This window comes from Taudactylus pleione, unplaced genomic scaffold (genome assembly GCF_031769625.1).
Source record: "Taudactylus pleione unplaced genomic scaffold, aTauple2 ptg001807l, whole genome shotgun sequence".
Classification (NCBI taxonomy): domain Eukaryota; kingdom Metazoa; phylum Chordata; class Amphibia; order Anura; family Myobatrachidae; genus Taudactylus; species Taudactylus pleione.
In genome coordinates this window covers 3,623-75,711 of record NW_028286204.1, presented here as the reverse complement: position 1 = coordinate 75,711, position 72,089 = coordinate 3,623, and the positions used below count along the sequence as shown (strand labels likewise).

The following is a 72,089-nucleotide window of genomic DNA, read 5'->3' as shown; positions in this document are numbered from 1 at the left end:
GACTGCTATGTAGCCTATCCTATTCATGTGACCACAGGCCCAAAGCACCTCACCCCTTACCAGCCACACACATGGTGCCACACCTATCTCAGCAATGTCACTGTGTGCCCTGTGCACAGACTGCTATGTACCCTATCCTATTCATGTGACTGCGGGCCCAAAGCACCTCTCCCCTCACCTCTTACCGGCCACACACATGGTGCCACACCTATCTCACCAATGTCACTGTGTGCCCTGTGCACAGACTGCTATGTAGCCTATCCTATTCATGTGACTGCGGGCCCAAAGCACCTCTCCCCCCACCCCATACCAGCCGCACACATGGTGCCACACCTATCTCACCAATGTCAGTGTGTGCCTGTGCACAGACTGCTATGTAGCCCATCCTATTCATGTGACCGCAGGCCCAAAGCCCCTCTCCCCCCACCCCTTACCAGCCACACACATGGTGCCACACCTATCTCACCAATGTCACTGTGTGCCCTGTGCACAGACTGCTATGTAGCCCATCCTATTTATGTGACCGCAGGCCCAAAGCCCCTCTCCCCCCACCCCTTACCAGCCACACACATGGTGCCACACCTATCTCACCAATGTCACTGTGTGCCCTGTGTACAGACTGCTATGTAGCCTATCCTATTCATGTGATCGCAGGCCCAAAGCACCTCTCCCCCCACCCCTTACCAGCCACACACATGGTGCCACCTATCTCACCAATGTCACTGTGTGCCCTGTGCACAGACTGCTATGTAGCCTATCCTATTCATGTGACCATAGGCCCAAAGCACCTCTCCCCCCACCCCTTACCAGCCACACACATGGTGCCACACCTATCTCACCAATGTCACTGTGTGCCCTGTGCACAGACTGCTATGTAGCCTATCCTATTCATGTGACCGCGTGCCCAAAGCACCTCTCCCCCCACCCCTTACCAGCCACACACATGGTGCCACACCTATCTCACCAATGTCACTGTGTGCCCTGTGTACAGACTGCTATGTAGCCTATCCTATTCATGTGACCGCAGGCCCAAAGCACCTCTCCCCCCACCCCTTACCAGCCACACACATGGTGCCACCTATCTCACCAATGTCACTGTGTGCCCTGTGCACAGACTGCTATGTAGCCTATCCTATTCATGTGACCATAGGCCCAAAGCACCTCTCCCCCCACCCCTTACCAGCCACACACATGGTGCCACACCTATCTCACCAATGTCACTGTGTGCCCTGTGCACAGACTGCTATGTAGCCCATCCTATTCATGTGACCGCAGGCCCAAAGCCCCTCTCCCCCCACCCCTTACCAGCCACACACATGGTGCCACCTATCTCACCAATGTCACTGTGTGCCCTGTATACAGACTGCTATGTAGCCTATCCTATTCATGTGACCGCAGGCCCAAAGCACCTCTCCCCCCACCCCTTACCAGCCACACACATGGTGCCACCTATCTCACCAATGTCACTGTGTGCCCTGTGCACAGACTGCTATGTAGCCTATCCTATTCATGTGACCATAGGCCCAAAGCACCTCTCCCCCCACCCCTTACCAGCCACACACATGGTGCCACACCTATCTCACCAATGTCACTGTGTGCCCTGTGCACAGACTGCTATGTAGCCCATCCTATTCATGTGACCGCAGGCCCAAAGCCCCTCTCCCCCCACCCCTTACCAGCCACACACATGGTGCCACCTATCTCACCAATGTCACTGTGTGCCCTGTGCACAGACTGCTATGTAGCCTATCCTATTCATGTGACCATAGGCCCAAAGCACCTCTCCCCCCCCACCCCTTACCAGCCACACACATGGTGCCACACCTATCTCACCAATGTCACTGTGTGCCCTGTGCACAGACTGCTATGTAGCCTATCCTATTCATGTGACCGCGGGCCCAAAGCCCCTCTCCCCCCACCCCTTACCAGCCACACACATGGTGCCACACCTATCTCACCAATGTCACTGTGTGCCCTGTGCACAGACTGCTATGTAGCCTATCCTATTCATGTGACCGCGGGCCCAAAGCCCCTCTCCCCCCACCCCTTACCAGCCACACACATGGTGCCACACCTATCTCACCAATGTCACTGTGTGCCCTGTGTACAGACTGCTATGTAGCCTATCCTATTCATGTGACCGCGGGCCCAAAGCCCCTCTCCCCCCACCCCTTACCAGCCACACACATGGTGCCACACCTATCTCACCAATGTCACTGTGTGCCCTGTGCACAGACTGCTATGTAGCCTATCCTATTCATGTGACCGCAGGCCCAAAGCCCCTCTCCCCCCACCCCTTACCAGCCACACACATGGTGCCACACCTATCTCACCAATGTCAGTGTGTGCCCTGTGCACAGACTGCTATGTAGCCTATCCTATTCATGTGACCATAGGCCCAAAGCACCTCTCCCCCCCCACCCCTTACCAGCCACACACATGGTGCCACACCTATCTCACCAATGTCACTGTGTGCCCTGTGCACAGACTGCTATGTAGCCTATCCTATTCATGTGACCGCGGGCCGAAAGCCCCTCTCCCCCCACCCCTTACCAGCCACACACATGGTGCCACACCTATCTCACCAATGTCACTGTGTGCCCTGTGCACAGACTGCTATGTAGCCTATCCTATTCATGTGACCGCGGGCCCAAAGCCCCTCTCCCCCCACCCCTTACCAGCCACACACATGGTGCCACACCTATCTCACCAATGTCACTGTGTGCCCTGTGTACAGACTGCTATGTAGCCTATCCTATTCATGTGACCGCGGGCCCAAAGCCCCTCTCCCCCCACCCCTTACCAGCCACACACATGGTGCCACACCTATCTCACCAATGTCACTGTGTGCCCTGTGCACAGACTGCTATGTAGCCTATCCTATTCATGTGACCGCAGGCCCAAAGCCCCTCTCCCCCCACCCCTTACCAGCCACACACATGGTGCCACACCTATCTCACCAATGTCAGTGTGTGCCCTGTGCACAGACTGCTATGTAGCCTATCCTATTCATGTGACCATAGGCCCAAAGCACCTCTCCCCCCCCACCCCTTACCAGCCACACACATGGTGCCACACCTATCTCACCAATGTCACTGTGTGCCCTGTGCACAGACTGCTATGTAGCCTATCCTATTCATGTGACCGCGGGCCCAAAGCCCCTCTCCCCCCACCCCTTACCAGCCACACACATGGTGCCACACCTATCTCACCAATGTCACTGTGTGCCCTGTGCACAGACTGCTATGTAGCCTATCCTATTCATGTGACCGCGGGCCCAAAGCCCCTCTCCCCCCACCCCTTACCAGCCACACACATGGTGCCACACCTATCTCACCAATGTCACTGTGTGCCCTGTGTACAGACTGCTATGTAGCCTATCCTATTCATGTGACCGCGGGCCCAAAGCCCCTCTCCCCCCACCCTTTACCAGCCACACACATGGTGCCACACCTATCTCACCAATGTCACTGTGTGCCCTGTGCACAGACTGCTATGTAGCCTATCCTATTCATGTGACCGCAGGCCCAAAGCCCCTCTCCCCCCACCCCTTACCAGCCACACACATGGTGCCACACCTATCTCACCAATGTCACTGTGTGCCCTGTGTACAGACTGCTATGTAGCCTATCCTATTCATGTGACCGCGGGCCCAAAGCCCCTCTCCCCCCACCCCTTACCAGCCACACACATGGTGCCACACCTATCTCACCAATGTCACTGTGTGCCCTGTGCACAGACTGCTATGTAGCCTATCCTATTCATGTGACCGCAGGCCCAAAGCCCCTCTCCCCCCACCCCTTACCAGCCACACACATGGTGCCACACCTATCTCACCAATGTCAGTGTGTGCCCTGTGCACAGACTGCTATGTAGCCTATCCTATTCATGTGACCATAGGCCCAAAGCACCTCTCCCCCCCACCCCTTACCAGCCACACACATGGTGCCACACCTATCTCACCAATGTCACTGTGTGCCCTGTGCACAGACTGCTATTTAGCCTATCCTATTCATGTGACCGCGGGCCCAAAGCCCCTCTCCCCCCACCCCTTACCAGCCACACACATGGTGCCACACCTATCTCACCAATGTCACTGTGTGCCCTGTGCACAGACTGCTATGTAGCCTATCCTATTCATGTGACCGCAGGCCCAAAGCCCCTCTCCCCCCACCCCTTACCAGCCACACACATGGTGCCACACCTATCTCACCAATGTCACTGTGTGCCCTGTGTACAGACTGCTATGTAGCCTATCCTATTCATGTGACCGCGGGCCCAAAGCCCCTCTCCCCCCACCCCTTACCAGCCACACACATGGTGCCACACCTATCTCACCAATGTCACTGTGTGCCCTGTGCACAGACTGCTATGTAGCCTATCCTATTCATGTGACCGCAGGCCCAAAGCCCCTCTCCCCCCACCCCTTACCAGCCACACACATGGTGCCACACCTATCTCACCAATGTCAGTGTGTGCCCTGTGCACAGACTGCTATGTAGCCTATCCTATTCATGTGACCATAGGCCCAAAGCACCTCTCCCCCCCCACCCCTTACCAGCCACACACATGGTGCCACACCTATCTCACCAATGTCACTGTGTGCCCTGTGCACAGACTGCTATGTAGCCTATCCTATTCATGTGACCGCGGGCCCAAAGCCCCTCTCCCCCCACCCCTTACCAGCCACACACATGGTGCCACACCTATCTCACCAATGTCACTGTGTGCCCTGTGCACAGACTGCTATGTAGCCTATCCTATTCATGTGACCGCGGGCCCAAAGCCCCTCTCCCCCCACCCCTTACCAGCCACACACATGGTGCCACACCTATCTCACCAATGTCACTGTGTGCCCTGTGTACAGACTGCTATGTAGCCTATCCTATTCATGTGACCGCGGGCCCAAAGCCCCTCTCCCCCCACCCCTTACCAGCCACACACATGGTGCCACACCTATCTCACCAATGTCACTGTGTGCCCTGTGCACAGACTGCTATGTAGCCTATCCTATTCATGTGACCGCAGGCCCAAAGCCCCTCTCCCCCCACCCCTTACCAGCCACACACATGGTGCCACACCTATCTCACCAATGTCAGTGTGTGCCCTGTGCACAGACTGCTATGTAGCCTATCCTATTCATGTGACCGCAGGCCCAAAGCCCCTCTCCCCCCACCCCTTACCAGCCACACACATGGTGCCACACCTATCTCACCAATGTCACTGTGTGCCCTGTGTACAGACTGCTATGTAGCCTATCCTATTCATGTGACCGCGGGCCCAAAGCCCCTCTCCCCCCACCCCTTACCAGCCACACACATGGTGCCACACCTATCTCACCAATGTCACTGTGTGCCCTGTGCACAGACTGCTATGTAGCCTATCCTATTCATGTGACCGCAGGCCCAAAGCCCCTCTCCCCCCACCCCTTACCAGCCACACACATGGTGCCATACCTATCTCACCAATGTCAGTGTGTGCCCTGTGCACAGACTGCTATGTAGCCTATCCTATTCATGTGACCGCAGGCCCAAAGCCCCTCTCCCCCCACCCCTTACCAGCCACACACATGGTGCCACACCTATCTCACCAATGTCACTGTGTGCCCTGTGCACAGACTGCTATGTAGCCTATCCTATTCATGTGACCGCGGGCCCAAAGCCCCTCTCCCCCCACCCCTTACCAGCCACACACATGGTGCCACACCTATCTCACCAATGTCACTGTGTGCCCTGTGCACAGACTGCTATGTAGCCTATCCTATTCATGTGACCGCGGGCCCAAAGCCCCTCTCCCCCCACCCCTTACCAGCCACACACATGGTGCCACACCTATCTCACCAATGTCACTGTGTGCCCTGTGTACAGACTGCTATGTAGCCTATCCTATTCATGTGACCGCGGGCCCAAAGCCCCTCTCCCCCCACCCCTTACCAGCCACACACATGGTGCCACACCTATCTCACCAATGTCACTGTGTGCCCTGTGCACAGACTGCTATGTAGCCTATCCTATTCATGTGACCGCAGGCCCAAAGCCCCTCTCCCCCCACCCCTTACCAGCCACACACATGGTGCCACACCTATCTCACCAATGTCAGTGTGTGCCCTGTGCACAGACTGCTATGTAGCCTATCCTATTCATGTGACCATAGGCCCAAAGCACCTCTCCCCCCCCACCCCTTACCAGCCACACACATGGTGCCACACCTATCTCACCAATGTCACTGTGTGCCCTGTGCACAGACTGCTATGTAGCCTATCCTATTCATGTGACCGCGGGCCCAAAGCCCCTCTCCCCCCACCCCTTACCAGCCACACACATGGTGCCACACCTATCTCACCAATGTCACTGTGTGCCCTGTGCACAGACTGCTATGTAGCCTATCCTATTCATGTGACCGCGGGCCCAAAGCCCCTCTCCCCCCACCCCTTACCAGCCACACACATGGTGCCACACCTATCTCACCAATGTCACTGTGTGCCCTGTGTACAGACTGCTATGTAGCCTATCCTATTCATGTGACTGCGGGCCCAAAGCCCCTCTCCCCCCACCCCTTACCAGCCACACACATGGTGCCACACCTATCTCACCAATGTCACTGTGTGCCCTGTGCACAGACTGCTATGTAGCCTATCCTATTCATGTGACCGCAGGCCCAAAGCCCCTCTCCCCCCACCCCTTACCAGCCACACACATGGTGCCACACCTATCTCACCAATGTCACTGTGTGCCCTGTGTACAGACTGCTATGTAGCCTATCCTATTCATGTGACCGCGGGCCCAAAGCCCCTCTCCCCCCACCCCTTACCAGCCACACACATGGTGCCACACCTATCTCACCAATGTCACTGTGTGCCCTGTGCACAGACTGCTATGTAGCCTATCCTATTCATGTGACCGCAGGCCCAAAGCCCCTCTCCCCCCACCCCTTACCAGCCACACACATGGTGCCACACCTATCTCACCAATGTCAGTGTGTGCCCTGTGCACAGACTGCTATGTAGCCTATCCTATTCATGTGACCATAGGCCCAAAGCACCTCTCCCCCCCCACCCCTTACCAGCCACACACATGGTGCCACACCTATCTCACCAATGTCACTGTGTGCCCTGTGCACAGACTGCTATGTAGCCTATCCTATTCATGTGACCGCGGGCCCAAAGCCCCTCTCCCCCCACCCCTTACCAGCCACACACATGGTGCCACACCTATCTCACCAATGTCACTGTGTGCCCTGTGCACAGACTGCTATGTAGCCTATCCTATTCATGTGACCGCAGGCCCAAAGCCCCTCTCCCCCCACCCCTTACCAGCCACACACATGGTGCCACACCTATCTCACCAATGTCACTGTGTGCCCTGTGTACAGACTGCTATGTAGCCTATCCTATTCATGTGACCGCGGGCCCAAAGCCCCTCTCCCCCCACCCCTTACCAGCCACACACATGGTGCCACACCTATCTCACCAATGTCACTGTGTGCCCTGTGCACAGACTGCTATGTAGCCTATCCTATTCATGTGACCGCAGGCCCAAAGCCCCTCTCCCCCCACCCCTTACCAGCCACACACATGGTGCCACACCTATCTCACCAATGTCAGTGTGTGCCCTGTGCACAGACTGCTATGTAGCCTATCCTATTCATGTGACCATAGGCCCAAAGCACCTCTCCCCCCCCACCCCTTACCAGCCACACACATGGTGCCACACCTATCTCACCAATGTCACTGTGTGCCCTGTGCACAGACTGCTATGTAGCCTATCCTATTCATGTGACCGCGGGCCCAAAGCCCCTCTCCCCCCACCCCTTACCAGCCACACACATGGTGCCACACCTATCTCACCAATGTCACTGTGTGCCCTGTGCACAGACTGCTATGTAGCCTATCCTATTCATGTGACCGCGGGCCCAAAGCCCCTCTCCCCCCACCCCTTACCAGCCACACACATGGTGCCACACCTATCTCACCAATGTCACTGTGTGCCCTGTGTACAGACTGCTATGTAGCCTATCCTATTCATGTGACCGCGGGCCCAAAGCCCCTCTCCCCCCACCCCTTACCAGCCACACACATGGTGCCACACCTATCTCACCAATGTCACTGTGTGCCCTGTGCACAGACTGCTATGTAGCCTATCCTATTCATGTGACCGCAGGCCCAAAGCCCCTCTCCCCCCACCCCTTACCAGCCACACACATGGTGCCACACCTATCTCACCAATGTCAGTGTGTGCCCTGTGCACAGACTGCTATGTAGCCTATCCTATTCATGTAACCACAGGCCCAAAGCACCTCTCCCCCCACCCCTTACCAGCCACACACATGGTGCCACACCTATCTCACCAATGTCACTGTGTGCCCTGTGTACAGACTGCTATGTAGCCTATCCTATTCATGTGACCGCGGGCCCAAAGCCCCTCTCCCCCCACCCCTTACCAGCCACACACATGGTGCCACACCTATCTCACCAATGTCACTGTGTGCCCTGTGCACAGACTGCTATGTAGCCTATCCTATTCATGTGACCACAGACCCAAAGCCCCTCTCCCCCCACCCCTTACCAGCCACACACATGGTGCCACACCTATCTCACCAATGTCACTGTGTGCCCTGTGTACAGACTGCTATGTAGCCTATCCTATTCATGTGACCACAGGCCCAAAGCACCTCTCCCCCCACCCCTTACCAGCCACACACATGGTGCCACACCTATCTCACCAATGTCACTGTGTGCCCTGTGTACAGACTGCTATGTAGCCTATCCTATTCATGTGACCACAGGCCCAAAGCACCTCTCCCCCCACCCCTTACCAGCCACACACATGGTGCCACACCTATCTCACCAATGTCACTGTGTGCCCTGTGCACAGACTGCTATGTAGCCTATCCTATTCATGTGACCACAGGCCCAAAGCCCCTCTCCCCCCACCCCTTACCAGCCACACACATGGTGCCACACCTATCTCACCAATGTCACTGTGTGCCCTGTGTACAGACTGCTATGTAGCCTATCCTATTCATGTGACCACAGGCCCAAAGCCCCTCTCCCCCCACCCCTTACCAGCCACACACATGGTGCCACACCTATCTCACCAATGTCACTGTGTGCCCTGTGTACAGACTGCTATGTAGCCTATCCTATTCATGTGACCACAGGCCCAAAGCCCCTCTCCCCCCACCCCTTACCAGCCACACACATGGTGCCACACCTATCTCACCAATGTCACTGTGTGCCCTGTGTACAGACTGCTATGTAACCTATCCTATTCATGTGACCACAGGCCCAAAGCACCTCTCCCCCCACCCCTTACCAGCCACACACATGGTGCCACCTATCTCACCAATGTCACTGTGTGCCCTGTGTACAGACTGCTATGTAGCCTATCCTATTCATGTGACCGCAGGCCCTAAGCCCCTCTCCCCCCACCCCTTACCAGCCACACACATGGTGCCACACCTATCTCACCAATGTCACTGTGTGCCCTGTGTACAGACTGCTATGTAACCTATCCTATTCATGTGACCACAGGCCCAAAGCCCCTCTCCCCCCACCCCTTACCAGCCACACACATGGTGCCACCTATCTCACCAATGTCACTGTGTGCCCTGTGTACAGACTGCTATGTAGCCTATCCTATTCATGTGACCGCAGGCCCTAAGCCCCTCTCCCCCCACCCCTTACCAGCCACACACATGGTGCCACACCTATCTCACCAATGTCACTGTGTGCCCTGTGTACAGACTGCTATGTAACCTATCCTATTCATGTGACCACAGGCCCAAAGCCCCTCTCCCCCCACCCCTTACCAGCCACACACATGGTGCCACCTATCTCACCAATGTCACTGTGTGCCCTGTGTACAGACTGCTATGTAGCCTATCCTATTCATGTGACCGCAGGCCCTAAGCCCCTCTCCCCCCACCCCTTACCAGCCACACACATGGTGCCACACCTATCTCACCAATGTCACTGTGTGCCCTGTGTACAGACTGCTATGTAACCTATCCTATTCATGTGACCACAGGCCCAAAGCCCCTCTCCCCCCCACCCCTTACCAGCCACACACATGGTGCCACACCTATCTCACCAATGTCACTGTGTGCCCTGTGTACAGACTGCTATGTAACCTATCCTATTCATGTGACCACAGGCCCAAAGCACCTCTCCCCCCACCCCTTACCAGCCACACACATGGTGCCACCTATCTCACCAATGTCACTGTGTGCCCTGTGTACAGACTGCTATGTAGCCTATCCTATTCATGTGACCGCAGGCCCTAAGCCCCTCTCCCCCCACCCCTTACCAGCCACACACATGGTGCCACACCTATCTCACCAATGTCACTGTGTGCCCTGTGTACAGACTGCTATGTAACCTATCCTATTCATGTGACCACAGGCCCAAAGCCCCTCTCCCCCCACCCCTTACCAGCCACACACATGGTGCCACCTATCTCACCAATGTCACTGTGTGCCCTGTGTACAGACTGCTATGTAGCCTATCCTATTCATGTGACCGCAGGCCCTAAGCCCCTCTCCCCCCACCCCTTACCAGGCACACACATGGTGCCACACCTATCTCACCAATGTCACTGTGTGCCCTGTGTACAGACTGCTATGTAACCTATCCTATTCATGTGACCACAGGCCCAAAGCCCCTCTCCCCCCACCCCTTACCAGCCACACACATGGTGCCACCTATCTCACCAATGTCACTGTGTGCCCTGTGTACAGACTGCTATGTAGCCTATCCTATTCATGTGACCGCAGGCCCTAAGCCCCTCTCCCCCCACCCCTTACCAGCCACACACATGGTGCCACACCTATCTCACCAATGTCACTGTGTGCCCTGTGTACAGACTGCTATGTAACCTATCCTATTCATGTGACCACAGGCCCAAAGCCCCTCTCCCCCCACCCCTTACCAGCCACACACATGGTGCCACACCTATCTCACCAATGTCACTGTGTGCCCTGTGTACAGACTGCTATGTAGCCTATCCTATTCATGTGACCGCAGGCCCTAAGCCCCTCTCCCCCCACCCCTTACCAGCCACACACATGGTGCCACACCTATCTCACCAATGTCACTGTGTGCCCTGTGTACAGACTGCTATGTAGCCTATCCTATTCATGTGACCACGGGCCCTAAGCCCCTCTCCCCCACCCCTTACCAGCCACACACATGGTGCCACACCTATCTCACCAATGTCACTGTGTGCCCTGTGTACAGACTGCTATGTAACCTATCCTATTCATGTGACCACAGGCCCAAAGCCCCTCTCCCCCACCCCTTACCAGCCACACACATGGTGCCACCTATCTCACCAATGTCACTGTGTGCCCTGTGTACAGACTGCTATGTAGCCTATCCTATTCATGTGACCGCAGGCCCTAAGCCCCTCTCCCCCCACCCCTTACCAGCCACACACATGGTGCCACACCTATCTCACCAATGTCACTGTGTGCCCTGTGTACAGACTGCTATGTAACCTATCCTATTCATGTGACCACAGGCCCAAAGCCCCTCTCCTCCCACCCCTTACCAGCCACACACATGGTGCCACACCTATCTCACCAATGTCACTGTGTGCCCTGTGTACAGACTGCTATGTAGCCTATCCTATTCATGTGACCACGGGCCCTAAGCCCCTCTCCCCCCACCCCTTACCAGCCACACACATGGTGCCACACCTATCTCACCAATGTCACTGTGTGCCCTGTGTACAGACTGCTATGTAACCTATCCTATTCATGTGACCGCAGGCCCTAAGCCCCTCTCCCCCCACCCCTTACCAGCCACACACATGGTGCCACCTATCTCACCAATGTCACTGTGTGCCCTGTGTACAGACTGCTATGTAGCCTATCCTATTCATGTGACCGCAGGCCCTAAGCCCCTCTCCCCCCACCCCTTACCAGCCACACACATGGTGCCACACCTATCTCACCAATGTCACTGTGTGCCCTGTGTACAGACTGCTATGTAACCTATCCTATTCATGTGACCACAGGCCCAAAGCCCCTCTCCCCCCACCCCTTACCAGCCACACACATGGTGCCACACCTATCTCACCAATGTCACTGTGTGCCCTGTGTACAGACTGCTATGTAGCCTATCCTATTCATGTGACCGCAGGCCCTAAGCCCCTCTCCCCCCACCCCTTACCAGCCACACACATGGTGCCACACCTATCTCACCAATGTCACTGTGTGCCCTGTGTACAGACTGCTATGTAGCCTATCCTATTCATGTGACCACGGGCCCTAAGCCCCTCTCCCCCCACCCCTTACCAGCCACACACATGGTGCCACACCTATCTCACCAATGTCACTGTGTGCCCTGTGTACAGACTGCTATGTAACCTATCCTATTCATGTGACCACAGGCCCAAAGCACCTCTCCCCCCACCCCTTACCAGCCACACACATGGTGCCACCTATCTCACCAATGTCACTGTGTGCCCTGTGTACAGACTGCTATGTAGCCTATCCTATTCATGTGACCGCAGGCCCTAAGCCCCTCTCCCCCCACCCCTTACCAGCCACACACATGGTGCCACACCTATCTCACCAATGTCACTGTGTGCCCTGTGTACAGACTGCTATGTAACCTATCCTATTCATGTGACCACAGGCCCAAAGCCCCTCTCCCCCCACCCCTTACCAGCCACACACATGGTGCCACACCTATCTCACCAATGTCACTGTGTGCCCTGTGTACAGACTGCTATGTAGCCTATCCTATTCATGTGACCGCAGGCCCTAAGCCCCTCTCCCCCCACCCCTTACCAGCCACACACATGGTGCCACACCTATCTCACCAATGTCACTGTGTGCCCTGTGTACAGACTGCTATGTAGCCTATCCTATTCATGTGACCACGGGCCCTAAGCCCCTCTCCCCCCACCCCTTACCAGCCACACACATGGTGCCACACCTATCTCACCAATGTCACTGTGTGCCCTGTGTACAGACTGCTATGTAACCTATCCTATTCATGTGACCACAGGCCCAAAGCACCTCTCCCCCCACCCCTTACCAGCCACACACATGGTGCCACCTATCTCACCAATGTCACTGTGTGCCCTGTGTACAGACTGCTATGTAGCCTATCCTATTCATGTGACCGCTGGCCCTAAGCCCCTCTCCCCCCACCCCTTACCAGCCACACACATGGTGCCACACCTATCTCACCAATGTCACTGTGTGCCCTGTGTACAGACTGCTATGTAACCTATCCTATTCATGTGACCACAGGCCCAAAGCCCCTCTCCCCCCACCCCTTACCAGCCACACACATGGTGCCACACCTATCTCACCAATGTCACTGTGTGCCCTGTGTACAGACTGCTATGTAGCCTATCCTATTCATGTGACCGCAGGCCCAAAGCACCTCTCCCCCCACCCCTTACCAGCCACACACATGGTGCCACCTATCTCACCAATGTCACTGTGTGCCCTGTGTACAGACTGCTATGTAGCCTATCCTATTCATGTGACCGCAGGCCCAAAGCACCTCTCCCCCCACCCCTTACCAGCCACACACATGGTGCCACCTATCTCACCAATGTCACTGTGTGCCCTGTGTACAGACTGCTATGTAGCCTATCCTATTCATGTGACCGCTGGCCCTAAGCCCCTCTCCCCCCACCCCTTACCAGCCACACACATGGTGCCACACCTATCTCACCAATGTCACTGTGTGCCCTGTGTACAGATTGCTATGTAGCCTATCCTATTCATGTGACCACGGGCCCTAAGCCCCTCTCCCCCCACCCCTTACCAGCCACACACATGGTGTCACACTTCTCTTTCATTGATGATATCAATAAATTCTGTTTTTGTTATTGTTCAGCTTTAACTTGATGGATGGAGGTGAAACAAAGTGCAGGTTATTTCTAGCAGTTTTCACTACACAATGATGCTGTTGTCTTAAAAAATCGGTTCAGTTGTTTTTGTGCCAACTTGTAACAAACAGACAGACACAACATTCTTATAATATTAGTGTAGATAAAATGAAAAAGAGCTTAATTCCATAAGACACATTGATACACATTGCACACAATGGAGCTGATTCAGAGCTGAGTGCAAGTCGTCCGTCAATGCCCCTGAACTGCTTGCATGGAAATAAATGCGGATATTCACCCCTAAGGAAAGTCGTATGCATCGTTGTGACCGCGCCGCCCCGTATCCGTACGCTTTGTCTCATAGATGTCATCAATGCGCACCTGCACCAGCCCTGTCCGTGGTGCGAAAGTTCCAACTGAAAACCAGCGCAATTATTTGTACACACAGCTAGCAGTTCCATACACACACCATCACTAAACTTATCTACAAGTGGAGATGAGACTGCGTTCCGTATGACTTGCATAGTTGTGTACACTGGGCACCAGAGCATGCACAGTGCAAAACACGCTTAAGACGTCCACAAAATTTACTCGAGTTCCATTCTGCTTCAGCCCCTACAGATCTGCTGTTCCACATATTTGTATCATACAAAGATGGGGAAATGTGCCACCTGGTGGTCACATTTATATACTGTATATAAATATATATATATATATATATATATATATAAATACCAGTATAATATATTTAAAAACTAGTAACATAGTAGCAAATGTTAGTGACGAAGGCGCAATGAATCCAATTAATGGGTTTTCTTCTGCTTTTTTTTTTTTTAGCTGAGTATATTTCAATTTCAGTTTATTGAGGCTACACAGGACTTAAACAGCCCCACAAACTCGCTGCTGAAACTAGCTCAAGTAGCCTCCTCCATTCCAACTATGCCGCTAAAATAATTGCTAAATATAACCCCAACCGTCCCTACATTTTCTGTTTGGTCCCTTATTTGTAATACCATCCACCTAGTATATTGTTTATTACATATTTTAGTGTATTGGGGTGTTTGTCACTTTGTATGATGAAAACTTCTGTAGCAAGTTTGACATGGAGCATCATTATATCTATAAAAGTGTTACAAATGCATCTTTATAGACTATTATATATATATATATATATATATATATTATGCAAATGGCCCAGCACTTCACCTTCCCAAAAACAGGATGCCGCAGTGCCAGCTCTATGTGTCTATACAAGAAATCCCAGGTGCGGCACACTGCGGGCTATGAATCGTGATAACACATGCACAAAGTGCAGCAACGTTTCGGGCTTTATATGTAGCCTGAAGACGGGCAAATAAAGCCCGAAATGTTGCTGCACTTAGTGCATTTGTTATTATGATAAACTAAGCTGCACCCTTAAAAAGGTTTCCTGTTAGTGAGGCTGATAGTTTAATATATACCACTGTAAACCATATTACTGAAAGATGGTAATATATTTTAACCAATTACTTGGTCTACTTGTTCATTTGTCTGTACGAAAAGTCCATACAAATAATAAAAATATATTATTATAGACACCCTTAAACAATGAAAAAACTTTTTATGACCACAATTTATTAAAATAGTACTTTTACAGACTATAAAATCATATACAGTTTGGCAATTCGTCATCAATTTTTCACTTTTGCATTAACGAAAATTCATCCTTTTAGGGACATGACATTTCCAGTTGCTAGCTCCAAAATTAATCTTAAAAAACTTATGTATTTATAAAATTATTACAAAAATCTTGATGTTTTTGAATTAATATCAAATTGATAAAAAAACAATAAAAGCATAAGTTGTGTGTTTTTTTATAGTAAACAATAAATGCAATGTAACATTTCTGCCCACATTTTGTATAAAAACAAACATGTCACCTTTACATTATGATACATTTAATACCTTATTTATAAATTAATAATTTTTTGTACGTATAAAAACTTATTTTTCATTTAAAATGTTGGATTTTTTAAAAATTGCACCAAGTACATCTATTGCATTCATATGAGAGCTGGCTTTAAACTGTTGTGATTTAGTCAAACGGATACAAAACATGTTTTCTCCTAGATGAGCAATAGACTTTTATAATTCATGACATCATACCTAAAAGCGTGCTAAGATTATTGTATTTTTTTGAATGAGATTTAATTAATAATTTTTTTCATTCTCATCCATTTTTTATATTTTTCCAAGAAACTTAGAAAAACTAAATTAATACAAAATATATTTTGTGAAATATCTTGTACCAGAATAATTATAAAAGAAATAATTTTTGACCGATTGCTGAATATCTGTATTTATTGTGGGAAGCTTCCCCTTGTTTATTTGTAGTGATAAATTGTTCCATACAACTTTGCACAAAGTTTTGTGCAACTTTGATGTCAAATATCTATAAATCAATCAGCATTCATTTATAGCACAAACATTCTTGTTAGTGATTTCCAACTGGGAGCAAAGAGAGTAATAGAATCAGACTGGGTATTAGACACACAATTCTGCAATATAACAATTATTCCTCCTTTTATACTCACTCTTTTTTATGCAGAATATTTATTATTTTATGGAAAAAAAATTATTTTCAGATGTCTTAGAAGTCCCAACAAACATTCAGAATAAACCAATTTTTTTGCTATCACAGGAACTTTTGATTTTTTTTTGTGTATCCCATTTGTACATATCTAATTGAATAATGAAAAAAAAATTATTCTAGGCTGCACATACAACTTAAAACAATACATGTTATCTTTAAGGTGACATTTAAAAACATTTATTTATTTGAATGCTAAAAAACAATATGTGTAATTGCTGCAACAAGTTTAACTTAATATAAATGTGCAGTTTTAAAAAAAAAACATTTTTAAAATAGTTATTAAATATAAGATAACATAATATACCTATAATTGAATTATATAAACATACTAAAGTTTGTTCACCCTCTGCATAATTATTTTTTTCTGACATTGACAAATTAAATATAGTGATAAAATAATGAGTATTACTTGTGCAAAGTGGCAAAAATATACTAAAATACATGTGTTTGATTAGATAAACTGTAAAAATTTAGTAAAATAAACTAGAGTAAATGTTCTGACAATATATAAAAAGGATAATTAAATATGACTATACAGAATCTATACAGTGGAATAACAATAAAGAGAAAAGACAGATCTAAATGGATGTATATTTGAGCAGTAAAACAAAAAGCAGAATAAATACATTGTAGATTACATTTAATAGTAAAATGTAAAATTGCAACAACATGCATAATGTATTTATATGGCAATGATGCAAACTTTATAAATGTGAAAAAATGCACTAGACAAATGTGTCATGATATAGAAAATATCCAGAATAAATATACAAATATACAGTAAATGAAATACAGAATGCTACATATAAATAAAACAAGTAAACTACAGCTTAATCAATACATATAGGTAAAAATTGGAACACTGGATTAATTATGCAGTGAAAAATAAATGATATATATGCAAAATAAAGGTACATTGGGAATAACATATTGTAAAATAAACAATTTGTGAAAATGTAATAGCCAGAACTTCATTAGTTAGAGGAGTTTCACTGCATGTGATAAGACTGGTACTTGTTTCTGTAAGAAACTATATAGGTGCCTAAGCGATAATGCTTTACCAGATATGGGGGTAAATGTAATAGCCTGTGCAATTGAGGCATTAGCTATGAGGCATTAGCTAGTTTCTGGCGAGTCTATCCGATGTTTTGGAGGAGCAATCATTTAAAAAAACAAATATCAGGTTGGTTTGGCCTTTGAAATGATTGCCCTTTAAACATCGGGCAGCCTCACCAGAAGCTCTATGATGCCCGCACTGCGCAGGCTATTACATTTGCCCCATGGTATTTTATGTGTAAAGAACAGAACAATTATATTTGGGGTTCAACTCCAGAAATATGAGAATTGTGTAATTACCATAAAGTATGGAATATGAAATACTGTATAACTTTTTTTAAAGCTAAATCTTAGGGGTATATGTACTAAAGACTGATTTTAATCAATTTAAAATCGATCAACATCGATGTTGTTTCGATTGGTAAATGTCTAATTTAGCCCCAGAAACACAACATTGATGTTGATCAATTTTAAGAAAATGCTGATTCTAATAGTCCATTACGAACTAGGGGTCAAAGAACAGCATCAGACTTATTGCACCACTAATACCAAAGGACCACGGGTACACAAACTATGGGCCATATTCAATTAGCGGCGAAAACAGACGTTTTTTCGTCATAGGCAAAAACTGACGTTTTTCGCCAAAATACAGGTGAAAACGCAATTGCCGAAAAAAACCTGGAGATAAATTTTCCCCATCCCAGACTAGGTGAAAAAAAAATGCAAAATCCCTATTTTTGGCAAAAAATATGGGGATTTCTTTCAGGACCCTTTGGACACCATCCCTAATGATAAATTACCCCCAAAAAAATGTTGTAGGTTGCGCACTTTGTCGAAAAACGACTGCGCAATTTTGGTTGAAAAAAAAAAAAAAAAAAAAAAAACCTTGAAAATGATAGGAAGCAATTTTTTTTCTAAGAAATTACTGTTCCACATAAATTGGGGGTACGTTAAAATGGGTGCAAGTATATTTTCATGTCGTACAAACGTAATTTTAAAAAACATCAAAAACCGCCTGCTGCGACCGCGTGCGATGTTTAAAATACTTCACACATCCATACTGTCCCCTGAAAAACAAACCCGATACATTAAAATCATTTTCAACTTTTTTTTTTTTTAACCAAAATTTGCGCGGTCGTTTTTTGACAAAATGCGCAATTTACGAATTTTTCTGGGGGTAATTTATCATTAGGGAGGGTGTCCAAAGGGTTCTGAATGAAATCCCCACATTTTTTGCCAAAAATAGGGATTTTGCATTGTTTTTAACCTGGTCTAGGATGGAGAAAACTTCTCTACTTTTTTTTCGCCAATTGCGTTTTCGCCTGTTTTTGGCAAAACTGTCACCGTTTTTTGGCAAAAAAACGTCCATTTTCGCCGCTAATTGAATATGGCCCTATGCATGGTCCTCTGTAGCACTACTGACCTAAGGTATCTGGTTAAAATATCCCTAACATTAGAGAGGGCCCCATAAATTGAGGGGACAGTTAGGGAACAGCCTAAGTTTTACTATAAAACTGTAGACTTGCTGAGTAATGCGGTTGCTGAAATATAAACTGTCCCATTTTAGGTCCGCCAAACTACATAGCTGGCCGCCACAAAAGCTAAAATCAAAAATGTGGCTGGGAGAGGCGAGAGAGATCAAACCGCATGTTGCGTCGCCTCCCGCGCCAGAATTCCCCTCTATGACGCTATGTGGCCTATGCACAGAGCCGACCCTAAGCAATTTGATGCCCTAGGCAAGATTTTTGTTGGTGCCCCCTGGCAGATAATCCGGAATGTAGTCTAGAAGCCGACAGTCTAAACGCCGACTGTCGGCTTCCAGACTCTCTAATCCCGGCGTGGTACTAATGACAGCCGTTGAAAGCTCGACGCCTGTCATTAACCATACGCCGGAAGACCGACACCCGGCATACCGAACGAAGGTAAGCCGGGCGCAGACAGCCGCGGGGAAGGGGAGGGTTAGGTTTAGGGCTCCCGGGGGGATTTAGGGCTAGGGCCTCCCCCCCGGGAGGGTTAGGTTTAGGCTAGGGGAAGGGGGGTTAGGGTTAGGCATCCACCCGGGGGACTTAGATTTAGGCAGCAGGCAAGGGGGGGGTTTGGTTTAGGCACTTAGAGGGGGGATTAGGGATAGGCACTTGTGGGGGAGGTTAGGGTTAGGCACCCCTAAGGGAGGGTTAGGTGGTAGAATTAGGTTAGTGATACTTACCTTAGGGACTATCGGGATCTTCACCCTTGCCGGTCTGCTGCCCTGAGATTTGAACCGCCGGCCGTAATACCTACTGCGCCCGATAATCCCACCACCAAGTTTATGGTGGGTACACACTAGACGATATGCTCCCTGAGCGATATCGTCTAGTGTGTCCCCGGCAGGCTGTGCTCAATGTTGTTCATGACATTGGGCACACCCGCTGAACGATATCATTAACGATATCGTTCAGCGCCGGGCTCTCTCCCCCATTCCCCAACATGCAGCAACCTGACGACATCGTCAGGTTGGCCTGCATGTTAACCCGATGAACGATAATGACGAACGACCCGCGGGAACGCACGTCGTCGTTATCGTTCATGGTTTTTGGTTAAAAATGGATGATAAAGTGGACGACTGAACGATAACGATATCGTTAAGTCGTCCACTTTAATCGCCCAGTGTGTACCCACCATTGGAGTTTATACACAGACTCAAAAAATAACACATTGGTTTATGGCTTATTTATTATTGTTAAAGAAACACACAGAATATACAACTATCCAGGCAGCCTCCTTTGTTATGACCCGCTGCGCAGAGGTAAATGAGTCAGTCAGATTGGTTATACTGCTGCGGGACCCTTCATTGCGGAAGGCCTAGGTATGTTCAATGTACCGGCTGAACCGCCTCTAGTTCCGCCTCTGGGCCAGCACCCAGCAGCACAGATCACAGAGGCAGCCAACAAAACCAATCACCCCTCACCTGGTCAGCACATAGCACCTGTCAGGGCCGGATTAAGGCTTGTGGGGGCCCCCTTCAAGCTACACAGAGCCGAGCCGACGCCCCCTCCCCAGAAAACCCCACACAAAGACACCACTCACACATACACATAAACAGTATACACACACTAACACATACATACACAGTATGACATACATACATACTGTACATACATACACAAACTAACACATACATACATAAACACACATACACAAACTAACACATACATACACAGTATGACATACATACATACTGTACATACATACACAAACTAAAACAGTACACAAAGACACCACTCACACATACACATAAACAGTATACACACACTAACACATACATACACAGTATGACATACATACATACTGTACATACACAAACTAACACATACACATAAACACACATACACAAACTAACACATACATACACAGTATGACATACATACACACAAACTAAAACAGTACACAAAGACACCACTCACACATACACATAAACAGTATACACACACTAACACATACATACACAGTATGACATACATACATACTGTACATATATACACACAAACTAAAACAGTACACAAACTTGAAGCAGCAGGTAGCAAAAGGACCCAGCCACCCCCCATGATTAATGTCGTGATTCGCGGGGATATGGAGGCGGGGCTTGCCGTATTGGCTCCGCCCCCAATGCGGCCATCTGAGGCATCGCTTGGGGACGGAGGGATTTAATTATGGTAAAGCTGTCCCTCTCTCTCTCCATTAGACAGCTGATGCTGCAGCACTGACTGCGCTGCTGTATGCAGTCTGTCGATCAGCGCGGCTCCAGAGCCTCTACCCGGGAACAGCTGCCACTGGACACCTGTTCTCGGGGGTCACATCGACCCTGTGTGGGGGCCCAGGGATGACTGCCCCTGTCATCCCCACCACCCCCCCTTAATCCGGCCCTGGCGCCCCTCACTACATGCTGAGCTGACTTTAATCAAAACATTTTTATAACACAGGGGCCTATGTACTAAGCAGTGTTAGGAGACAGAGTGAACAGTGATAAGAAAGTGATAAGGTACCAGCCAATCAGCTCCCAACTGTCATTTTTCAAACACAGCCTGTGAGATGACAGTTGGGAGCTGATTGGCTGGCACCTTATCACTTTCTTATCACTTTTCACTCTGTCTCCTAACACTGCTTAGTAACTAGACCCCACAGTCATTAACTTTTTAAAACCTGTCTGTCCGGCTGTCTGTCTGTGCGTCCGCCCCTTCTGTTTTGCAGCTCCTGCTGAATCCTCCTCACTGCGCTTTGTGGCGGGTGGTGCTCACAGGCTACAGGCTCAGCCTACTGGACTCCGCAAAGGCCCATGGGAGGAGGAACGGTTGCGGCTGGGCATGCGCAGCAGCCATTTTTGTTGATGCCCAGTGCCCACAGTACAGAGTCTGCTACCCTGCTCCAGCCTCCCTGGACCTGCTTGCCGTTGCACCGGCAGAGCCCGCTGTTACCGTGAGCCGTCTGCTGCGGCTGATGCCTGTTCGGAGCCGAGAGCTCCGATTGCGGCCGCCTATGCACTAGCAGAGCCCTGCCATCCAGGTGTTCCGCTGCTGTCTGCCTGCTCACTGTGTGCGGCTGCCGGGCCTGATCGGAGCTCAGTTGACAGCTCCGATCGGGCCCGGCAGCAGCAGTAGCAGCTGCCCCGTGCCTGCCCCCAAACTTCCACCGACTGTCGGCCCCAGGCGGGCTTGGATGCCCCTAGGCAATTGCTTAGTTTGGCTCTGCCTATGCAGCCACTAATACAGGTGGTGAGGGGGGGAGGGAGATGGTGTGTGGTCCTCCTGTTACCGGTTACACATGCTGGTCTGCGTTACTGCAGTTACCATGGAGACAGCGAGCCTGCGTTTCCCCGCTATGGCATAACACATGGGCTGTATCTTGGCTATATTTAGGTGACTGTGCTGCCTGACATGCGGATTGTCCCTGATGAAAGTTTTTATTAGCTGGAAGATCAGAATAAAGTAATTGATTGAAGCTCTTTGAGCACAATCGCACAATCGCCCCCATCGTGTATGTACAATGAGAATTGAACATGCTGCAGAATCTATGCTGTGTCTGTAGTGATATAAACATACAGGTGACAATAAGATACAATACATAGAAATCTGGTACAGAAAGATACATTTGAATGAACACTGCTTACATGATGTGTCTTACCCCTAATACTGATAAATGAACAGACTTGAATTGTACAGATATAATGATCAGTATTTCTTCAGTCACCCTAGGTGCAGTATTTGGTAGATAGACATTGTATTGGCATCATTTGTAGCAGGGCCTATAACAGTGCGTTCGCCTTGAGTGTACAGTATATGAGTTAGGGAAGAAATGGATTCACAGCAATAAATTAGATTTAAAAAAAAAAAAAAAAAAAAAAAAAAAAAAGTTATTTCTTACAGCAAAACCTGTAGAAAGGGCTCGTTCATAATCCTCCATTACTGCGTGCTGGAAATGCTCAGATAGCTTAGCACCAGCTGTTGTAGGACTACTGCACTAAGCATGCCCTAGGCCTGGGTTATACTGGGTTCTGCACACACCTAAACAAGACATCTATGTTCTGCTGACAGCTGCTGCTAGTCCATATATATATATATATATATATATATATATAATAAAACTGAACACTGATAGAAATGACAATCACAGCTGCAGTGTGCGCGTGGACATCACCTTGGATAAGTACGGCACGTGCGCCACTGCCGTGAACACGAGACAGACCACCTGGAGAAGAGGAATAGGATTAGGGGGTGAAGTACAAGGGGATGGGAGAGGAGGGGGTGGCTGAGGGGACCCCGGTAGATACCGGTGCATTTGCTAGTTACCATTACTTATAAATTGCTGACAAGTCATCGAGTAGTTTCTCTAAAATTGCATTTTGATATTTTTTTCAGGATTTATCTACTTCATAGATTATTTTTGGTCTAATAACGATGGTCACGGTGACATTGGAAGAGGGCAAACATTTGGCAAATGAATAACAGCTTCACTCCCAAAGTCAGTAAGGTCTAAAGCTATTTATTATTGCCAATGACGGTCTCCGTGTACACATTACACAAGTCTTCCGTCTATCAATCAGTAACCTATATAAAAAAACCATACAAAGCATTTATTACACATTTAATTTCCATTATACAAAACATCAATTTCATAATAGCTGCCCCGTAAACAGACTGAGATATGGCCAAGTAACCGGTTACTGAAGGTTCTGCTTAAATTTGGATTTCTGTAAAGTTTCTATGTCCTTGTATAAATCTGGGGCGTAATTTACAGTGAAGACATCATAAATAGTATGTTAGTCACGCAGTCAGCCATCTGTTGTGCCTCGTGCCTCCTGCATAAATATACGCAATAAGTACGTACTCATGGTATCTCTGCAAGGATAGGAATCATTTCCTGCGTGTGAGAGATGGAAATCCTTACCTGTGATTATCAGCAGAGTGATAGCACCAGTGACCTGGGGCTCAGAGCCTAGTAGCAGGGTGATAGCACCAGTGACCTGGGGCTCAGAGCCTAGTAGCAGGGTGATAGCACCAGTGACCTGGGGCTCAGAGCCTAGTAGCAGGGTGATAACACCAGTGACCTGGGGCTCAGAGCCTAGTAGCAGAGTGATAGCACCAGTGACCTGGGGCTCAGAGCCTAGTAGCAGGGTGATAACACCAGTGACCTGGGGCTCAGAGCCTAGTAGCAGAGTGATAGCACCAGTGACCTGGGGCTCAGAGCCTAGTAGCAGAGTGATAGCACCAGTGACCTGGGGCTCAGAGCCTAGTAGCAGAGTGGTGGCACCAGTGACCTGGGGCTCAGAACCTATTAGCAGAGTGATAGCACCAGTGACTTGGGGCTCAGAGCCTAGTAGCAGAGTGGTGGGGTTCTGGATTGGATGCGGTTAGTCTACACAAGTAACTGAACCAGGTGGAAGGTTTATTAAGTAGAAACAGGTGGCGTTAGACAGAGGGTTTATCACAGTTACTGGTTGCAGATATAGTGCCAGATACAGCCTAGAACGTAAAGGTTGTGCTGGGCATTGTAGTGCACCATCTAGTATTAGCACATATGCCCTGGTGGCGTGTAGCAATACACTCGTCCATACAGCATGGCGAAAGATGTGCGGTAAAGGCGCATTCACAGTAGCAGATGTCGGAGGTCAGACCTCCAGGAAAGCGCTAGTACCCACTGGCTCTTGGTCATGAACAGAGGCAGTGCTGCGCTGTCCTCATCTAACCATGATTAAACTGAGCAGACCGTAATATGAGAGAGACAGAGAGAGTTCCGGCTCATCCCTCCTGTGTGAGTGAGAGAGTGTGTTCCGGCTCATCCCTCCAGTGTGAGTGAGAGTGTGTTCCGGCTCATCCCTCCAGTGTGAGGGAGTGAGAGAGTGTGTGTTCCGGCTCATCCCTCCAGTGTGAGTGAGTGTGTGTTCCGGCTCATCCCTCCAGTGTGAGTGAGAGTGTGTGTGTTCCGGCTCATCCCTCCAGTGTGAGTGAGAGAGATAGTGTGTGTTCCGGCTCATCCCTCCAGTGTGAGTGAGTGAGAGATAGTGTGTGTTCCGGCTCATCCCTCCAGTGTGAGAGTGTGTGTGTTCCGGCTCATCCCTCCAGTGTGAGTGAGAGAGTGTGTGTTCCGGCTCATCCCTCCAGTGTGAGTGAGAGAGAGTGAGAGTGTGTGTGTTCCGGCTCATCCCTCCAGTGTGAGAGCGTGTGTGTTCCGGCTCATCCCTCCAGTGTGAGTGAGAGAGATAGTGTGTGTTCCGGCTCATCCCTCCAGTGGGAGTGAGAGAGTGTGTGTTCCGGCTCATCCCTCCAGTGGGAGTGAGAGAGATAGTGTGTGTTCGGGCTCATCCCTCCAGTGTGAGTGTGTGTTCCGGCTCATCCCTCCAGTGTGAGTGTGTGTGTGTTCCGGCTCATCCCTCCAGTGTGAGTGTCATCCATGTAGAGATATTGTTCATTAATAAAGCAACAGACTATCTGATAGTAACGGGACATATTCTACACACATCCTGGCACCTCAGGAGGACACGTATTTGGGATGCTCACTATAGCAACTTCAATTGTTTAAGGTGCGCACACGATTTAACTATAACGACGTCGTTATCGTTCAAAATTTCATTCATTGTAAAACATTGAACGATTATCGTTCATGCGCATTGTCCATTGTAGTTCCGTCAGACTGGCCAACTGAACGATTTTCAATAGAAGTTGCAACATTATTCCATCAACACAGAAAATCATTTATTATGTAAAGTAAAACATACCACTTTGAAAAACGATTTTCGTTCACTTTTTCAAGGGAAAAACTGACCGAAAATCGTTCATTACTAACGTGTGTGTGCGTGTGTGTGTCTCTCTCTCTCTTACCCAGCACCTCAGGGCTGTATATTGTGGGACGCACCAGCTCAGGACACAGGCAGCATTTTGCACAAAATAAGCTTTAATGGGACCCAGGCATTGTGTATGAGGAGGAGTGTGGGTTTTGTTTTATGACCAAATTAGCAGCTCTCACCCTGGGTGATACAACTTCCCTCCCAGGGGGTGTGTATATAAAAAAAAAAAAGTTACATCTGGGGGCTGAGGGGTGGGCCAGGGTTTAGCAGACTTGCGTCCGTGCCGCTCTGGGAGCTGTGAAGCCATATAGCAGCAGAGACAGCCGCCCCCTTCCTCCACGTTTCAGGGGCTCAGCCTCCCCCTTCTCTTATTTGCTAGAAGCCTCAATCGTGTCCTTGTCATCAGGAACGGTCTTACACTGAGGCCACCGGCCACCAGCCCCCAGCTTACACATTCCCCTACAGGGAACCCAGGTGATAATTACACACAGGGAAAGCAGCGTCCTAAAGATATGACCTATTCCTAAATATCACAGTGCGATACCCCTGATACCAGACATGAGAATACACCCACACCGCTACTGAGGTTCCTGATTTAAGAGATGTAATAAAATCCAGATACTTTATGACACAGCGCCCCCTAATGTCAGTCTAGTATATGGGATTATATGTTTTACCAGGGTCTAGTTTATTCAATATAATAGTTATTAAATGTTTTAATTATTTATTCTAAAAATTAAAGATATGATTCCCTGTACTGGTTATTAATGAATGTAATGTACTAAGATCAGATACCCAGCTGGAAGGAGGCTGAGAACCAGACAGACCCTCATCACTGGAACAAGCTTTATATGGCTGTAGGTATTTCTAGGCCAGGTTTGCAGACTGATTACAAATCCAGCGATTCTCACTACGACATATGGTCCCATTTTTCCTCATTACATTGCAAACAAGAACGGAGATGAAATAGGGCTGAGGCTGCCAAAGGGTCACAGCACAAAAAGGGGCAGATAAATTGGGCCAAGAGGATCTGATCTGCCGTCAGTGTTAGATACTAGAGCTTTAATAATCCAAGCACACGGCCATCTAATATGTAACGTGTCCAAGGGCTGAGCTCAGAACAGTGACACAGATGCTGAGAGAACAAGAACATTAGATTTGTTCACAGAACTGATTATTATTTGTGGTCTGGGTCTATGATCTTTGTGTATGTTTAGATTAGTCTCAGACATCGCAGAACTAATACTTTATATTACAGAACGAGTTTCTCGCCCTCTCACCTTGTTTAATGGCGCTGCTCAGCTATAAGTACCATGTCCCTGCTGGTTAGAGCAAGTGGTGAGGGGACAGGCACTCACACCGACATATAAGGGGCAATAAGGGGCTGGGGGCTTCAAATAACCTTTAATAAAAGAAGGATGAAAGCCTCTTACTGTTGAAAGAAACATTTGCACACAGAACATCTGACATTATATAATAATTATATATATATTTATTATACAGTGATCTCGCCATTATTCTGTCCATTCTCTCTCTGTTACTGGAAGCCCATAAATATAACCCTAGTTCTGTGTCTTATTACTATAATGGTGTAGTCTGTTGGACCTGGGAGGTTAAGTTGAGGTTCCTTTATGTGTAGATGGACCTCACGTTGTTTAGGCAGCTCCCCTGGATATAATGGTTATATAACTTTATTACAGAACTCTCCCGTGTACAGGAAAGCGATGACTGTATTACACCACATTTACTAAGCTATAACCACATTATGAACTATTCCAGAGACCCCACAATGTGGCTACAGGCAGAGTCTCTATATCTAATCGCAACAGAAAGTAACAGAAGCCGTTTCTCGCTGTGGTTTTGGCGCGGTCACTGGTCCGCTACTACACACCGCACTGGTCCACTACTACACACCGCACTGGTCACTGGTCCGCTACTACACACCGCACTGGTCACTGGTCCGCTACTACACACCGCACTGGTCACTGGTCCGCTACTACACACCGCACTGGTCACTGGTACGCCACTACACTGGTCACTGGTACGCTATTATACACCGCACTGGTCACTGGTACGCTATTATACACCGCACTGGTCACTGGTACGCTACTACACACCGCACTGGTCACTGGTACGCTACTACACACCGCACTGGTCACTGGTACGCTACTACACACCACACTGGTCACTGGTACACCGCACTGGTCCGCTACTACACACCACACTGGTCACTGGTACACTACTATACACCGCACTGGCACACTACTATACACCACACTGGTCACTGGTCCGCTACTACACACCGCACTGGTCACTGGTCCGCTACTACACACGTCACTGGTCCGCTACTACACACGTCACTGGTACGCCACTACACTGGTCACTGGTACGCTATTATACACCGCACTGGTCACTGGTACGCTACTACACACCGCACTGGTCACTGGTACGCTACTACACACCGCACTGGTCACTGGTACACCGCACTGGTCACTGGTCCGCTACTACACACCGCACTGGTCACTGGTACACTACTATACACCGCACTGGCACACTACTATACACCACACTAGTCACTGGTCCGCTACTACACACGTCACTGGTCCGCTACTATACACCGCACTGGACACTGGTCCGCTACTACACACCGCACTGGTCACTGGTACACTACTATACACCGCACTGGCACACTACTATACACCACACTAGTCACTGGTCCGCTACTACACACGTCACTGGTACGCTACTATACACCGCACTGGACACTGGTCCGCTACTACACACGTCACTGGTCACTGGTACACTACTGTACACCGCACTGGACACTGGTCCGCTACTACACACGTCACTGGTCACTGGTACACTACTGTACACGTCACTGGTCACTGGTACACTACTGTACACCGCACTGGACACTGGTCCGCTACTACACACGTCACTGGTCCGCTACTACACACGTCACTGGTCCGCTACTACACACGTCACTGGTCCGCTACTACACACGTCACTGGTCCGCTACTACACACGTCACTGGTCCGCTACTACACACGTCACTGGTCCGCTACTACACACGTCACTGGTCCGCTACTACACACGTCACTGGTACACTACTATACACCACACTAGTCACTGGTATACACCACACTGGTCACTGGTACACTACTACACACCGCACTGGTCACTGGTACACTACTACACACCGCACTGGTCACTGGTACGCTACTACACACCGCACTGGTCACTGGTACGCTACTACACACCGCACTGGTCACTGGTACGCTACTACACACCACACTGGACTGGACACTGGTACACTACTACACACCGCAAGCAAATAATGTCACACTCATTATAAATGACAAAACGCACAGTAAAAACAAAATTACTTTATTTATAAATCTAAAGGCAAAATGAGGGAACAGAAGAAGCAATTTTAACAGAACAGAGACGTCTAAGTGCCGCAGTAGAAGTACTATGACAAGTGCCTACAGGAGAGCATAGCGGTCATTACACAGCTGACCATTATAAGGCATTGATACCACAGCTGACCATTATAAGGCATTGATACGACTAGGCAGGGCGGCGCTACACGGGCATCACAGGGCCCAGAGGTGAGGGGGAGCCATCGCACTGATCAGAGGGGCCCAGAAGGCTACATTGGCACTGCCAGTCCCTGGGCGCTAACCAAACAATCCTATGGGCCCCCCCCATGCAGTATTCCCCCCTGGTACAGCCTGTGAAGTGTTGATCAGTAATACTCACTCTTAATAGCAACACTGTCAGGAAACCAAACGATCTGACATTGCCCATAACTGATCTTCCATGTACATTATTACTGAGGTGTGAGAGAGATCTCCCTCAACATCCTAATCACGCTCCATGGATGTGTCAGACAGGGGGGAGTCATGATGAAGCTCAGGAAAAGGGTCTCATCTCAGCCACCTCTGACCCACCACAACCCCCATGACAGCTGCTGGTCATTGTACGGCTGTGTCCTGGGCCCCCCAGCTGGGCAGTAAGGTCAGAGGCCGCTGGCTCCCCCTCCCCTCACCGATCACGGACTCCGTGTTACAGAGACATTACAGCCACATAAACATCTCTAAGTAAATGTGCCCAGAATTCCTATCTATATGCTGAGCACCGGCTCAGTAGTACAAATTAAATAGGATTCCCCAGATTACTGGGAGCAGCCATTATGTGCCACGTCTTACAGGGAGGGAAATAATACCTATATAAATAATTCCTATAAAGAAGGAAACCTATTTATACATCTAATCTCCATTATAAAAAAATAAATAAAAAAAAAAGTGTATAAAAACAATTTAGCAGGAGAAAAGTTGCTTCAAAACAAGTTATTTCCTGGAGCCAAGTCTCCATTTCATGGGCCGCAGCACAGAGGCCGCCATTTTGTTTGCTAAGTGAGTATCCCCCCAACAAACGCTTTTATAAGCTGCTCAGGACGGGAATACGTTGGAGCCTACACAATGATGGTGTCTGTAGATACATTGGTTTCCAGCATTGCTGAGGCAGAACAAATACTGCAAATAAAAAGGATTTTATTCACCAAGTGCACAGATAGGTCTCAGGGCTGGCAGAGGAAATAAAAGAAATAAAATTTGATTGCCAAAATGTCAGTCAGATTACATGGCAGAATGGACAGGCAGCCATTTCGTGGCATGCCTCCATCAAGGCACTAGTTCCAGGCGGCCATTTCGTGGCACTTTTTCGGCCAGTCGCTAGTTCCAGGGACCCAGGTCACTATAGTCAAGTGAATCAGGTGGTTGAATATTAGTTCAGCCAACAAAATGGCTGCCTGCGCTGCAAGATGGTAACAATACACTGCGAGGGGACAGGACGTCAGCTAGTTCATGGAATGACTGACATTTCAGGTATATAATCAATGTCCACTTAAACATACAAGAATCTGGTCAACCGCAGGCCTGGGAGGAGACCGATCAGGACAAGAACAGGGATTTGCCCACCAGCAGGCATAGTATGTATTAGTCCTGTAATGTTCAGGTATATGTTTGCATTTATACAGCAGGCATAGTAAGTATTATTTGGATTAAGGCCATGAGAATTCCCTGAGGAAAAATTAATTCACAAGCGATGAAATCCCAGCCAACACCGCAGCCATACGCAGGACACATCCCGGAGCGCACCAACTGCGACAAAAGAGCGGCACCTAATTCCGCACATGACCATCATTGCGCCAGTGTGGAGGACAGGGGCACCGCTCCCGTCATGGTAGCCGGGCAGTGAATGCTGTAGCAGAGAGGAGCACTAGGGACAAGTGTAATAAATTAGATCCAGAACACGTCGGAAACAAGGCCACCGGCTGGTGCGGGCGCGTCCTCAGGAAGAACCAGCCCGAGAACCAGCTTCCAGTCAGGAGGTGCCACTGGGAGAGCTAAAGGAAAAGAAGAAACACAGAAATAATGGGTCAGAATATTGTATCAGTACTGATCAGCTGCCCTTCATGTAAGGGCTAATGGGGTCTGTCTCCATGGATCTTTACAATGTAAGCTCTTACGAGCAGGGCCCACTTCACTCATGTGCTTCTCTTTACACCCCATAAGCAGGGCTGTCATCAGAAATTGTGGGGCCCAGGACTGTAAAAATAGACGGGCCCCTCACGCACCCCTTCTGTCTCTCCAGCCCTGCACAGTCTCCTTAGCCTATCCAGTCCCCTTCTGTCTCTCCAGCCCTGCACAGTCTCCTTAGCCTATCCAGTCCCCTTCTGTCTCTCCAGCCCTGCACAGTCTCCTTTGCCTATCCAGTCCCCTTCTGTCTCTCCAGCCCTGCACAGTCTCCTTTGCCTATCCAGTCCCCTTCTGTCTCTCCAGCCCTGCACAGTCTCCTTTGCCTATCCAGTCCCCTTCTGTCTCTCCAGCCCTGCACAGTCTCCTTTGCCTATCCAGTCCCCTTCTGTCTCTCCAGCCCTGCACAGTCTCCTTAGCCTATCCAGTCCCCTTCTATCTCTCCAGCCCTGCACAATCTCCTTAGCCTATCCAGTCCCCTTCTGTCTCTCCAGCCCTGCACAGTCTGCTTAGCCTATCCAGTCCCCTTCTGTCTCTCCAGCCCTGCACAGTCTCCTTAGCCTATCCAGTCCCCTTCTGTCTCTCCAGCCCTGCAGTCTCCTTAGCCTATCCAGTCCCCTTCTGTCTCTCCAGCCCTGCACAGTCTCCTTAGCCTATCCAGTCCCCTTCTGTCTCTCCAGCCCTGCTTTGTCTCATCTCCAGCCCTAGCCTCCCCTCATCCCCATCATACTTACCTTCTACTGTTGTGGCTGATCCTCACCCATTCCTACCCCCCTACTGCCAAGCCAGCGTAGTGCAATAAAGTTTTTCTTGTCCGAAAGCCGGCGCGTGTGACGTCACGCCGCACTGTTGAAAAAAAGATGATACGCTGCGTGGCGTGAAGTCACGCACGCCGGCTCTCAAACTGACACAAACTTTATTGCTCTGCGCCAGACCGGCAGTAGGAACGAGTGAGCGGTAGGTTCTAGTTACTATCGGAACGTGGTGGGAGCAGGCATTGTCCCCCTTCTCACTGTAATACAAGGCGGTACAAGCGGGCGGTAAAACAGGTGGATGGTAGGAGTGGGCCCCCCCAATATCCCCGTGTGTGTGGGCCCGGGACTCCAGTCCCGGCAGTCCCCCCCCCTGATGGCGGCCCTGCCCATAAGGGCACCTAACACGTGACTGATAACTCCCGGCTGCTTATTGTGAGTGTAATAATCGCTATTGTAGCCTTTATATAAATCGTGTCCTTGTCCTGCACTGTAATGTACTGTAAGTTACTTGTTTTTTGTTCACTTATTAGTTCTATGTACTATGTAAGGTGCTGCGGAACACTTGTGGTGCCATATAAATAAAGGATAATAATAATAATAATAATAATAATAATGATAATGAACCTATAACCTAGATGTGGTCGCTCCCAGGGGCAGTGACTTGTACATTCCGACATACGGTCACATTTATTATCACGCCATCTGCTGGGCAGGTTACGTATAGCGTTCTATGGAATGGAACTGGCAGTAAATAGGGGACAGGAACAAAAGCATTAGTTCCACATTAGTGTAAATGATTTAATAGGATAGAAGGTATTATAGGTAGTAACAATATAGTGCCAGTATTCAGTGTAGCACCACATAGACGACAAGCACTAAGTAGTGTGAGCGAGGGGCTAGAGTGAGTGTCTGTAAATACTTCCTATGATCTAGAGCCAAGGTTCTCATCTTCTGGTAAATGTACCCAAGAGGCACCTCAGCCAGATACGAGAACGTCAGACTGTCGAATAGAACGCAAAAATAAGATCACAATTATTAGTACGGAGATGGGTATGAAGTCCCGGCAGCTGAATAGGTTCATATCCTGACGCCGGCAGCCCGAAGGGAGAAGATCCCGATGGGGCAGGGAAGTACCCTATCCCTCTCCCCCCTTAGTGGTGCCTAACCCTAACCCTCCCTTACCGCCCCCTAAACCTAACCCTCCCCCATAGGGGTGCCTAAGGGCGCACCGGAATTACAGCGCACAGGCTGGCGTCCTTCGGCGTTCCAGCGTCGGGATTAAGAATTTGATTTGGTAAGGGAAAAAAAAAAAACACAAGAAAGAACGGACAAAAAAACCCTGAGTGCCAGGGCGGAGAACTATCGGCCCCCTGGATGCCTTCTGGGGGTATGGTACCAATTGTTAGCCAAGAAGCCAATTCGGAAATCACCATAAAGCAATTAGTATTTAAAAGCCATTTACATCTTCACTGGCGACAGAATATATCGCTATCCTCCAGAGTTTAAAGATGGAAAACAGGAAAGTTTTGGACATCTATATACATCTATATTTCCAGTGATGTCATTAGTGTGTCCGGCAGGATTGGCGAGTGACGAGAGATCCGTACAGGCATCTAATGGGAGGACAGTAGCCAGAATATGAGGTCTAACCCATAACAAGCAGACGCCACGTTATAGCAGTCTGGTGTAGTCAGACTAATCTAAGACCATATACGATTGGTTACTAGGAACTACAGAACATTGGTGCATTACAATAAGCTAATAGGTACATGGGGTTATCCATCAGGAATATGGAGGAAAGTCTCCGACCAAACAATGACTCACACAGGAATCTGCTACCCAAGCGTTGTCAGAGCCCCCATGGACATACCTGCGTCTGTGAAGGGGGTGCTTGCCAGGGGGTGTAGCGGGCAGTGGTTTCCCAGCGTTTCTGGTCACCCCTCCAGGAGATGAACCACGGAGCTTACTTTGAGGATACGGAGACTGGTGAGGTTCCTGCTCAGGGCCTGGAAGGTAAGAGTACAGGGGTATAAAAGGTTGTATATCAAGGTAGTTATAAAGTGCCCTGTATTACACAGGTACATGTACTAAGACAGCACAGATCTGAGCGTTACAGCTATACAGCCATAGAGCTCCCCGCATTACACAGGTACACGTACTAGGACAGCACAGATCTGAGCGTTACAGCTATAGAGCCAGGTTTCCCCAGGTCCCGAGCGGTCACCATGCAGTGGACAGAAGATATTCTAATTTCCAATTTGTGTTTGGTCACTCCTGTGATGACCTGATCACAGCTACAGGCGCAGGGCTCTCGATACACGTCCATCCCAGCTACAGGCGCAGGGCTCTCGATACGCGTCCATCCCAGCTACAGGGCGCAGGGCTCTCGATACGCGTCCATCCCAGCTACAGGGCGCAGGGCTCTCGATACGCGTCCATCCCAGCTACAGGGCGCAGGGCTCTCGATACGCGTCCATCCCAGCTACAGGGCGCAGGGCTCTCGATACGCGTCCATCCCAGCTACAGGGCGCAGGGCTCTCGATACGCGTCCATCCCAGCTACAGGGCGCAGGGCTCTCGATACGCGTCCATCCCAGCTACAGGGCGCAGGGCTCTCGATACGCGTCCATCCCAGCTACAGGGCGCAGGGCTCTCGATACGCGTCCATCCCAGCTACAGGGCGCAGGGCTCTCGATACGCGTCCATCCCAGCTACAGGGCGCAGGGCTCTCGATACGCGTCCATCCCAGCTACAGGGCGCAGGGCTCTCGATACGCGTCCATCCCAGCTACAGGGCGCAGGGCTCTCGATACGCGTCCATCCCAGCTACAGGGCGCAGGGCTCTCGATACGCGTCCATCCCAGCTACAGGGCGCAGGGCTCTCGATACGCGTCCATCCCAGCTACAGGGCGCAGGGCTCTCGATACGCGTCCATCCCAGCTACAGGGCGCAGGGCTCTCGATACGCGTCCATCCCAGCTACAGGGCGCAGGGCTCTCGATACGCGTCCATCCCAGCTACAGGGCGCAGGGCTCTCGATACGCGTCCATCCCAGCTACAGGGCGCAGGGCTCTCGATACGCGTCCATCCCAGCTACAGGGCGCAGGGCTCTCGATACGCGTCCATCCCAGCTACAGGGCGCAGGGCTCTCGATACGCGTCCATCCCAGCTACAGGGCGCAGGGCTCTCCATACGCGTCCATCCCAGCTACAGGGCGCAGGGCTCTCCATACGCGTCCATCCCAGCTACAGGCGCAGGGCTCTCCATACGCGTCCATCCCAGCTACAGGCGCAGGGCTCTCCATACGCGTCCATCCCAGCTACAGGCGCAGGGCTCTCCATACGCGTCCATCCCAGCTACAGGCGCAGGGCTCTCGATACGCGTCCATCCCAGCTACAGGCGCAGGGCTCTCGATACGCGTCCATCCCAGCTACAGGCGCAGGGCTCTCGATACGCGTCCATCCCAGCTACAGGCGCAGGGCTCTCGATACGCGTCCATCCCAGCTACAGGCGCAGGGCTCTCGATACACGTCCATCCCAGCTACAGGCGCAGGGCTCTCGATACACGTCCATCCCAGCTTCAGGCGCAGGGCTCTCGATACACGTCCATCCCAGCTACAGGCGCAGGGCTCTCGATACACGTCCATCCCAGCTTCAGGCGCAGGGCTCTCGATACACGTCCATCCCAGCTACAGGCGCAGGGCTCTCGATACACGTCCATCCCAGCTACAGGCGCAGGGCTCTAGATACACGTACATCACAGCTACAGACGCAGGGCTCATTATACACGTACATCACAGCTACAGACGCAGGGCTCTAGATACACATCCATCCCAGCTACAGGCGCAGGGCTCATTATACACTTACTGAAAAGGGCACTTTGAGATTGGCAGCTCTCAGAGCACTTCCGGTCACAGCACAGGGACATATTCAGGAACTGGTGCTTTAGCCACAGCGCTCGGTCTTCCTCAAACATCTTTCTCTGAGATAAAGATAAGACTTACAGGTTCATTATACGGCAGCACAGGTACAGGTGACCATCTCTAGGTGACCGGGCGCCACCTGGTGGCCATCTCACACTGCAGCTCAGTTACCTCGTGTCCAAGCCGGATTGCGGCTTCCGTGAAGTTTCTTCTCTCTTTCTCAAAGTTTTTCTTCTGTTCACTGAATAATCTCCATTCTTCCTGCAGCCGCTCCTTGTCTTCTAGGAGGTAGCAGTCCTGCAGCAAGGTGCAGGTGTCCTCGTCACGGGGTACATTAAGCTGTTGCTGCACATGGAAGCATCATTAGTTCTCATTTATCAAATGTATTGGTGCAAACAAGCATTCAGACAATAGCACAAACTAAACACAGGAGGGATCAATAAACTGGCCCATACACTCAATATGACTAGCCTTTGTAACAGGGGTACACCGCAAGGGCTAGCCCCACTATAAGAGGTACAGTACACTGCAAGGGCTAGCCCCAGTAGAAGAGGTACAGTACACTGCAAGGGCTAGCCCCAGTAGAAGAGGTACAGTACACTGCAAGGGCTAGCCCCAGTATAAGAGCGGTACAAAGCAGGGGCTAGCTCTAGTATAAGAGGTACAGTACACTGCAAGGGCTAGCCCCAGTATAAGAGCAGTACAAAGCAGGGGCTAGCCCCAGTATAAGAGGTACAGTACAAAGCAGCTAGCCCCAGTAAAAGAGGTACAGTACACTGCAAGGGTTAGCCCCAGTATAAAAGAGCGTTACAAAGCAGGGGCTAGCCCCAGTATAAGAGGTACAGTACACTGCAAGGGCTAGCCCCACTATGAGGTATAGTACACTGCAAGGGCTAGCTCCAGCATAAGAGGTACAGTACACTGCAAGGGCTAGCTCCAGCATAGGAGGGATACAGCGCAAGGTTTAGCCCCAGTATAAGAGCGGTGCAAAGCAGGGGTTAGCCCCAGTATAAGAGGTACAGTACACCGCAGGGGCTAGCCCCAGCATAAGAGCTACAGTACACCGCAGGGGCTAGCCCCAGCATAAGAGCTACAGTACACCGCAGGGGCTAGCCCCAGCATAAGAGCTACAGTACACCGCAGGGGCTAGCCCCAGTATAAGAGCTACAGTACACCGCAGGGGCTAGCCCCAGTATAAGAGCTACAGTACACCGCAAGGGCTAGCCCCAGTATAAGAGCTACAGTACACCGCAGGGGCTAGCCCCAGTATAAGAGCTACAGTACACTGCAGGGGCTAGCCCCAGTATAAGAGGTACAGTACAAAGCAGCTAGCCCCAGTAAAAACAAGAGATATGGTAAGAACTTACCTTTGTTATCTCTGTTTCTACAAAGTCCATAGGGTCCACAGGGATGACCTTGGGGTATAGGTTGGGAACCAAATCTGGGCACCACGCAGTTAAAGTTTTTAGCTCCCAGGATGCACTTGGGTCCACTCTCCCTATAACCCCACCCCCCAAGCCAGAGGCACCTCAGTTTGTAAGTAGCCAAAGGCCGGAGGAGGAGAGAAAAAGAGAAAACTGGAACACTCAATAACCATACTCACAGAAATGGGAGACGGAAAACCGGTGACCAGCCATACAGCCCATATGAAGCCAGGTGCGTCAGGGCGGGCGCCCTGTGGACCCTTTGGACTTCGTAGAAACAGAGATAACAAAAAGGTAAGTTCTTACCATATCTCTTGTTTTCTACTTCAGGGTCCATAGGGGGTCCACAGGGTTGACCTTGGGGATGTCCCAAAGCAGTTCAACCAAGGGTGGGGACGCTCCTGTGCTGAGAGGAGAATCCGTAGCCAAAAAGGAAGCATCCTGAGAGGCAAAGGAAACAAATGCCTAGAACCTCAAAAAGGTGTGGACAGAAGACCACGTGGCCGCCTAGTAAGGCAACACAGCCAAGGCGCCACAGCGAGCCGCCCACGAGGTTTACATGGCCCGAGAAACAACAAGCATCAACAACAGAAAGGCCTACCCCTGGGTAGGCCCCTGAAGAAGACATACGAGGCCATCCAGCCAACATCTGGCTATAGGCCGGCCATCCGTTCCTGTTAAAACCAGAAATCTCAGACCACCAATAAAGAGTCCGATTTCCGTAAGGAACCTGAACGGATCACATAAATCCACAGAGGCCGGACTACAATCAATGAGACCACACCAGTCGAGAGGACTGGGGACTGAATGGCCGTACCATAAGTTCCAGAATAATATGGAACCTAAAAATCACTAAGAAAAAACACAGGGTGAGAGCAACTCACACCCTGACATGATGCCCTCCAGAAGAGGGAGCCACATGAGAACGCTCCCAATTCCGACACTGAGAGAAAGAAAGAGCCAAAGCAATAGACCACGTAATGGCTATCACAACCAGCGGTTCCATGGACTGTCCCCGGAGGGAACGAAGAACCACTACTAACTCCCAAGGAGTCCCTAGGGAGGACAAATGGAGGCATAATCCAGAAAACACTCCAAAGGATGAACTGGATACCAGAGCGGAGCAATTCCATATCTTAATCATACTGACAGTGTAAAGATCCGCACTGTCAGGAAGGCCAGGCCGAGGGTGAAACCCAAGCCAGCCGGAAGGAATGCCAGAATATCTGGAAATCCTGGTCACCGGAGGATTGTATCGACAGGTACAATACCATAAAAATTATGGCTGTCACAGTTTGTGGTAGGTCCATGTGCTCTAATCATTCCAACGATGACAAAGCCAGTGAAGCCGTAAGACCACTATAGGGACGCAGTCAAAGACAAACGACCCAGGTCCAAGGCAAAACCAAGACCCTGAGATAATAGGTCCGGGCAGTGAAGCATCAGGAATGGAGTATCGATGGAGAGACTCCGAAAATCCAAGTACCCCTGACATCTGGGGCAATCAGGAGCCACCAGCAGGAAAGCATCTCCGTCACGATTGAAACACTTCCCTCGAGGAAGAATGGAGACCGGAGAAAACAGGTACTCGAATTGGAAGAACCACTTCACCGACAAAGTCACTGAAGGTTGCTTCAGAATCCCCAGAGTTGGACTGTAACACCATAGTGTGATAAAGTCAGAAGGCCAGGAAGGTCACCTCAGGGGGTCCCCCCTGCTCACCAGGAGATGAAACCTCTCTTGGGGAAGAGACTAGTCCCGGGATGCACTTCGTGACGGCTGAGGACTTGAAATGAACGCTGCCGAGATGGTCGGGAGGAGACCCTCGGACTATGTCCGAATGTGTGACATACCTGTCATTGCCACCCAACAAACAGTGTTGCCAAAAAGGAAGCCACTGCCCTGACCCTGTTGGACTGAACTTTTTCAGGTTCACCGGGAAACAAGAGTTATGCCAGAGTGAAGGCCCAAGACAGACTAAAGTTCCAACAAGTTAATTGACAGGGTGGAATCGACAGACGTCCAACTGCACTGAAATGGATGCGAACCCGACACTGTCCTTAGCAAAGAATACCCTGGACGAGATGAGCATAGCCACCCGGAAAGGGACCGACTTGCCTCCGGAGAGAGCATCATCGTTTGAACAGTGATCTGACAGAAAAAACTTGTTCCATCTGGAGATAAGCCAATTATGGAAAGGCCTGGAATGGTACGGAGCCCATTCCACCCTTCCAAAGGCAGACACTGAATAGTGGACCATGAATCCCAGAGTGTAAAGACATATGTCGACTGAGTAGACATCCATGTACTCCTAATGGAAGAGTGGAGATGCCGTCTTACGCCAGAAGAATTCTCAGATTCTGAGAATCCAGCAGGGCTCCTAGGTGAAGAATACCCAGAGAGGGATGCAGGGAGGACTTTTTCCCCCGTTGATTAAACGTCTGCACCCTGAAGAAGCCACGGTCATCCTGACCTGGCTGTAAAGTACCCCGGCGATCCTGCTAAGAGCAGGAGGCCGTCCAGGTACAGGAGCATTGGGATATACTGAACAGGAGAACTGTCAGAAAATCCAAAACGCTGGTAAACCCCTGTGGGGCTGAGGACAGTCCCAACAGGCAGAGCCCGAAAAATTGTAAGTGCTATGATACAGCAAACCTCAGTCCATGCTGAGGCAAGGTCTCTGTAAGTACCCGTAGGCACGCGTCCTGTATATCCAGTGATACCATCAAGTCCCCAGGTTCCAAACATAATATGATGGAGCATAGGGATTGCCTCCTGAGCCCAGGTAGCTTTAGGAACTGGTTCAGGGAATTGAGACAGAGAATAGGCCAAAGAGGACCATTCAGCCACAGCACCAGAAAGAAAGCAGAACAACCAGTCCCTCGCTGAGAAAGTGGGGATGGCCTAATGAGCTTCGCTTACCACAACAACTGTATAGCTTTCTGGATTTGTTTGGCCCTGTTCGGGTCTGAATAAGGGCCTGCGTACCATCACCTGGAAAGAGGCCGCCTGAGCAAAGAGAGGGCGTACCCTCCTACCCACATAGCCGCGGCAACTTGACACTAGTACCGGGCGAACTGAGAAAATCGCCATCTCCCAGTGGTAGGCCTGTCTCGTCAGGCTGAAGAGATATCCGTAGGTTCAGAAGCAGGATTAGCTGGCAGTCCAGGCCTGCTTGGTACTGGATATGTCGGCCCTCGTAGAGGCCGACAGTCTATGAAGAAACAGACCTCTAGGCTGACCCAGAGGACAAAAAAAGACTTAACAGACTTAGTCTGAGGCCTTGTAGTGGGCATAGCTGAAGGCGGTAAACTTGTCGTTAGTAATACTGCCAATGTTACTACAATCCTGTCAAGGTCAGGACCGAACAAGATCTACCCTAAAGATGGTATCTGCACCTCTGCATTCCCAGAGCGCAGCCATAGGGTATTACGGAGGATACAGTCGCAGCCGGAACTCTGAAAGTTAGGAGACTGATATCCAATATAGGCATTTCCACCTATGACAACTGCATATATTACATGAGCGACCAAATACATTTGAACCCCAGACGTGTTGGAGGGGAAAAAACATTACAAATGCATCAGCTCAGTATGCAATAGTATTAACCAACCATGCTATAGCCATGGTAGGATGGGTAACAACCCCTGAAAGCGAGTATACTGATTTCAGGCAGTTACCCCCCACGGATCCGAAGAATCCGACCACGCAGGAATGGGATGTGTCAACGTCTGTAATCAGACGAGTAACACGCCCATCCACCCCAGGAGGGGCTCGTGATGACCCCCAGGGAATTTGGGACAGGAGGCCAAACACTGTTGTAACACCTCCTATCTGGCAACAGCCAGAGTCCCGCCATGCGATCCACCCGCTAGTCAGCAACAGAGAACCCGAAGGCACGTAAGACTGAGGGTGTATGATACAGGTGCAGGTCAACATTCACTCTAACCAGAATGGACCTGCCACCAGCCCCAAAGCAGGGATAATAATACCTGAAATAGGCTTCCCCCCGTGTAAGAGGGAAAGAGCCTAAAACAGTATCCAGTTCACGGCAGAGCCAACTGGGAAGTAACCACAGGGCGTCAACCACGCCACTTTGCGTGTCGTAGAAAACGACATCCACCCAGGGTGGCTGTGGTAATCCCTGTAAGTGGAATGACAGACTATGGTGGCACCAGGGGGAAATCATATACTGCGAAAAAACCCTGCAGGGAGCGATAGTCTGTGTCACAGGGGAAGAGTGCAAGAAACTGCGAGATACCCTGAGATGAAAAGGCAGTATGGTGAAGTAACCCCAAGTGAGGTACAACAATGGGGCCCGCCCGGCGATCCGCAATTGAGAGGATCCCGAGAAAACAAACCGCCCAAGGGGGTCGTGAAAGGGGCCGGCACCAGATGACGCAACACACAGAACCCTTTATGAAACAAATCCTCCGCACTAACACCTGCAGCACATGACTTGCAGGATAGTAAAAAAAAAAAAATGGGTGTAGTATAACGCGACATATCTGACCAATCTTGCGGAAATATCAAGCAGCACTATACTGGTCCTGACTGATGCCAAAATTAGCCGCAGGGACCCATTTTCAGCATATGCAACACACAGTTCCATCTAAAATGTGGCAACGTGCAGCACGCAACAGTATGTGACAAACCTCACAAATATTAACGAGTATATAAATGTGAGGTCTCAGTACCACCCTAAGTACAGCTGTATTAGGGCAGATTAATAAAAGGGATAGATATACACTGACAGGTGAGAGAATTAAGTACAGACAGTCAGCACTAGCATAAGTCACATACAATGCAGATATATATATAGATATATACACACATAAACATGTCATATAATATACTGCACTATGTCACTGCATGCAACTTACCCAGATTCAGTGTCTGGGAAGGCTACAGCGCTGTGTACACTGACCTAATGGTGAGGTACGCAGGGGGACTGGACTCACTGCCATCTCCAGAGATTTCTGCTGCACCACAAGAAAATGGCCGCTGGAGACCTCAGAAGAAGCGTGGCCCGCGGAGGAAGCAGCTCAGCGACGCCAGACTATAATACTGAAAGGCGCGCTGAGCTGAGGGGAGGAGCCGCTGTAACAGGGAAGGGTATCTCCCCTGGCCGGCTATTAACCTCCCGGGACGCCGGCTCCCAGCACCGATCAGTAAGTCCCTGGTGGTCTAGTGGACACACGGGGTATGGGGGGCCCGCCGCCACTGCTGGCGCCTCCGGTCTGTCCCCAGAGACCGGAGGCACAGGATTGCATATTAAATACGCGGATCACCGCAAGCGGTGATCCGCGACCTTACCTGTTCCCCGTGGATCCGGCAGCAGTCCTGGGCGTCCCGCTGAGATCCCCAGATCTGTACTGGCGTCTCAGCGCCGGCGGGGTGACGGAGCGGCAGCTTAGACGTCCTATGGACAGTCCGACGCTGCCGCTCTAAAAGTCCAAAGTAAAAATAAAAAAAACTCTGTTCTTACAAAAAAATATAAAGCTTAGGGGCTGTTAATCAGCCCCACACTGCACTAAACGATGACCCGACTCCGGCCGGGCACCAACTTAAACTGAGGTGCCTCTGGCTTGGGGGGAGGGGTTATAGGGAGAGTGGACCCAAGTGCATCCTGGGAGCTAAAAGCTTTAACTGCGTGGTGCCCGGATTTGGTTTCCAACCTATACCCCAAGGTCAACCCTGTGGACCCCCTATGGACCCTGAAGTAGAAAGAGGTACAGTACACTGCAAGGGTTAGCCCCAGTATAAAAGAGTGTTACAAAGCAGGGGCTAGCCCCAGTATAAGAGGTACAGTACATAGCAGGGGCTAGCCCCAGTATAAGAGGTACAGTACATAGCAGGGGCTAGCCCCAGTATAAGAGGTACAGTACAAAGCAGGGGCTAGCCCCAGTATAAGAGGTACAGTACATAGCAGGGGCTAGCCCCAGTATAAGAGGTACAGTACATAGCAGGGGCTAGCCCCAGTATAAGAGGTACAGTACAAAGCAGGGGCTAGCCCCAGTATAAGAGGTACAGTACATAGCAGGGGCTAGCCCCAGTATAAGAGGTACAGTACAAAGCAGGGGCTAGCCCCAGTATAAGAGGTACAGTACAAAGCAGGGGCTAGCCCCAGTATAAGAGGTATAAAGCAGGGGCTAGCCCCAGTATAAGAGGTATAAAGCAGGGGCTAGCCCCAGTATAAGAGGTACAGTACATAGCAGGGGCTAGCCCCGGTATAAGAGAGGTACAGTACACTGCAAGGGCTAGCCCCAGTATAAGAGGTATAAAAGCAGAGGCTAGCCCCAGTATAAGAGGTATAAAGCAGGGGCTAGCCCTAGTATAAGAGGTATAAAGCAGGGGCTAGCCCCAGTATAAGAGGTATAAAGCAGGGGCTAGCCCTAGTATAAGACAGGAGGACACCACAAGGACTAACCCCAGTATGAGAGGGTTACACTGCAAGTGATACATACAATTGGTATTAACTAATGCAATCTGTAGCATGAGCAGGGGCATACTAAGTGTCAATGTGTAAATGGGATTATACATAAAACTACTTGTATTATTCAGTGTAATGTCCTACTCTGACAATGGCTGTAGGAAACAATTAAATGGGAACCAGCATTGTGCAATATGCATTACACCCCACAGGGGGCAGCAGTGTGCCATAAACAGGCCGCCGTCAGCCACAGCACAAACACAGCAACAAGTCTCAACCAAATATTTTAATGCATTTAATAAAAAACAAACAGTGATGTATTTATGTCCTATTTTGTATATAATATTTTGGTTTGTAATTATTTGTACACAATATGTGTGGGATAATTTTTGTGCTGTATTTTATTTCAACTATTATAAATAAAGAGATATATATATATATATATATATATATATATATAAAAAACAAAAAAACACAACCAACCACACACCTGGAAGAGACGCTGCTGATTCTTTATGGTCTCTTTACATTGGCGAATTTCATCTTTCAGTTTTTCAAGCTCCTTTTCATGATCCTCTTTGGCGATCGATCCTTTGCAATCTGGCGACGCCACGCAGACTTGAGCGGCTGAAATAACACATTAACTGCATAAAATGTCTATACCAGTAAGTAAACAATAACCACAGCGACAAGAACGCACCTTGGTTGTCCATCTTCTCCACGTGGCAGCGCAGTATGCGCCACTGCTGCCGAATGCTGTTAACCAGCTGCTCCCTGGCCGCCTCGCAGGATAACTCTAACAGGTTCTCCTTACTACAGTCTGCCGGGTCTTCCTCAATGTCTGAAAGGACCTGAGAGCAGAACCCAACGCTCATATCAGCAATAACGCAACAAACACGAGGAGCAATAACCGCAGAGCGCGGCGAAACAAACTAGTCACACAGCTAAAAGCAGCACCCTCCGCACACAATGGAACCGTGGAAAAACAACATGGATGATCATATCTCGCCATAGCATCCCATAGAAAGTTTTGTACGCCATCTGTTTAGGATACAGATGTTGGTCATCAGGCCACCTGGAGCGGGTCTCTAATGGTGGGTACACACTGGGCGATTAAAGTGGACGACTGAACGATATCGTTCAGTCGTCCACTTTATCGTCCATTTTTAACCCCAAAACGATGAATGATAACGACGACGTGCGTTTCCACGGGTCGTTCGTCATTATCGTTCATCGGGTTAACATGCAGGCCAACCTGACCATCTCGTCAGGTTGCTGCATGTTGGGGAATGGGGGAGAGAGCCCGGCACTTAACGATATTGTTAATGATATCGTTCAGCGGCTGTGCTCAATGTCATGAATGACATTGAGCACAGCCTGCCGGGGACACACTAGACGATATCGCTCAGGGAGTATATCATGTAGTGTGTACGCACCATAAGACTCTCGTACCAATCACTACCGGTTTAAGTTTACAACCAGCTAATGAGCTAGTAACGTGGTATTTGGTTTCTTTTTAACCACTTAACTGACGATTTTTCCAGCAAAACCGCTCAGAAATTGCCGTGTCCCCAGGAGAGTCCGGGGAGTCAGAGGAGATCCGATCTGCACATGCACAAGTCTCATCTATATACTATACGTGCATTAATAGGAAATCTATTCCAAATGAAAACATGATTTAATATTGGACGGTGTTGTCCTGCACATGTATGCGTGCTATTCTGCCACTTACGCCGGCTAGTGCTGTGATAGGCTAGTCTGGGGTAGGGATGGACATCGATTGTCGATGTTTGCCGACCATCAATGCTTTTACCATTCGTTACTAAACATCGGAATGCTGCCATCGAATTGTAATCATTCAATAGTGTTTCCATGGTGGCTTCTTTTCTTTAAAAGCTCTGCCTCCCCCGGCCGCTGTGTGCGCCGTGCCTCCGCCTCCCCCGGCCGCTGTGTGCGCCGTGCCTCCGCCTCCCCCGGCCGCTGTGTGCGCCGTGCCTCCGCCTCCCCCGGCCGCTGTGTGCGCCGTGCCTCCGCCTCCCCCGGCCGCTGTGTGCGCCGTGCCTCCGCCGGCCGCTGTGTGCGCCGTGCCTCCGCCTCCCCCGGCCGCTGTGTGCGCCGTGCCTCCGCCTCCCCCGGCCGCTGTGTGCGCCGTGCCTCCGCCTCCCCCGGCCGCTGTGTGCGCCGTGCCTCCGCCTCCCCCGGCCGCTGTGTGCGCCGTGCCTCCGCCTCCCCCGGCCGCTGTGTGCGCCGTGCCTCCGCCTCCCCCGGCCGCTGTGTGCGCCGTGCCTCCGCCTCCCCCGGCCGCTGTGTGCGCCGTGCCTCCGCCTCTGATAACCTTCCTGACTCATGCTGCTGGGATCGTTGGAGGCTGTCTCTCAGTGCCTCAGTCTTGGCCCTCCCACCCCGCTCTGCTAGCACTGATTGGCTCTCTGAGACAGAGAGAGCCAATCAGTGTGCAGCCCTGGCCCTGCAGCAGCTGTCACTCACAGACACACAGAGGGACAGCTAACAATGGCCCTGATTCAGAGCCGTACGCTCTGAGCAGAGCGCACGCTCTGAATGAGGGCCGGCCTCCATAACTATGGAGCGTCCTCCTGGACGCTCGTATAGCTGTGGGTCACCACCCACAGCCTATACGAGCGTGCAATTTGATGGCCGCGATGGTCATGACCATCGAAACTGTGAGCCGGAGCCTGCGGTTGAGGTTTTCAACCGCAAGGCCCGGAGTGATTTTGGCTCTATCAGAGCCAAAATCACTCCCACTGACATCACTAGTGATGTCAGTGGGCCGGCTTCTGACGGGAGGCGTTCCCTTAGGAACGCCCCCGTCAGGGAGGCACGCCCACCAAAGGGGGCGTGCTGTCAATCAACATCGATAGCACGCCCCCTTTGATCAGACACAACGAGCGAAGGAAAGTCCTTCGCTCGTCGCGTCTGGCGCATGCGCACGACGGAGCTCCCTCCGTCGTGCGCATGCTCAGTGCAGAACATCGACCCACTTGCGAGCGGACAGCTGCTCGCGAGTGGGTCTGAATCAGGGCCAGTGTTTTCACAGCAGAGATGGAGAGTGATGTCTCTGTAAGTATATTTAATAATGTTTTTACACTTTACTTTCTCATTGCTTTAAGTGCCCACAGCAGCGTGGCAGTGAGTGCTTCTCATTCTGCTCCTCGTCCTCAGTCAGCTCTGCCTGCACTTTTTTTTTTTTTTTTTTACTTTGTGTCCGAGCCCCTCCCCTAACCCCACCCCTTTACTATTCATATGAATAGTTTTTACCATTAAATGCTTTTGATGTGATGGTTAGTTACCATCGTAACTAAAGATTCAATGGTGGTAGCACTGCCATCATATGATGGTGGGCTTCCGATGTCCATCCCTAGCTCTGGGGCACAATTATGATGCAGATTGAGACACTGGCAGGAGAGGAGAACGGCCCCCACGTGGCACAGAGTCAGTGGTGACTGGTTGTTTGCGAATGTTCCACTGACACAGATTTCATTATCGCTGGGGCATAGATTATGCTTTTGGGAGAGGGTTTAACAAAGACCTTCTTCCCCCTATAACCAGAGACAGGGAGCAGTTCTAGCAGTTTTATTTATGCCCAATATTGAAGGTCTCTGTTGCAAATTAAATGGTTAAAAAAAGTGTGCACAAATGGGACATAGGTGATGTGTGCTGGGAGATACTGGGCACATGTGCCAGCAGACCAGCACGCATGCTAAGATAGGTGCCACTTTGCAAATGGTTACAAATGCACGTTTTAAAGGACTGGAAATTGCACCCGATTTGCAACCAACTCTGCATGAGTCCCTGTGTGCGCAGAACTGAACTTTCACCAATGTGCGGTTCCAGGTCCTTATGTACATAAAGGAGGGAAGAGGGCTCCACCCATTGCAGAGAAGATCACTAATGGGGGGCATCCACTAGATGATTTTAGCAGGCGATTGAACGATAACGATATAGTTATCGTTCAATCGTTTAAAAATCGTGCAGTAATTGTTTCTAACGATGTACGATGCGCGCTCCCGGAGGTCATTTGAACGTCTCCTCCTTTGACTGAACATGCAGGTCAATTTCACTTGATTGCTTACAAATCGTTTGCACATCGTTTGCACATCATTCACGCTGAATGATCAAACGATGAACCACTATCTGCCCACTATAGCTGAAAGCTGTCAATCACAGATTGAACGGTTTGCAAACGATCTAACGATAAACTATGTTTCAGAGTGGAAGATCAAATTTCAAGGGAAAATCGTTAAGAGGTTGGACAGGGATAAAATAGTCTAGTGGATGCCCCCCTTAAGAGGTTGGTCAGAATAGCGGCCTTTAACCGCTCGGCCTCATCACTAAGCAGCATCAAGCTGGTGGCCTGAACTAGGCGACTACACTGACGTACTGCAAGCTGGAGGCCTCAACTAGGCAACTACACTGACGTACTTCAAGCTGGCGGCCTGAACTAGACTACCACTGACGTACTGCAAGCTGGAGGTCTGAACTAGACTACCACTGACGTACTGCAAGCTGGAGGCCTGAACTAGACTACCACTGACATACTGCAAGCTGGAGGTCTGAACTAGACTACCACTGACGTACTGCAAGCTGGAGGCCTGAACTAGACTACCACTGACATACTGCAAGCTGGAGGCCTGAACTAGACTACCACTGACGTACTGCAAGCTGGAGGCCTGAACTAGACTACCACTGACGTACTGCCGGAAGCTTAAACTGCCCAAACATGCAGCGGTCTTTGGGTCCGATTCAGAGCTGACCGCTCTGACCAGAGCGCTCGCTCTGAATCAGGGCCGTTCTATTTAAATGTGGAGCAGCCTTTTGGACGCTTGCATAGCTGTGGGTTACCACCCACAGCTTATGCGAGCGTCCATGATGGTCGCGATGGTCAAAGACCATCGCGACCATCGGGCTTGCGACGAGACCCTGCGGTAGGGTCTTGCTACCGCAAGCCCAGGAGTGCTTTTGGCTCTATCAGAGCCAAAATCACTCCCACTGACATCACTAGTGATGTCAGTGGGGCCAGACTCAGACGGTAGGAGTTCCCATGAGAACGCCTCTGTCTGGTAGCCACGCCCCCAGCACGCCCACCAAAGGGGGCGTGCTGTCACTCACCATCGACAGCACGCCCCCTTTGGTGCGAGACCCCGAGCAACGTATTTCTCGTCGCTCGCCGGGTCTCGCGCATGCGCCCAACATCGACCCGCTTGCGAGTGACCTTCCCTCGCGAGCGGGTCTGAATGACCCCCTTTGTGTGTGTCTGTGTTGAGCACCAAAGCTTGACTTGTGTTGTACGGAGCTGGTAACAAATACATATACACAGTGTTCCAGCTGACTCCGTATGATGATCTATATAAAAAGGTGCCTTAGTAGGGGAGACTGAGTTGTACACTTACTGGTCCAAGAACGTCATCTGCTTTTCCCTTGGTTTTGGACTTCTGCAGGCTAAGGACAGAGATCATCTCTTTCTTCATTTGTTGCAGAACTTTCTTCAGCTCGGCGTTCTCCAGCATCAGCTGCTTCTGCCTCTGCTCATAGTCACTCAGCAGCACCTTGTACATCTCCTCCTCACTCCTGCAAAGGACGAGTACACACGGTTATACATAACGGGGACTGGAGCTGGGGCAACGACAAAAAAATAGGCTGTGACCCACAGAACCAATCACATGTCTAGTACACACTGCAGAGTTAGAGCAACGATGTAATTGGCTGCTATGGAGTTACAGTACCTCTATGCGCACCAGTTTTTATAAATGCCCCCAATGACCTCTGCTCTTACTTTACCATTCACAAATGCCGCACTCACCTGGCGTCGGTTTTGCTCGTCCTCCAGGCCATCCTCTTGCCGTCAGCTCTTCCTACGTAGTTCAGCACATCAATGGCTGCCAAATAAAGACACGTGTTATACATCTTTGTATAGATATTCCAGGCCAAGGACTACTCACTAAAAGATTACAGAAGTACCACTAGGCACAAGATAGTCATCCAGGGCTCAGTAAGTACCCAGCAGCCATGAATACAGAAACGTTCTCGACAAGGTCACATATAAGGTCATAGTGACGCAGACGGCGCTGCCTGGCTCTACGGTGACACTTACAGATCTTCTTGTCCCTCTTGTCCATCACCAGCTGGTACAGTCTCTCCTTCAGCTTGTTGTACTCCCTCTCCTTCCGCTTCAGGTTATGATTATGCTGAGTGGAGCGGCTGGCAATGATATTCTGCAATTTCTGTACCTACAAATACAAACTTACTAAAAACCAACAAACATCTCACATCAAACACTTGGAAACGCGATACTGTAACATTCAGGTTCTACAATCCAGTGTATCTGACACATCGGAAAATAAGATAACATACCAAAAGCTCTTACAGCAACACTAAATGGGGGCAAAATAGTAACAAAAAACACAAAACGCATTAATAATCATTGTTGTCACTAGTAAGAAATGAACAGAATGACAACCGCAGGTAGAAGCCGGGAAGTGTGTGGTCCTGGCAGGTCAGGTGCCAACCACTATATGGTAACCACAGGTAGAAGCCGGGAAGTGTGTGGTCCTGGCACTAGTAGGAGGTCAGGTGCCAACCACTATATGGTAACCACAGGTAGAAGCCGGGAAGTGTGAGGTCCTGGCACTAGGAGGTCAGGTGCCAACCACTATATGGTAACCACAGGTAGAAGCCGGGAAGTGTGTGGTCCTGGCACTAGTAGGAGGTCAGGTGCCAACCACTATACGGTAACCGCAGGTAGAAGCCGGGAAGTGTGTGGTCCTGGCACTAGTAGGAGGTCAGGTGCCAACCACTATACGGTAACCGCAGGTAGAAGCCGGGAAGTGTGTGGTCCTGGCACTAGTAGGAGGTCAGGTGCCAACCACTATACGGTAACCGCAGGTAGAAGCCGGGAAGTGTGTGGTCCTGGCACTAGTAGGAGGTCAGGTGCCAACCACTATACGGTAACCGCAGAAAGAAACCAGGAAGTGTGTGGTCCTGGCAGGTCAGGTGCCAACCACTATATGGTAACCGCAGGTAGAAGCCAGGAAGTGTGTGGTCCTGGCACTGGCAGGAGGTCAGGTGCCAACCACTATATGGTAACTGCAGGTAGAAGCCGGGAAGTGTGTGGTCCTGGCACTGGCAGGAGGGTTAGGTGCCAGCCACTAATAAATGGTTCCCCATCACATAAGCTGCTTATAACCTTTCATACCGATCGGACCCTTGTTTACTAGTCTTCCTGTGACGCACATCACTTCAAGGGAGGAAAAGTGGGTCGGCTGAAGGAGTAACCCCCATCACCATCATCTGTGAGGGCTACGCCATTTTCCACCCTGGCATACCCGGTTGGGTATGAGATACCGACGGCTTAAAAGCCATCGGTTCAAATCCCGACCCTGGAAGCACATCATAATCCCGACGCCAGCTAAGTGCATTTTACGCCTCCTCTCTCGCTCCCCCCCCTAACCCTCCCTTGGGGGTGCCTGACCCCAAGTCCCCCCCATGGTGCCCAACCCCTTCTCCCCTCACCCTAAACCTAACCTTCCCAGGGGCGCTTACCCTTACAGCACCCCCCCTTAGCCTAAACTTAACCCTCCCAGGGGGTGCCTAGCCCTAAGCCCCCCCGGGGGTGCCTAAACCCAACTCTTTTCACCGTGGCTAACACGTTGCGACGCCCGGCTAACCTACGTTCGGTATGCCGGGCGTCGGGATTTCGGCGTGGAGCTAATGATCGGAGTCGGTATTTAGACGCCTATCTATAGTCCCATGCCGGGCTTTCAGTGTCGGTATTCTGGCGGTTGGCATCCTGACTACACCCCCCCTTGGCAGAGCAGGTCTAACCAACCAGGTAAAGGAATTATTCAGTTTGGGAATAGCAGGGACACAATCCACCAACCTCTTCTTTTTCATTCTTCAGCAGTTGGAGCAGGTTGTTGTGCTTGCACTGCTGCTGGCGCTCCTTCTCCTGCAGAGCTGCGTTCTCTCGCTTGGTCACATCCAGCTGGTCCTAGAGGAAGGAAATAGAAGCCCGTGAAGAATAATAGTGGCAGTGCGCGTCTGGCGTATACGCGCCGCGGCGCCTGCTCACCTTAAGCTTGCTGTGACAGCTCTGCAGATGCTCCAGATCACTCGTCATTCTCAGGAGCTGCATTTCCGCATCTTCTCGTCTCCGCAGGTCTCGGCTGTGACGCTGGAGCAGCTCGTGGAGACAATTCACAACAGACACAACATGCAGCCGCTTCCCACCGCCATTCCTAGCCACGGTGAGTAGTGAGGGGAACCCCAGTACCGACAGCTCCTAATCACAGCCACAAAGGAAAGATAGAGAGAAGGCTGAATAATACAGAGCAGCACACGGCAACGTACAGCACACAGCATCAGAAAACTGACACTTCTAGGACCCTGGTGGTACAGACGTCAGGAGGGAAGGAGCCTTTGCAGCAGCCACTACACCAAATAGGAGGATTACTGCTACACAATACATTAAAGGGGGCCAAGCCTGGGATGGCAATTCCTTGGGACGGCCTTTACACGAGCCTGCCTGGGCAGATTGGCAGGATGGGGAGGGGGAGGGGGGGGGGGGGGGCTTTGGGGAGAGACAGACATGTCCCTGCCCACGGTTGCTGGAAGGTTTTGTTGTTATGTAGTCCAGTTTCCAACCATTGCAGATCAATGGGGATGAAATCCAGAATCATTCCAGCAGCCTCCAAGTTATACTAGTAGGGATTAGCTATTCCCTATGCAGAGGTTAAATATATATCTCAAAGGTGTGCCCTGGACACTTATCGTTTTACTGCCACATTGTGGGCCCCTGCTGCCGCCTCTCCCCTGCTGGAAGCCTGTGTGTACTACATATGAGTCAGTCATGTCCCAGTGCTCATCACCTTACCATACTGTGGTCACCTGCTGGAAGCTTGTGTGTACTACATATGAGTCAGTCATGTCCCAGTGCTCATCACCTTACCATACTGTGGTCACCTGCTGGAAGCTTGTGTGTACTACATATGAGTCAGTCATGTCCCAGTGATCGCGGCTGTTTGTGGGAGACACAACTACTTCATCTCCCCCAAACCTCAGCAAACATTGGCGACAGCTGGAAGTCACTGGCTGCCTATGCAGAGTATAGTAGTATCATGTAAGGGAGAGAAACCGTAGATTGCATGATAATTCCGTATGGGTCCAGGGGGTCTGGGACACAGAGTGGGGCCCAGCAAGGACCCCCGATAACCAATGGAGTTGATGAAGTTGGGGACATTCCATCCTGGACTCACCTGCTCAATGTACGTTATGCACTGTTCCATATTGTATTCGTTACAGAAGTTTGTATCTGGAGAAGTTTTCGCTATGCCGAGTGAGGGCTGCAGGAGGGAGGTCATCCTGGGCTCAAGATTGCAGTGTGACATAATTCTGTTTTCTAGGAGGAAGAGCGAGAATGTATATTAGCATATATTGTATCATGGCATTCATTGGCCACTAATCTCTATGCGATCGGATGCACACAGACGTGCGCAGCACCAGAACTGCAGCCTGAGTACTCCGACAAGACCTCCCCACCAGGCTAGCGAGAACCCCTTACCACAACCTTACAGGGACTGGTCACTTATTATAGTCAGAGTCCAGGTTCTTATGATCTTACAACAGTGTAGAAAAAGGAACTGAGCACAGACACTTACAGCTATAACCTGTATGTACCTGGCTGCAGCCTCCTAGAGAGCAGAGGAGCTGAGCAGACGCTTACAGCTATAACCTGTATGTACCTGGCTGCAGCCTCCTAGAGAGCAGAGGAGCTGAGCAAAGACGCTTACAGCTTAACCTGTATGTACCTGGCTGCAGCCTCCTAGAGAGCAGAGGCGCTGAGCACAGACACTTACAGCTATAACCTGTATGTACCTGGCTGCAGCCTCCTAGAGAGCAGAGGAGCTGAGCACAGACGCTTACAGCTATAACCTGTATGTACCTGGCTGCAGGCTCCTAGAGAGCAGAGGAGCCGAGCACAGACGGGAGGATTAGTGCACTACACAGGTTAGGTTACACTCTGCTATTTGAGGGCCTGACATAGACATCACCTATCCTGATCTGTGGGAGAAGAACTTATCGGACTCTGTGGAGCCACAGAAAGGAGTATTTGTAGTCAACTCTAAGCACAAGTCAGAGTCACACCCTAAACACATGCGGAGGTTTGAGCACTGACTCAGAGGCTGGCCATGCCGATTATGTCCCAGAAGTCTCTGCTCACTGACAGGAGTGGCCTTATGTGACGTGACAGGAGGAGTGGCCTTATGCGACGTGACAGGAGGAATCCAGCTCGTGTGTCTCTGCACCTGATACACCTGCAGCTTCCCAATAACCAGACACCAGGGAGCAGAGATTCTACTAATACACCATCCGCACCTACAGTAACACTGCTGGTGTGTATTACAGGGGACAATCAGGCACCATCTTATACACCATCCGCACCTACAGTAACACTGCTGGTGTGTATTACAGGGGACAATCAGGCACCATCTTATACACCATCCGCACCTACAGTAACACTGCTGGTGTGTATTACAGGGGACAATCAGGCACCATCTTATACACCATCCGCACCTACAGTAACACTGCTGGTGTGTATTACAGGGGACAATCAGGCACCATCTTATACACCATCCGTACCTACAGTAACACTGCTGGTGTGTATTACAGGGGACAATCAGGCACCATCCGCACCTACAGTAACACTGCTGGTGTGTATTACAGGGAACAATCAGGCACCATCCGCACCTACAGTAACACTGCTGGTGTATTACAGGGGACAATCAGGCACCATCTTATACACCATCCGCACCTACAGTAACACTGCTGGTGTGTATTACAGGGGATAATCAGGCACCATCTTATACACCATCCGCACCTACAGTAACACTGCTGGTGTGTATTACAGGGGACAATCAGGCACCATCTTATACACCATCCGCACCTACAGTAACACTGCTGGTGTGTATTACAGGGGACAATCAGGCACCATCTTATACACCATCCGCACCTACAGTAACACTGCTGGTGTGTATTACAGGGGACAATCAGGCACCATCTTATACACCATCCGTACCTACAGTAACACTGCTGGTGTGTATTACAGGGGACAATCAGGCACCATCTTATACACCATCCGCACCTACAGTAACACTGCTGGTGTGTATTACAGGGGACAATCAGGCACCATCTTATACACCATCCGTACCTACAGTAACACTGCTGGTGTGTATTACAGGGGACAATCAGGCACCATCCGCACCTACAGTAACACTGCTGGTGTGTATTACAGGGAACAATCAGGCACCATCCGCACCTACAGTAACACTGCTGGTGTGTATTACAGGGGACAATCAGGCACCATCTTATACACCATCAGTACCTACAGTAACACTGCTGGTGTGTATTACAGGGGACAATCAGGCACCATATTATACACCATCCGCACCTACAGTAACACTGCTGGTGTATTACAGGGGACAATCAGGCACCATCTTATACACCATCCGCACCTACAGTAACACTGCTGGTGTGTATTACAGGGGATAATCAGGCACCATCTTATACACCATCCGCACCTACAGTAACACTGCTGGTGTGTATTACAGGGGACAATCAGGCACCATCTTATACACCATCCGTACCTACAGTAACACTGCTAGTGTGTATTACAGGGGACAATCAGGCACCATCTTATACACCATCCGTACCTACAGTAACACTGCTGGTGTGTATTACAGGGGACAATCAGGCACCATCTTATACACCATCCGTACCTACAGTAACAGTGCTGGTGTATATTACAGGGTACAATCAGGGACCATCTTATACACCATCCGTACCTACAGTAACACTGCTGGTGTGTATTACAGGGGACAATCAGGCACCATCTTGTACACCATCCGCACCTACAGAAACACTGCTGGTGTGTATTACAGGGGACAATCAGGCACCATCTTATACACCATCCGCACCTACAGTAACACTGCTGGTGTGTATTACAGGGGACAATCAGGGACCATCTTATACACCATCCGTACCTACAGTAACACTGCTGGTGTATATTACAGGGTACAATCAGGGACCATCTTATACACCATCCGTACCTACAGTAACACTGCTGGTGTGTATTACAGGGGACAATCAGGCACCATCTTATACACCATCCGTACCTACAGTAACACTGCTGGTGTGTATTACAGGGGACAATCAGGCACCATCTTATACACCATCCGCACCTACAGAAACACTGCTGGTGTGTATTACAGGGGACAATCAGGCACCATCCGCACCTACAGTAACACTGCTGGTGTGTATTACAGGGGACAATCAGGCACCATATTATACACCATCCGCACCTACAGTAACACTGCTGGTGTGTATTACAGGGGACAATCAGGGACCATCCACACCTACAGTAACACTGCTGGTGTCTATTACAGGGGACAATCAGGCACCATCCGCACCTACAGTAACACTGCTGGTGTGTATTACTGGGTACAATCAGGCACCATCTTATACACCATCCGCACCTACAGTAACACTGCTGGTGTGTATTACAGGGGACAATCAGTCACCATCCGCACCTACAGTAACACTGCTGGTGTGTATTACAGGGGACAATCAGGCACCATCTTATATACACCATCCGCACCTACAGTAACACTGCTGGTGTGTATTACAGGGGACAATCAGGCACCATCTTATACACCATCCGTACCTACAGTAACACTGCTGGTGTGTATTACAGGGTACAATCAGGCACCATCTTATACACCATATGCACCTACAGTAACACTGCTGGTGTGTATTACAGGGGACAATCAGGCACCATGTTATACACCATCCGCACCTACAGTAACACTGCTGGTGTGTATTACAGGGTACAATCAGGCACCCATCTTAAAGACAAGATTCAATAGTAGATAAAGAAACACATGAGATAGATCCACACACACACACACACGTTTAGGCAGGTGTGGAAAAAAATGCTGTAAATTAAGAATGTTTTCAAAAATAGAAGTGTTAGTTTATTTTTAGCAATTAACAAAATGCAAAGTGAATTGACAGAAGAGAAATGTAAATCCAATCAATATCTGGTGTGACCACCCTTCGCCTTCAAAACAGCATCAGTTCTTCTCGGTACACTTGCAGACAGTTTTTGAAGGAGCTCGGCAGGGAGGTTGTTCCAAACATCTTGGAGAACTAATCAAAGATCTTCTGTGGCTGTAGGTTGCTCATATCCTTCTGTCTCTCCGTGTAATCCCAGCCAGACTGGGTGATGACGAGATCGGGGCTCTGTGGGGCCATATCATCGCTTCCAGGACTCCTTGTTCTTCTTTACGCTGAAGATAGTTCTTAATGACATTGGATGTATGTTTGGGGTCATTGTCCTGGTGCAGAATAAATTTGGAGCCAATCAGACGCCCCCCTGGTAGTATTACATGATGGATAAGTACCTGACTGTATTTCTCAGCATTAAGGACACCATTAATCCTGACCGAATCACCAACTCTATTTGCTGAAATGCAGCCACAAACTTGCAAGGATCCTCCACCATGCGTCACCATTGTACCTCTCTCCCCATGTGGCACTGTTACCTGCACACACTCATTATTATACCTCTCTCCACCATGCGTCACCATTGTCTGCACACACTCATTATTGTACCGCTCTCCACCATGTGTCACTGTTACCTGCACACACTCATTATTGTACCTCTCTCCACCATGCGTCACCATTGTCTGCACACACTCATTATTGTACCGCTCTCCACCATGCGTCACTGTTACCTGCACACACACATTATTGTACCTCTCTCCCCATGTGTCACTGTTACCTGCACACACTCATCATTGTACCGCTCTCCACCATGCGTCACTGTTACCTGCACACACTCATTATTGTACCGCTCTCCACCATGCGTCACCATTGTCTGCACACACTCATTATTGTACCGCTCTCCACCATGCGTCACTGTTACCTGCACACACTCATTATTGTACCTCTCTCCCATGTGTCACTGTTACCTGCACACACTCATTATTGTACCTCTCTCCACCATGTGTCACTATTATTGTACCGCTCTCCACCATGCGTCACTGTTACCTGCACACGCGCATTACTGTACCGTTCTCCACCATGCGTCACTGTTACCTGCACAAACTCATTACTGTAACGTCCTCCAGCCTTTCGGCTCAGAACTGGCAGAAACCAGTAGGACCCAGGTACACTCATCTACTGTTCGGAGAAGTCTGGCCAGAAGTGGTCTTCGTGGAAGAATTGCCACTAAAAGTCATACCTACGACGTGGAAACAAGGCCAAGCGACTCAACTATACATGAAAACATAGGAACTGTGGTGCAGAAAAATGGCAGCAGGTGCTCTGTACTGAGGAGTCACAATGTGGGATATTTGGCTGTAACAGAGGCAATTTGTTCGCTGAAAGGCTGGAGAGCGGTAATGAGAGTCTGCAGGTAACAGTGACACATGGTGGAGAGAGGTACAATAATGAGTGTGTGCAGGTAACAGTGACACATGGTGGAGAGAGGTACAATAATGAGTGTGTGCAGGTAACAGTGACACATGGTGGAGAGAGGTACAATAATGAGTGTGTGCAGGTAACAGCGACACATGGTGGAGAGAGGTACAATAATGAGTGTGTGCAGGTAACAGCGACACATGGTGGAGAGAGGTACAATAATGAGTGTGTGCAGGTAACAGCGACACATGGGGGAGAGCGGTACAATAATGAGTGTGTGCAGGTAACAGTGACACATGGGGGAGAGCGGTACAATAATGAGTGTGTGCAGGTAACAGCGACACATGGTGGAGAGAGGTACAATAATGAGTGTGTGCAGGTAACAGCGACACATGGTGGAGAGAGGTACAATAATGAGTGTGTGCAGGTAACAGTGACACATGGTGGAGAGAGGTACAATAATGAGTGTGTGCAGGTAACAGTGACACATGGTGGAGAGAGGTACAATAATGAGTGTGTGCAGGTAACAGTGACACATGGGGGAGAGCGGTACAATAATGAGTGTGTGCAGGTAACAGTGACACATGGTGGAGAGAGGTACAATAATGAGTGTGTGCAGGTAACAGTGACACATGGGGGAGAGCGGTACAATAATGAGTGTGTGCAGGTAACAGTGACACATGTTGGAGAGAGGTACAATAATGAGTGTGAGCAGGTAACAGTGACACATGTTGGAGAGAGGTACAATAATGAGTGTGTGCAGGTAACAGTGACACATGGTGGAGAGAGGTACAATAATGAGTGTGTGCAGGTAACAGTGACACATGGTGGAGAGAGGTACAATAATGAGTGTGTGCAGGTAACAGTGACACATGGGGGAGAGGTACAATAATGAGTGTGTGCAGGTAACAGTGACACATGGGGGAGAGGTACAATAATGAGTGTGTGCAGGTAACAGTGACACATGGGGGAGAGAGGTACAATAATGAGTGTGTGCAGGTAACAGTGACACATGGTGGAGAGAGGTACAATAATGAGTGTGTGCAGGTAACAGTGACACATGGTGGAGAGAGGTACAATAATGAGTGTGTGCAGGTAACAGTGACACATGGGGGAGAGGTACAATAATGAGTGTGTGCAGGTAACAGTGACACATGGGGGAGGTTACTTGCAAGTTTGTGGCTGCATTTGAGCAAATGGAGTTGGGGATTTGGTCAGGATTAATGGTGTCCTTAATGCTGAGAAATACAGGCAGGTACTTATCCATCATGTAATACTACCAGGGGGGCGTCTGATTGGCTCCAAATTTATTCTGCAGCAGGACAATGACCCCAATCATACATCCAATGTCATTAAGAACTATTTTCAGCATAAAGTACCAAGTGATGATATGTCAGAGCCCTGATCTCACTATCACCCAGTCTGTCTGGGATTATGTGGAGAGACAGAAGGATATGAGCAAGCTACAGCCACAGAAGATCGGTGCTCAGTTCTCCAAGTTGTTTGGAACAACCTCCCTGCCGAGCTCCTTCAAAAAAAAAAAATAATAATAATATGTGAATATTATAATAACATTTTTTACACACTTTTTTATTTTTTTATTTATTATAATATTCACATCATATATATTTTTTATTTCACTAGTATATGTGCAATGTTAATGCTGCAGCTCAGATCACTTCAGTCTGCATTAGAGCCTTAATAATGAACAAATGACATAAAACGTAAAGTATTTTTTTTTTTTCATTCATAATTGAACAATTTATTTTCAGGGGGCAAAAACAAAGTCTAACCTGGAACACAAATAGTTATTATTACGTTAGTGTTATTTATTATACACTTTGGAAGACAATGAAAGATATTAAAGTGGCACGGTTACATACCATGGACAAAGCTGAAACACGCAGGCTGCCTATTACAGAGCTGAGTACCAGACACGCAGGCTGCCTATTACAGGGGCAGCGTACCAGACACACAGGCAGGCTGCCTATTACAGGGGCAGAGTACCAGACACACAGGCAGGCTGCCTATTACAGGGGCAGCGTACCAGACATGCAGGCAGGCTGCCTACTACAGGGGCAGCGTACCAGACACGCAGGCAGGCTGCCTATTACAGGGGCAGCGTACCAGACACACAGGCAGGCTGCCTATTACAGGGGCAGCGTACCAGACACGCAGGCAGGCTGCCTACTACAGGGGCAGCGTACCAGACACGCAGGCAGGCTGCCTATTACAGGGGCAGATTACCAGACACGCAGGCAGGCTGCCTATTACAGGGCTGAGTACCAGACACACAGTCAGCGGTGACCAAATTGTCAGAACTGCAAAGTTTGTTTTTTTATGAAATCTATTAAGGGCCGCTGGCTCGTTTCTTACTGTAACTACAAGCATTATACAGGAGAAGATACTGGTACAGAGCTTATATCACAGGTGTTAGATGGTCCTGATGGAGAAAGTATATGCAGCATTTCTGTATGACAGAATCTAGATCAGTCATTAGAGGGGAGGGGGTCTATTTATCAAGCCGATTTTTCATAAAATTATGCAGAGACAGCAATTTCTGTATAATTCTATGTATTCCTACCAACAGTTTGTATAGGAGATTTCAGACATCCTGCAAAAGCCTAATATGCGCTGCTGACCGCAGTCCCCATCATCATCATCATCATCATCAACTTCGGTCAGACCCGCCCCAAGTACCAAACCACGTTGATTTGTGCCATCACCAGATGGTGTACAGCACTTTGTATAGGGAGGCATTGTCGCAGGAACCCTCTCCCGGGGGCCTCCATCAGGCTCCGGTAACGGACAATGCGCGCATATGCGTAGTGTCACTTTCCCAGGAGGAGCCTCTCAATTGTGGTTCATGTGCACAGTGTGTTTCCGGAGCAGGACAGAGGAGTCACAGGCGTAAACTGGTTTCTCATCTGAGGATGGTGTAACCAACGGGACCAAACTGCGAAGGCTTTGCATTTCAGAATTTGGTACATAGGGGGTCAGACCGTAGACCCCATTGATGATGATGATGATGATATTATTAACAACAACAAGTCTGCAGCGGTTGTCAGCATTTTACAGAACATGTCTGTCAATCTCCTGCATTAGGCTGTTGGTACATAGCCGGGATATAGTAACTGGAGTGGATTGACAAATAGGCACTAGGGACCTCATTCAGAGGCGTTCGCACTGGAGCGATAGGTCGCACCCAAAGTGATCGAGAATATGCAAAACGAGCGCTCAGTCGCAACGCACATCGTAAGTGCGGAAACACCCACAACAATGAAAGCACACCTCCTATCTCTACGGCCTAATTCAGAGTCGGTCGCAGGCGGCAACCTACGTCAGCACGATTAACACCTGTTACATTGTTAATTGCCTACAGACATTGATTGAGGCAGAAACCATCGCCTGCACTCGCAATGCTTAAGGTAGACCCTGGGCTACCCTTAGCTCTGCGAGCAGTAGCGTCGTTATTGCAACGAGATGACGTGTGTGATGACTCGCTCAGTAATAGATGCACGCCCTTAAAACGCACTTTTTAAAGGTCAACCACGCCTGCGTGCGCACCACCACACCCCCGTTCACAAGCACCTTCCCCCGTAACCACCCACAAACGGCACGAAATGTCAATCACAGCTACGACCACGTAGTGACTAGCGAGCAAGAGGATTGCGGTCGGGAAGACATTCTTGCGCACTGCCATGTACACGCATGTGCAGTTGAAAAAAAAAACATCGCTCGCTACGACAAATCGCTCCGTGCGACCGCCTCTGAATGAGGTCCTAGGTCTCTGTCTGTCTGATATTACACAACATTATAGATTTATTTACAGAACGGTCAGACATTACCGCTACCGGAGTCTCTCATGGTGCCTGTATCCCAGTCGCTCATAGCCAGCATACAGGTCAGTGATGCACTTTATGTAACACGGAGGAGACAAGTCATCTGGACATTTCCTAGAAATAAAAACCACACTTTAGCGGAGGGAAGTAACAGAGAACAATCATTTGTTTATGGTACAGCGTTATTGCGTCTGCAGGTGTAAGGGCCGCGTCTCAGTAGCTGCTCTCCAGGGAACAAGGATCCATGTTATGCTTTTGCAGAATTAAAACCTGTATTACCCATTTAACATGCATTAAGAGTTACTGTTACTGTAGTACCCAGAAACATAAGTGTAAAATGTCCAGTATGCACAGCGACATGTAGAGGTGAGTATCTAGCACCCGACAGTGAGAAGACTGAACGAGAATGATATCATGGTTGTTCACTACACTGCGCAGTGCCCGCACTGACCGATATATCATTCAATGTAGGCACTCACCCTCATCCCCGAACTTTGGTCAACCTGAAGATATCCGCAGGATGACAGCAAGTTCGGGTAATGCGTGATGCCAGCAACGACCGGTGTGAATACGCTTCGCTGGTCGTTGCTGACAGTTTGCTGCCCGATTAACAAGTGATTGAACAGTAACATTATCGTTCAATCGCTCTGTGTAATCGGGTAGTGGATACGCACCTTAAGGATAAAAGCGAGCGCCACAGCTCCTGTCAGCAGCCATTAAAGTGTAACTGTTGCTGCAAATTAGAGTCTGCTCATTAAGGGCCTGATTCAGAGCCGCTCGTAAGCGGCCGCTCGTTCGTTCCGACCGATGTTCGCACAACTGCGCATGCGTACGGATTTTAATACGCATGTGCGAACCAGTCAGTGCGGCCAAAAATCGTTTGTTCGCTAAATAGCGAATGCCTGCTATTTTGAGTGACAGGAGGAGGCGTATGTGGGTGGTAACAGGGGAAGGTGCTTGAAAACGGGGAGTGGAGATCCGAACGCAGGCGTGCTTAAAGGTCAAAACGGGCATTTTATGGGTGTGCATAATTAATACAGCAGCGTCATTGACCACGTCACTGGGTTATTTTATAGTCAGAACTGCTCGCAAGATTGTGGTAGGAAAAACCAACCACAAGAATAGCGAGCAGTTCATACGCTGGTCGATGTACTCGATTAATCTAATAAATAGCGGACATGACGTATGGTGCGAGCGGCCAGGGGGCGTATTTTTCAAAATTACGACCGCAAGTTTTGTTCGCTCGTTCAGACATAGAGGAGTGAACAGACCGCAAAGTGCGAACGGTTCATTTGAATAGCCACCCCTTTTTAATGAATGAGCGAGCGCAAATAGCGTCCGGCTCTGAATCAGGCCCTAAGATCCGAATATTCCGACGCTATAAATTCCCTAAGTGACATGAAGATGCCTCAGATTAATGTAGGAGCTGCTCATCTATACTACATGCCCATGGGGGGGGACAGGTACTCTAACCCCTTATTGCTGTGTGAGAAAACACTTTGATAACAAATACAGTAAGTAACTGGTGCGGGAGCACGCAGGCCAGAAATAGAATCCCTCCAATCTACTTAAAGCCGATCCGTTTTGTCGGAGTAATCCCTCCAGATGGCTCGGTTGTGAGCTATTCCTACGCGAGTCCCAGCACACGTGGTCACATAAAGGGGTATTATTTGTGTTACCAGAAAACTGGTGCGGATTATAGACATAAGTTACCGTATAGGTACTGACTGGGTATAAATAAGGTCCATGGCTCCCAAATTTTGTCGAAGGAGCAGAGAAGGCCGCAAACATAAGAAAAGATTAAATAAGCTACTAAGACACTGGAAGGAGCATAAGTGCAACACAAAGCCTCTAAGCTCTATCATAAGAGATTATTTATAACAATTGATGGCGATTGCCTGCAAATGTTTCTGTAATAACAGAGCACAGCAGAATTATATCCAATGATAACCATAGAGGACTGCGCACTCCTGAATGTACATACATAGCATACGGGATATTGCTAGACTGCAACATACAGCGCTCCAAAACCAGTTCTGGGGCCCCAGAGTAATATCAGGCACCAGCAATGCTACATAGCACATACGGCCTGATTCAGAGCCGGACGCAATTAGCGCTCGCTCGTCCAGAAAATAGGGGTGACTATTCAAATGAACCGTTCGCTCTTTGCGGTCTGTTCACGCCTCTAGGTCTGAACGAGCGAACAAAACTTGGTCGTTTTTTGGGAAACTACGCCCCCTGGCCGCTCGCATCCTACGTCATGTCCACTATTAGATTAATCGAGTACATCGACCAGCGTATGAACTGCTCGCTATTCTTGTGGTTGGTTTTTCCTACCATAATCTTGCGAGCAGTTCTGGCTATAAAATAACCCAGTGACGTGGTCAATGACGCTGCTGTATTAATTATGCACACCCATAAAACGCCCGTTTTGACCTTTAAGCACGCCTGCGATCGGATCTCCACTCCCCGTTTTCAAGCACCTTCCCCTGTTACCATCCACATACGCCTCCTCCTGTCACTCATTAGCAGGCATTCGCTATTTTGCGAGCACATGAATTTCGACCGCACTGACTGGTTCGCGCATGCGTATAACGGTCTGTACGCATGCGCAGTTGGGCAAACGTCGCTCGGAGCAAACGAGCGGCCGCTTACGAGCGGCTTTGAATCAGGCCCATAGACCCAACCCACAGCCAAACACCACCATAGAGACAAAGGGACATGCGTTTCCAGGCCGTTCCGCCCAGTACCGATTTATAGGCCAGGAAGTAATGGCTGCGATGACAGAGACTAACCTGACTAATGGTGCATACACACTGGGCGATAAAGTGGACGACTGAACGTTAACGATATAGTTATCGTTGTGTCGTCCACTTTATCGTCCATTTTTAACCCCAAAAAGATGAACGATGACGACAACGCGCGTTGTCACGGGTCGTTCGTCATAATCGTTCATCGGGCTGACATGCAGGCCAACCCGACGATCTCGTCAGGTTGCTGCATGTTGGGGAATGGGGGAGAGAGCCCGGCGCTGAACGATATCGTTAATGATATCGTTCAGCAGCTGTGCTCAATGTCATAAACGACATTGAGCACAGCCTGCCGGGGACACACTACACAATATGCTCCCTGAGCGATATCGTGTAATGTGTACCCACCATAAGCCCCCTATAGCATCCCTCGCTGACCTACCTTCCCCATGATGCTCAGGCACCGGTATAGGAGCACAGCTATACAACAGGGTTATGTACATACACATGATACAAGTGATAGAATATACAGGATATGGATATTGGAAGTCACCCAGGAGCACTGTGACCATATCACAGGGCTGTAGCATATATACATTAGTGGCCTGAGGCATAAGTTACTGCGGGGGGCATTATACATTTTAATACGCACATTTCCCTACTGATCACCGATTACCTCACTTTACTGTTTATATACAAATTATTGATATGATGGAGGAAAAGGTTTGTCACATACAGTCCTGTGCATCAGTCTATACCAAGCACCGAATAGAAGCATGTCATCGGGGTATGCCATTATCAGCGATGGCTGTGTGGTGCCAGCATGCCAGCCATTTCCCCGCTCCTGGCAACCACCAAGATCTCACCTCATATCATATAGGGTAACCTGCGGGGATATGTGACTATTATTGGCGCAGTCACATGTCACTGATAACAGACTACTGCTCAATGCTACAGATGGACACTGCAAGTAACCCCAATTAGGTCTTTACACAAACACCTATTACTTATAGAATGAAAAATAATTTTTACTTAATGTACCTCTGATCTAATGTACCGCACAGAGGGCTCGATTCATTATGGATCTCAACTGCGATAGTATGCTAAATCATTGCGATCACAATACCGCCGCACTACATAAGGACGCCCACTTTACCCAACACACATCCGTAATATTTAGCAAGACTGGGAAAACATCAGTACAATGGAGTACCATCGCAGCCTTACGCACACTTACACAGGCTCTGACCGTATTCAGAAATTGCTAACTTCCACGTACGCTATGAGTACTCAGGCTGCGTAGGGCATCGCAGTGACCAATTTATGCACGCCCATGCAACGGCATTCAAACGCCATGGCACGCCTGCGTTCGCCCGACCACCTCCCAAAAACGGCACTACCTGTCAGTCAGTCTGCGATGGGTCTGCGTAGCCGCTGTGTTCAGAGGCCGGTTCCCGCACTGTGATGCATACACAACAATCGGCGGATAGCGTGCGTATTAGCAGTTGCGTAGCGAGCTGAATCAGGCCTAGAGTACACTTGCTACAGACTGATAATCCCGTGTTACATGGTAACGAAAGGGGCTGCTTCAAAAATACTGAGATTAATGTTTCAGATGCACCTTTAACAGGCACATAAAGCACAAACGCATCAGAAACAAACAAGACTTATAGGAAGTCTGACAAAGCACAGACATTACCCAAACACATACAAAGCCCCACTTACTGTACGTCACTATACAGCCCTGAATGCCACGAGCAATCTGCAGCCTATCTCACCCCAGCACTGCTCTCCCTGCGCTAGACGATAAGCTGCTTACATGGAGCACAACCCACAGATCAGACCCCTCCTTGTGACATAGGTCACCACTAGCTCTCCCCAAGCCTCATACAGCACCAGGCTCAGATCCTTACTGCTCAGCACAAGGACTGAGAGACCCCATGGGAGGACAATCACTATTACACTTTAAATCAACCTCGGACGCTTTGTTAAAATCAAATGTTAATTACAAAAATCTAACACAATTTACTGTATCATGAAGTTACCCAAAAGCATCCAATCAGCTTCTATCTATCATTTTATACAAAGTACCTGCGAAATGCTACCTTGAAGCTGATTGGTTGCTATATACAACTCATTTCTCTGCTGGATACATTCTTATGTCAGTTCTGTCCAGACATCAAATGATTATTAAAATGGTCAAATCTGCAAATGAATGTGAGCTGTGAAGTGTAAATCCCAAATATAGCCCAGGAACCCCTCACCTGTCCCAGGATGTGACCTTTACACCAATTCTCAGGCAAAGCTGCAGTTTAAGACACATCCAGTCATTATAGATCAGCTGCAAAAACACAGGTGCAATACAGCTGTCACAGCCTGACAGAGCGCCTTCCAGGGGGGCCTGCCATGTATCTGATGGGCATATAGAGTGCCTTCCAGGGGGGCCTGCCATGTATCTGATGGGCATATAGAGTGCCTTCCAGGGGGGCCTGCCATGTATCTGATGGGCATATAGAGTGCCTTCCAGGGGGGCCTGCCATGTATCTGATGGGCATACAGGGTGCCTTCCAATGGGGGCCTGCCATGTATCTGATGGGCATGCAGAGTGCCTTCCAGGGGGGCCTGCCATGTATCTGATGGGCATATAGAGTGCCTTCCAGGGGGGCCTGCCATGTATCTGATGGGCATACACAGTGCCTTCTAAGGGGGGCCTGCCATGTATCTGATGGGCATACACAGTGCCTTCTAATGGGGGCCTGCCATGTATCTGATGAGCATACAGAGTGCCTTCTAATGGGGGCCTGCCATGTATCTGATGGGCATACACAGTGCCTTCTAATGGGGGCCTGCCATGTATCTGATGGGCATACACAGTGCCTTCTAATGGGGGCATGCCATGTATCTGATGGGCATACACAGTGCCTTCTAATGGGGGCCTGCCATGTATCTGATGGGCATACACAGTGCCTTCTAATGGGGGCCTGCCATGTATCTGATGGGCATACACAGTGCCTTCTAATGGGGGCCTGCCATGTATCTGATGGGCATACACAGTGCCTTCTAATGGGGGCCTGCCATGTATCTGATGGGCATACACAGCGCCTTCCAGGGGGGCCTGCCATGTATCTGATGGGCATATAGAGTGCCTTCCAGGGGGGCCTGCCATGTATCTGATGGGCATATAGAGTGCCTTCCAGGGGGGCCTGCCATGTATCTGATGGGCATATAGAGTGCCTTCCAGGGGGGCCTGCCATGTATCTGATGGGCATACAGTGTGCCTTCCAATGGGGGCCTGCCATGTATCTGATGGGCATATAGAGTGCCTTCCAGGGGGGCCTGCCATGTATCTGATGGGCATATAGAGTGCCTTCCAGGGGGGCCTGCCATGTATCTGATGGGCATACACAGTGCCTTCTAAGGGGGGCCTGCCATGTATCTGATGGGCATACACAGTGCCTTCTAATGGGGGCCTGCCATGTATCTGATGAGCATACAGAGTGCCTTCTAATGGGGACCTGCCATGTATCTGATGGGCATACACAGTGCCTTCTAATGGGGACCTGCCATGTATCTGATGGGCATACACAGTGCCCTCTAATGGGGGCCTGCCATGTATCTGATGGGCATACACAGTGCCTTCTAATGGGGGCCTGCCATGTATCTGATGGGCACACACAGTGCCTTCTTATGGGGGCCTGCCATGTATCTGATGAGCATACACAGTGCCTTCCATTGGGGTCCTGCCCAGTGTGTATGCCCATCAGATGCATGGCAGGACCCCCCTCAGAAGGCACTGTGTGTGCCCATCAGATGCATGGCAGGCCCCCATTGGAAGGCACTGTGTATGCCCATCAGATACATGGCAGGCCCCCATTAGAAGGCACTGTGTATGCCCATCAGATACATGGCAGCCCCCCCCCCCCCCCTTAGAGGGCTCTCTATGCCCATCAGATACACGGCAGGCCCCCCTTAGAAGGCACTGTGTATGCCCATCAGATACATGGCAGGCCCCCCTTAGAAGGCACTCTATATGCCCATCAGATACATGGCAGGCCCCCCTGGAAGGCGCTCTGTCAGGCTGTGACAGCTGTATTGCACCTGTGTTTTTACAGCTGATCTGCAAATGACTGGATGTGTCTTAAACTGCAGCTTTGCCTGAGAATTGGTGTAAAGGTCACATCCTGGGACAGGTGAGGGGTTCCTGGGCTATAGTTGGGATTTACATACACACTGCTAGTCACATGCAAGTAAAAAAGAAAAAAAAAAATATATATATATATATATATATATATAATAAAATTGGGGTACCTTGATAGGAGCTGCAAGTTTAAATGTTTATCAAAATATGAACTAAATACCCATATTCAGGGCTCGACAAATGTTTCTAAAATCTAGTAGCCAGCTTAAAAATATAGGAGCCAGACCATCGTCCCAAACCAAAACCTCGCATACACTACCCCACATGCTTGGGGTGGCCCACCTATTTGCCATTTAGTGACCTAGGCCTAACGCCCAGGTCACCCACACCTATTTTGGGGGCAGATACCTTATATTGGGCCTAATACCCCCTATGTAGCCCGGGCCTTGTGCCCGCCTATATGCTCACCGGCCTATTGCCTGATTTACCCCATGGGCCTAGTGCCCGACAACCCTGGTGGTCTAGGGAGGGGTTAATAGTAGGCCGCACAGAGGGCCTACCTGCTACTTCCACCCCCGCAGTCCTCTCCGGTCCTCAGCCGCATTCCTCTGCCGCTGGCCCATCCTGGCCAGCGACGCCACCTCTTCTTTCGCCGGCGCCTCCTGTATTGCTCACAGCATCTTCTGGACTCTTCCGCGGCCCCCGGAATAGTCTTGTTCGGGAGGTCTTGTCTCCTCCCCCTCCGCCGCACTGCTTTCCCACTCAGTGGCGTCTAATACAAAATGCTGCAAGGGGGCAGGGTTATGATGCAGCGAGCCGTGATTGGCTCGCCGCGTCTGCCTCCTATTGGCTGCTGGCCGCTCATGGCCAGAGCCAAACACCCGCCGTAGTATCAAGACTACCGGGTGACGGGCTACAGTAAGCCCGCATCCAGAGCCAAGTCCTGCCCGCCACCACTTTACTGCTGGTGGTAGGGACCAGACGTCCCTTCACCAGGTACCAGCTGCTTCTGCTTACCCGGCTCTGGGAGCAAAAAACAGCATCCCAGCGCCGGCCAGGGATGCGTCCCGCAGGGGATACATCTCCTTTGCTTGCCCCTGCAGCTGTGCCGATGCTGGGATCAGCCACTTGATCCCAGCACGGCTTTGCAAAATCCAGTCGCCAGGTCTGAAAACTTGGTCGCCATGGTGACCTGGCGACCGGGATTTGTCGATCCCAGCCCATATTTAAAAACACATCCAACATGCCCACAGATCTAGGGATGGCAAGTGCAGTGGATCAATGTGTGAGTATGTTTTAGATATATAATCTATAAAAACACAACACACACACACACACACACACACACACACACACACACACACACACACACACACACACTTGGTTTTCATTTAAATTGGTATTTTAAAATTATTTGGTCACCACTTGACTTTGACAACTTGTCACACCAGGGAGGACACAGCACACAGTTAGTGACACAGGATCCCCCTCCCCAGCATGTAATCACTATATAACCATACAGCAGGTGTAATACAGGGGATAGTGACACAGGATCCCCCCTCCCCAGCATGTAATCACTATATAACCATACAGCAGGTGTAATACAGGGGATAGTGACACAGGATCCCCCCTCCCCAGCATGTAATCACTATATAACCATACAGCAGGTATAATACAGGGGATAGTGACACAGGCTCCCCCTCCCCAGCATGTAATCACTATATAACCATACAGCAGGTGTAATACAGGGGATAGTGACACAGGATCCCCCCTCCCCAGCATGTAATCACTATATAACCATACAGCAGGTGTAATACAGGGGATAGTGACACAGGCTCCCCCCTCCCCAGCATGTAGTCACTATATAACCATACAGCAGGTGTAATACAGGGGATAGTGACACAGGATCCCCCTCCCCAGCATGTAATCACTATATAACCATACAGCAGGTGTAATACAGGGGATAGTGACACAGGATCCCCCTCCCCAGCATGTAATCACTATATAACCATACAGCAGGTGTAATACAGGGGATAGTGACACAGGCTCCCCCTCCCCAGCATGTAATCACTATATAACCATACAGCAGGTGTAATACAGGGGATAGTGACACAGGCTCCCCCCTCCCCAGCATGTAGTCACTATATAACCATACAGCAGGTGTAATACAGGGGATAGTGACACAGGATCCCCCCTCCCCAGCATGTAGTCACTATATAACCATACAGCAGGTGTAATACAGGGGATAGTGACACAGGATCCCCCTCCCCCAGCATGTAATCACTATATAACCATACAGCAGGTGTAATACAGGGGATAGTGACACAGGATCCCCCCTCCCCAGCATGTAGTCACTATATAACCATACAGCAGGTGTAATACAGGGGATAGTGACACAGGATCCCCCTCCCCAGCATGTAATCACTATATAACCATACAGCAGGTGTAATACAGGGGATAGTGACACAGGCTCCCCCCTCCCCAGCATGTAGTCACTATATAACCATACAGCAGGTGTAATACAGGGGATAGTGACACAGGATCCCCCTCCCCAGCATGTAATCACTATATAACCATACAGCAGGTGTAATACAGGGGATAGTGACACAGGATCCCCCTCCCCCAGCATGTAATCACTATATAACCATACAGCAGGTGTAATACAGGGGATAGTGACACAGGCTCCCCCCTCCCCAGCATGTAGTCACTATATAACCATACAGCAGGTGTAATACAGGGGATAGTGACACAGGATCCCCCCTCCCCAGCATGTAATCACTATATAACCATACAGCAGGTGTAATACAGGGGATAGTGACACAGGCTCCCCCTCCCCAGCATGTAATCACTATATAACCATACAGCAGGTGTAATACAGGGGATAGTGACACAGGCTCCCCCCTCCCCAGCATGTAATCACTATATAACCATACAGC

General features: G+C 49.6%; 1 protein-coding gene across 2 annotated transcripts; it reads right to left on the bottom strand.

The window, feature by feature from the left end:
• Positions 1-29,229: 29,229 nt before the first annotated feature.
• SSX2IP (SSX family member 2 interacting protein) lies at positions 29,230-62,375 on the bottom strand. Of its 2 annotated transcripts, none has more exons than XM_088465034.1 (13): positions 62,272-62,375; positions 53,200-53,342; positions 52,017-52,226; positions 51,825-51,935; positions 50,040-50,175; positions 49,749-49,824; positions 49,339-49,516; positions 44,631-44,781; positions 44,421-44,557; positions 36,245-36,418; positions 36,018-36,132; positions 34,024-34,159; positions 29,230-31,268 (listed from the first exon to the last, which is right to left on the bottom strand). In XM_088465034.1, exons 1-13 carry the CDS (start codon positions 62,321-62,323, stop codon positions 31,247-31,249), a joined length of 1,641 nt encoding a protein of 546 aa, XP_088321160.1. In that variant the 5' UTR covers positions 62,324-62,375; the 3' UTR covers positions 29,230-31,246. The 2 variants fall into 2 exon arrangements, with proteins under 2 accessions (XP_088321160.1, XP_088321161.1); XM_088465035.1 differs by having other exon boundaries at positions 62,278-62,375.
• Between the last annotated feature and the right edge of the window lie 9,714 nt (positions 62,376-72,089).

What these genes read in the sequence shown, in the direction of transcription:
- SSX2IP (XM_088465034.1), bottom strand. Translation starts at nt 62,323, where the DNA reads ATGCTGGCTATGAGCGACTGGGATACAGGCACCATGAGAGACTCCGGT. An exon ending in GCATAACGTACATTGAGCAG is followed by an intron (nt 52,227 to 53,199) that starts GTGAGTCCAGGA and finishes GGCTGTGATTAG; the next exon opens with GAGCTGTCGGTACTGGGGTT. An exon ending in ACGAGCAAAACCGACGCCAG is followed by an intron (nt 49,517 to 49,748) that starts GTGAGTGCGGCA and finishes CGTCCTTTGCAG; the next exon opens with GAGTGAGGAGGAGATGTACA.